A 55,000-nucleotide genomic window follows, 5' to 3' on the forward strand; every position below is an offset into this window, starting at 1 on the left:
TCCAAAATGATGTTGTTCACCCTTCATAGCCCACATCGATGCCCTCAGACTAGAGATGCTATCCTTCCCTGAATACTCCATGTCCCCCTAAATTATGATATTATTGTGATCCCTGATTCAAATATGGCCCATTACCATAAAACTCTCCTTGATAGTAGAGAGATTGTGACCCTGTTCAAGAGAGAACCCACATAGATGCAGAACTCTTCATGGGAAAATCTAGAGAGAAAGAAAACAGACTTGGGGAAGCAATAGACATCTAAGGGAAAGTTACTCTTCAAATGTCCCTGATTTCCAGCTTGCCTCCCTAGGTAATTTCTCTTGGGATGAGGGCCTTTCTATCTCATTTAAGTTGAGATATCTCACTCCTAATAAGGGACCTCATTCACTATGTCCACTCTCTAAAATATTTTAATCTATACAACTTCTCTGATTTCTGTTTGCCACCTGATTAGGGGGGAAATGCATTTAGTTGCTTTTTCTCACTATTTGTGATGATCTTTTGTGTAATTAGCATGTAATGAGAGATAATCGAGTCTTTGGCCACTAGCTTCATCTTTGAGGGATAGTAACTAGTAAAGCATATTTAACTTGCATGAGGGGGAAGCATTTTCTCTATACTAGCAATATGGGATAGGAAAAATTGGCTATAAATATAATTCAGTACCCTCTCCATGAGGAAAGCAAAGCAGCCAGCCTCGTGAATGATTTCTTCTGTTCCCTTCCAAGCAGAAATCAAAGTCTTCCTTGGAGAAAAATGGCCATGATTCCCAAGTCATTTATGAAAAACACCCTGAAAGCCACATTTAGACAGTCATGTGGCCATATATATAATCTACACAGGCAATATACATGCTATGCCTATCATACTATGAATATAACTGATACATATGAGTTATTAAAATATTCATTTGAATTGTTCCCATCCTACATTTCGGAAACCTATTTTTATTAGCCAACTTATTCATAAGATCTAGGCAATTGACTTTTCAGTAACTGTATGATGTACTAAGGTAGAGTAAAATAAATAATTGTACATGTAATTACTGCAAAACAAAATTGTAAAGAATCTTCTTCACCCCTCATAGTCAAAAGCTGAGGAAAAGAATAAGAGGAGGAATAAGACTTTTGGAACTTTTGAAAAGCATCTGGGAAAATAATCAGAAAACACAAGAGAGAAGTGGAGAAAAGAAGGAGTAAAGGCAGGGACCTGCGAACTCTTCTCCCAAGCCTCTCCAAATACCACTAAATAATGACTAAACAGATTCTAGAGAGAGAGAACCTACAAAAAGACAGTGAAACAATTTTCTAGCCCAAGACAATTTAGAAGGTCAGTAGGAAAGCTCTGTTGCACCAGGGTGAGAGGGAATACAATACAGCATAGGGCGTACCAGCCCAGAGAAAGCCTTTGATCAACTGAATCAGTGGCAGGAGTGGTCATTTCCAGACCTCTAACCCACAGATGGTAAAGAAATAAAACACTGGGTCAAAAAGAGATTTACAGTGGTGATGAGGTTGGAAAAGGGGACCCCAAAAAACAGGTCACAGACAGGTGTTGAGAAGTGTCTCAAAAGAATTTTCAGGCTTGAACCCATTTCCTGGTCAAGATTTATTGTAATTGTAACACCATAACAAGTGGACTAAATTCCAAGAGAATTTAGAAAAGAAACAGAAGCAAAGAGAAACATTTTTCTAGTTCTTTATGTTGTAAATATGCTAATTTTATGGCCCAGAGGTAGGACCAAGATGTAGTCTCAGGAGTTGATTCTCATTGACCAACAGATTATCTATCTAATGGTCAATAAGGAACTGAGAAGCCGCCTATTCAGAATCAGACCTATCCTTAGTTTTAGACTGGGTGTAAGAGCTCCCTGGGGCAGGCTCCACAGCCAGAAGATTTAAAATTACTGACTTATTGTTAGACCAGAAGCCCCGCCAAGGTCAGGGGACTCAAAATCATTGCTGTCTCCCCTAGAAGCTATATTACATCAATGGTCCCTCTGCTGGCACCAGGGACAGGACTCTATTCTTTTACCCATACTCAGATCTAGGTCACAGTCCAGACTTAACCCCGGAGGAGGACCACTAGCACAGCAGAAGTTGCAACTGGTCACAGCTAATCCAGAATTGAAAAGACTGTCTGCAGTCACTCACAAGCCAGTGCAGTAGAGTAGAATAGTAACTATGACTCTCCCTAGATCATACTACTTTGGAAAAGCCAAAAACTTATGGTTCCCCAGAATCACCTCTGAAAAAAGCTGCATAAAAGACTTAAACCTTGGGAGAGTGCCTTCTACCCAGGAAACAGATCCCTTCTTCAGCATAGAGTTAAAAGTCAAGAAATAGGCTAGAAAATATGCTAACAATAGGGGAAAATTCTGACCATAAGAAGTTAGTATGGTGATAAGGATGATCAAAACATGGACTCAAAGCTCCCATATCTAAAGCCACCAAGAAAAAATTAGTTGGTTTTTGACTATAGAAAGCGCAAAAGGATTTTGAAAATCAAATAAAAGAACTAAAAGAAAAATTGAGAAGAGAAATTAAAGTGATGCAAGAAAATTATTAAAAACAAGTCAACAGCTTGGTAAAAGAAATTTTAAAAAATACCTAAGAAAACAATACCTTAAAAACAGCATAGGCCAAATGGTAAAGGAGATACAAAAAGCCAATGAGGAAAAGAATTCATTGAAAAGCAGAATTGGCCAAATAGGAAAAGATATGCAAAAATTCACTGAAGAGAACACCTTAAAAAGTAGGCTTGACCAAATCAAAAAGGAGAGATGAAACAAATTGAAGAAAACAATTGCTTAAAAGTTAGAATCAGGCAAGTGGAAGCTAATGACTTTATGAGATATCAAAAAACAATCAAAATCAAAATTAAGAAAAAATAGAAGAAAATGTGAACTATCTCATTGGAAAAACAAACTGACCTGGAAAATAGATCCAGAAGAGATAATTTAACAATTTTTAGACTACCTGAAAGCTATAATTTTAAAAAGAGCTTAGATACCATCTTTGAAGAAATTATCAAGGAAAACTGCTGTGATATTCCAGAATCAAGAGGATAAAATAGAAATGGAAAGAATTCACTGATCACCTCCTGAAAAAATTCCCAAAATGAAAAGTCCCAGGAATATTATAGCCAAATTTCAGAACTCCCTTATCACAGAAAATATACTTCAAGCAAAGAGAAACAATTCAAATATCATGGAGCCACTGTCAGGATAACATAAGCTTTAGCAGCTCCTACAGAGGAACAGATCGGGGAATTTGGAATATAATATTCTGGAGAACCAAAGAGCTAGAACGAAGAATCAGCTACCCAGAAAAACTGAGTATAATCCTTCAGCGAGAAAAAAATGGGCATTCAACAAGATGGAGAACTTTCAAGCATCACTGATTTAAAAAAAAAAAAAAAACAGAGCTAAATAGAAAATTTTATCTTTCTTTTGCTGACACAAACAAGGTTAAGTGACTTGCTCAGGGTCACACAGATAGGAAGTATTAAGTAGCTGAGGTCAGATTTGAACTCCAGGGCTGGTGCTCTATCTACTGCACCACTTAGCTGCCCTGAAATTTTATTATTCAACTACAAGTTGTGAAAGAATCATAAAAAGAGAAACAGGAGGAGCAACTAGATAATGTGGTGGATAGAGCACTAGTTCTGGAATCAGGAAGACCTGAGTTCAAATCTGACCTGAGACACTTAACATTTCCCAGCTGTGTGACCCTGGGCAAGTCACTTAACTGCAGTTGTCTTGAGAGAGAGAAAAAGTAAACAGGAAAGAAAAATCATAAGGCATTAGATAAGATTAAACTATTTCTATTTTTATATGGAAATATGATATTTATAATTCCTAAAAACTTGCTCATAATTAGGGTAGTTAGAAGGGGTATATATGTGCAAAAAGCAGAGATATTAAGATATTTATCTTTAAAAATTAAATTAAAACATGAGAAAGAAGACTGCATTGGTGCAAGGGGAAAAGAAGTAGAGTGACTGATTGCCATAAAAGAGACTTGAAAGAGATTTTACAGTTGAGTGGGAAATGGGGGAAGCAGAGAAAGAATCACATGAATCTTGCTCTCATCAAAATTGGCTTAAAGAGGGAATAATATACATGATCAGTCGGATGTAGATATTTATCTTAATGTAAAGGAAAATAGGAAGGGAAGGAGATAAGAAAAAGGAACTGGTAGAAAGAAGGGTATCTGGGAAAGATAATAGAAGCTTTTCTTTTAAGCTTTTTTTTAAACTTTTAAGTTTAAAACTTTTAAGACTAGAGTAAAAGCAGAGAGAAAGTAAAATAAACAGGAGGGGAAGTAGGATAGAGAGAAATACATAGTTGGTAACTGTGGGAGGAAAAATTTACAGTCAATTTCTCTGATAAAGACTTCATTTCTCAAACATATAGAAAACCAAGTCAAATTTATGGAAATAAGAACCATTCCTCAATTGATAAATGATCAAAGGATATGAACAGGCTGTTTTCAGACAAAGTAATCCAAGCTATCTATAGTCATATAAAAAATGCTCTAAATCACTATAGATGAGAAAAATGCAAATTAAAATAACTCTGAGCTACTATCTCATACCTGTGTAAGACTAATATGACAGAAAAAGAAAATGACAAATGTTGGAGGGAATGTGGGAAAATTAAAACACTAATGTACTATTGGTGAAATTGTACACTGATTCAACCATTCTGGAAAACTGTTCAGAACTATGCCCAAAGGGCTATAAAATCATACATAATCTTTGGCCAAAGAATACCACCATAAGTGTATATCCCAAAGAAATAAAAAAGAAAAGGACCTATGTATACAAAAATATTTATAGAAGCTCATTTAGTGGCGGCAAAGTATTAGAAATTGAGGGGATGTCCATCAAGTGGGGAATGGCTGAACAAATTGTAATATATAATTGTGATGGAATGCTGTTTTACTTTAAGAAATAATGAGAGGGGCATCTAGGTGGTACAATGACTAGAGCACCAGCCCTGAAGTCAGGAGGACCTGAGTTCAAATGTGACTTCAGATACTTAATACCTCCTAGCTGTGTGACCCTGGGCAAGTCACTTAACCCCAATTGCCTCAGGGGGAAAAAACACAAATAATAAGAAGAAATAATGAGCAAGATACTCTCAGGAAAACACAGAAAGACTCACAGGAACTGATGCAAAGTAAAATAGGTGGAAACAGGGGAACATTATATACAGTAACAACAATATAGCATGATGATATGCTGTGGATAACAGCTATTCTCAGGAATACAATGATCCAAGACAATTTTATAGAACTTATTTTGAAAAGCGCTATCCATCTCCAGAGAAAGAAGTAGTAGAGCCCAAATGCAAATCAAAAATACTTTTTCTTTACTTTATTTTTCTGGGTTTTTTTTAAATCTGTGCTTTCTTTCACAGGATGACTTACATGGAAATGTTTTTTGCCTGATTACACATGTATAACCAATGTCAAATTCTTGCCTTTTCAATGCGGGATGAGCAAAGAAAGGAATAGATAATTTAGAACTCAAAATCTGAAAAAAAAATGTTAATATTGTTTTTACATGTAATTAGAAAAAAATAAAATATTAAATAATAAAAAAGAAAAAGTCAACAATACCTGAATGCTAGAAGTTGGTATCCGCCCACTCCCCCCAACCCAGATTCACTAAAACTAGAGTTGACCAGTCCCCAACCCTCTCCTCTTCCATAGATTTCCACCATAACCATTGCAGCTCTCTACTTTGTCTGTCATGGTGCCCAACAAGGCTGCCATTGCAGAAGCCCCACAGCCATGACAGAAATCACAAACAACAAGATGCTATGAACTATATGTCCCTCCAAGAACTCCTGGTCTCAGAAAATTCTCCTCTCCTGATTGCATAGAAGTCTAGCAATAAGAACTGTTACTGGGTTCCAGGACTTGGAGTATCCTCCTTCTTCTCTACTAAAGAGGGATCTCTATCACTGAATCCCTTGAACAAGACTAGATTCAGTCTTAGAGAAAGCCCAGACTTAGATGAAAGGGGTTAGAATCTCTTTCTTACATGCCTAAGTTCCACACCCCCCCCCCAAAAAAAGCTTAGATACTATATATCAAGAAATCAAAAATTAAAATTGCCCAGAACTTTGAGATCCAGAGTATAAAGTGAAAATAGAAAAAAATCAACTTGCCACTTCCTGAAAAAAAATCCCAAAATAAAACCCTAAGTGTATCATTGCCCAAATCCAGAATTTCCGGGGGAGAGAAAAAAATACTCAGGCAGCCAAAAACATAGAGTTTAAGAACCATGGTCAATATCATTTAAAATTTGGAAGCTGCCACTAATAGTGGAGAGGAAAACTTGGAACAATAATCTCAAAGGCAAAAAATAAAAGTTTACTACCAAGAATAACCTATTCAGGAAAACTAAATAGAGTAGTAGAGTGGGGAAAGATAAGGTGGACCTTTAAACAAAATAAAGAATTTCCAAGAATTCCTGATGAACAGTCCAGAAATGAATAGGCACTTTGAAATGAAAACCCAGGAGCCAAGGTGAATAAACAAAGGTTCACAATTTGTTCATTTGGAAAGGACAGAGTAGTTAGGAATTTTTTTACATGCTAATGGGAGATAAAAAAATAAAACAAGTATATTTTCAGAATTGTATTAATTTTAAGGGTCTTAAGGAAAGATAAATATGACAGAGATAGAGCCTGGATTCAGTTTTTTTTTTTTTTGTTTTTATGGTATCAAGAAAAGAAAAAAATGATAGGGATAGGAGATTATATTGAAGAATAAAGGAAAAGGAAATCAATGACATATAATGAAAATATATATCATGAAAAGTATTTAAACATGGAGGAAAGTGTGGGAAAATGTATTTGAACTAGATAAAGAAAGATTGAACACAATTACACAAGTAGACAAATAAAGATTAAAGCATAGAAATCCACTATGTTCAAAAGGAAAATAGGAGAGGACAGGGCCAGAGGAAGAGAGAGAGTCTTAAGAAGGAAAGTAGGAGTCTCAGAGAAGGGCCAAGACAAGATAGTAGAGTAAGGCAGGAACTCACTTGACCTATCCTAAATTCACCTCCAAATAACTACAAAATTATGCTTTAAAATATCTTCTGGAGCAGCAGAAGCAGAAAAGGGCAGAGTAAAACAGTTTTCTAGCCCAAGACAAATTAAAAGATCAGCAAGAAAGATATATCTCACTTTGGTAAAAGGGGAATACAGCATACTGAAAAATGAGCAAACAACAACAAAAGAACATGAAAGTTGTTATGGTGATAGGAGAGATCAAATTGGTTGAGATATTCTGGAAAATAATTTGGAACTATGTCCCCAAAGTGACCAAACTATCCATACTTCTGACCCAGTAATACCACTACTAGATCTATAAAATTTATATGCACAAAAATATTTATAATCTCAAAATGAATACGAAGAGAGTGACCACCTATTGGGAACAGCTAAACAAATTATGGAATGATTTTGTAATAGAATATTATTTAATCATAAGAAATGACAGAACATATAATTTCAGAGTAAATAGGAAAATTTTTATAAACTGATTGAAAGTAAAGTTTAAACTAGAAAAATAATTAATACAATAATAACATTATAAGAAAAAATAGACTTTTACCCTAATTAGTGTAATGATAGGCCATTATGCCAAAGAATGGAAGATAATGCATGCTGTCTACCTCCAGGGATGGTGTATTTAAAAGGCAGAAGAAGATATGTATCTTTGGACATGGCCAATATGGAGATTTGTTTTACTGGACTATGCATTTTTGTTATGAGGTTTTTTCATTGTTCATTTGCAAAGAGGGGAAATTGGAAGAATAGATAACAAATGTGTTTAAAATAAATAAAATACAAAAAAAAATCATTGGTTTTAATTATTTAAATGGAGTTGGGTCCCTTAGTGGCTAACATTGGGGAGGGAAAATATCTGAAATAGAGACCCAATCTTATGAGAGATTAAATTATATAATTATTTGTATAATAATATATATTATAGAGAATAAATATATAATTATATGTAAATTTATATATGAATATATTACATTTACATATATGCAAACTATAAATTAATTTCAGAGAAGGTGTAAGAGACAAGGAATTTATGGAAGACTCTATATGGAAAGACAGAATGAAGGAATATAAAATTCTTTCTCAGTTCCATCTAAAGGAGTAACAATTGTCTGATCCAGGATGGTCGAATTAAACAGCACACCTTCACAGCCAGGTAGTGCTGGCTACCTGCCCAGGTCATCTCCTTTATCTATAACTGCCTAGAGACCAAGTTATTTCTCTAGGTTGTATAACCAGGGAGCAGCCTGAATAAAAGGGATTGCCTTAATTGAAGCTTCCATCTGAATCAGGGATCATTTTAAAAGTTTTTTTTAACCAAGTTTTCTCCCTGCTGCTAGATCCTCCTGGAGCTGATCCCTATTCAATAAAACTTAGGTTCACTACCACATATTGGTTCTTGATGATCTGTGGTTTCCATCACTCGAACCTATGTCCTTCACAGGCTAGAAAGTAGATCTAATGTTGGCAGGAGCATGAGGCTTCCTGGCCAAAAGTCATATTATTACTCAGAGCAACAAAGAAGCAGCAAAGGGGATTCCCTACAATCTAAAAGAGATGTAGGTAATAGAAAGGGTGAGTATCGAAAGTGCAAATGCAGGTGACCGATTATTTCCCCTGTAGTGGAGACTGTCCCCAAACTAGAGAAAGCTGTCAGAAACTATGCTGAGTGCTGGAGATAAGAAAGAGAAGCAAAAATAGGATCATCTTCTAGTGAGGGAGAAAACATGCAAATACCTAGGGCTGTGTAAAAGATAGATACAGGATAAATGGGTATCGTGTCAGAGGGAAAGTACCAGCTGCAAGGTGAGATGGGGAAAGGCTGCCCACAAGAGGTGCAATTACAGCTAAGTCTTTGGTTGGTTGGTTTTGTTTTGTTTTGAGGGTTAAGCACTTGCCCACTGGGGCCACATTTGAACTCGGGTCCTCTTGATTCTGGGCCCAGTCCTCTATCCATTGCAGAGTTGAGTCTCGAAAGAGACCAGGAGATAGAGATGAGGAGGGGGAGCAGTCCAGACTTGAGGAAGAAAGGGAAGATGAGGAATAAACATTTATATAGTGCCTACTATGTGCTGATTACCTGCATGCTGAGCTTTTTACAAACATCATCCCATTTGAGCTTCACAACAACCCATCCCAACAATAAATTCTATTTTCTTCCTCATTTTACAAATAAGGAAACTGAGACAGATAGTGGTTAAATCACTTGCCTAGGATAACAGCTAGTAATAGTCTGAGGCAGAATTTAAAATCAGATCTTCCTGACCCTATGTCCAGAATTTTACATCTTGGGCCACCTAATCTCCAGCTTAGGAGAGACTATCTGAACCTGATAGTGGAATTATACCCACCTGCTCAGCCAGGTCATGTGAAGCTGGCCAGATGAACTCCCTTATCTGTAACTTCCTAGAGACCTGTAACTCTAGGGGCAGTCTGAATTTAAAAGGACTATCCTAATTAAATTCCTTGAAGTCTTCATTTCCTGGAGTCAAGGATGCCTGAAGTGCTCCAGACTGCAGTTTTACAGGGATGTTCTTGGGGTTCCCTCAGCTGCCAGAAATCATAGTTCATCCTTATTCAATAAAAGTTACTTTTGCTACCACATTGTGGTCTGTTCTGAGTATGGGCCCTCTGAAGGCTCCAGAGGAAACCCCTGATAACTGGGGGAACCAGGAAAGGTTCCTTGCATGAGGTGGCTTTGAAGGGAGTCAGAGAGAGAAATGAGGAAGGAGCCCAATTTGAAGCACAGGAGACCACTTGTGCAAAGGTTTGATAGTCTATGTTGAAATGAAATCTATGACCAATCCAGTTGGAAGCGGGGGTCATAGCTCATGATTTTAAAGTAGAGGGGGACCTTAGAGGTCCTGGGTCCAACCTCCCTCTCATCCCACAGTTGAAGAACCAGAGGTCTAGGCTAGTGACTGCTCAGGAGCCACATGGCTAGTAAATGTCAAGGATGATGATTCCAATTCAGGTCCAATTCAGGTATTCCAAAACGAGTGACTCCATCTGATGGTTCTGCTTCTCAAAACCACTTTACCTAAGTATTGTTGTACTTAGGTTTTTTTGGATGCCAAATGTGAAGAAAAAAAGTAACTTTAGCAACTCATTATCTCCCAGAATAATTAGTTTTCAAATGAAATTACCAGATGGCTTAGTAAGGTTAGGGATGGGGATTGGGGTAGCTATTGGTAGCATTCCCAGAAGCAGCAGCCTCTGGGCATCCAGAGTCTCCTCCATCTTGCCATGGAAAATAGCATTTCTTCTTTTTATGCAAATTTTGCATTGTTTGTCCTAGGTACAACAATTCCTTTTCCTAGTCTTAAGTCAATACCTTTGTCATCTCCAGAAGGTCCCAGATTCTGAGTTTCACTTTGAAGCCATGTAACTATTTTTTACTTGTCACTGCCCCCACTCCATATCCCCAGTCTACTGATGAGCTAATCCCATTATACTTTCCCATTTCCTGAATCTGTGCCTTCCTCCCCATCTCTAAAACCATGGGTCAATCTCTCTGGGTATCTCACCCAAGTTACTATGACCTCTTCTTCCTCTTTTCCTCTCTTTTTCCATTGATAACATAGTTTTCTTCTTAACCCCATTGCCTTGCTCCCCAATGTCAGTGGTTTGCCATACTTCTAGGCACTAAGTATTTCATAAATATTTGAATTGAATTATGAATTAGGGGCAGCTCAGTTTTCTCTGCTGAGCTTTCAGTCTTTGCTGATCCGGAATCTCTGCAGCCCAGTTTGTTTTTTTCAGAGTATTTGATCCTATGCAGTTGAACTTGATGCTGCTGGATAAAGCATTTCAATAAATCATTTCTCTAATTCCCTAGAATGCAATCACTCCTAATTTTGAATGTTATTGCATAATTTGCTTATCTGTTCCCAATAAAATGCAAAGCCTTTGAGAGCAGAATCTCTCTCACTTTTATAGATGCATACTCAATGCCAGTCAGACCCATAGCAGGCAATTATTATTGTCATTATTATCATTATTTATTACTAATGAGTAACATTAACAGCTAGGGGTCAAATGGCCTGGATTCCCGAATTGCAGGCCTGGATTTAGGAAGGCCTGAATTAAAATTCAGTCTCAGACACTATGTGACCCTGAACAAATCACTTAACTACTATTTGCCTTAGTTTCTTCACGTATAAAATAATAGCATCTCTGTCTCAAGAGTTGTTGTGAAGATCAAATAACATAATCATTCTAAAGATCTTAGTATAGTGCCTGACATATGCAAGCTCTATATAAATTTAGCTATTGTTATATTGCTTTAAGATTTACAAAGCACTTTAAATATATTCCCTCACCACTTCCAATGATCTTGTGATGAAGAGAGCCATCTGCACCCAGAGAGAAGACTGTGGGAACTGAGTGTGGATCACAATATAACATTCTCACTCTTTTTGTTGTTGTTTGCATTTTGGTTTTTTTCTCATTTTTTTTCCTTTTTGATGTGATTTTTCTTGTGCAGCAAGATAACTGTATAAATATGTATACATATATTGGATTTAACATATATAGTTTAATATGTTCAATATATATTGGATTATTTGCCATCTAGGGAGGGGGGTGGTAGGAAGGGGGAGAATTGGAATACAAGATTTTGCAAGGATCAGTGTTGAAAAATTATCCATACATATGTTTTGAAAATAAAAAACTTTAATAAAACATAAGTATATTCACTCATTTGTAAATGTCCAGTGATTGATTTAAAAATATTAGCAACCCATCCCAACTACTCAAGTTCAACTGAATCATCCCAGTCAGCAACAAATTAATATAAATGCCATCCACAAAGGTTGCGTCCTGTATAACAGTGTATAACAGTCAGTGCTGGGGAAGAATTAAGTATAGGTAAGACCCAAGTTTTCTTACTTCAAGAAACTTGCAATCTAATAAAGGTCTTTAAGGGTTGGTCAGAGAATCAGCTGGTTACAGTAACCAAGTCAGATTAGTCAAATTCATGAGCCACCCTGGTTACCATTACAACATGAGATTCCCTCCCTTTAGAGGAGCCACAGCTGAGGAAGAAGCAGGATGCTCTAGGAGCTGGATACCTAAGTGATAGTCTGTTTATCTGTCACTGACCTGATGTACAGATTTTTCCAAACATCATTCATGTTCTCCTCATTATATGAAATAGCCTGTGCTCCCTTGTATCATCATTTATCTATGTATACATTATTATATTATTATTTATCCATATATATATTATTATGTTATAAATAAATGATAAACCTAAGTATACATTATTATATTATGTTATCATTTATGTATACATTATTATAATTTATATACACATTATATTATACATTATGTTATTATTTATCTATGTGGGTATGATTATATTATCATTTATCTATATATATATACATTATTATATTCTTATTTAACTATGTATACAATTTATCTCCCCGACTAGGCTTTAAACCTTTTTGAGAGAAGGTTGTATATTTATTATTTTTGTCTATTTTCCCCATAGCACCTAGCATAGGAGTTAGCACACAGTAAATACACATAAAGCTGGTCTGCAGACTCTGTGAAGGAAAGGATTGTGCTTTCTCCTTGATGGGATAGTAGTCCTGGAGCTGGAGGGGACCTTAAAGACCTCCTCATCTGACCTTATATTCTAGATTTGAGGAAATTTAAAGTCTAGAGAAATTTCATCTCACCTAAGGTCATCAGTGGCTCCTGAGGTGGCATCTGAACTGAGATTCTATAGTCGTGGATAAAGTTCCAGATCTAAAATTCAAATCCTACCTCAGAAGCTTACTAGCTGGACAAATTATTTGACCTTAGCTCAGTTTCAGTTTTCTCATCTGTAAAATGAGGATAACTATCTTTGCATGTATTTTGAAAAATAAAAAGCCATTATTATTATTTTTAAATAAGCATCTACCTTCCCTGAGTGGTTGTGAGGATAAAATAGGATAATTAATAATTAATAATTAAAGTGCTTTGTCCCTAGGTGCTAAAATTTAGAAGGCACTGATGATACATGTGATTCTTTAGTGAATCAAAACAACTGAGATTTGTGATCAGATTTCAAAAAAAATTTAAATAGAAATAGTTAAAATAGAAAACCACCATATTACATACACACACACACACACACACATACATGCCCACAACAGGACAACTGTTCACAAGGTAAGCTCCTTTCTGACCAGGTGCCATTTCTTTTGATAGATCTCTCCAGGTACAGAAACACCAATCCCAAGTCTATCTCTGAGACTCCCTAAACCTCAGTTGAATTTAACTTTAAAAAGTTTACTTGAGATGCCTTTTGGTTTTTTTGTTGGTTTTTTTTTTAACTTTTTATTGATAGAACTCATGCCAGGGTAATTTTTTACAACATTATCCCTTGCATTCACTTCTGTTCCGATTTTTCCCCTCCCTCCCTCCACTCCCTCCCCTAGATGGCAAGCAGTCCTTTACATGTTGAATAGGTTACAGTATATCCTGGATACAATATACGTGTGCAGAACCGAACAGTTCTTTTATTGCACAGGGAGAGTTGGATTCAGAAGGTAGAAATAATCCGGGAAGAAAAACAAAAATGCAAGCAATTTATATTCATCTCCCAGTGTTCTTTCTTTGGGTGTAGCTGCTTCTGCCCATCTTTGATCAATTGAAACTGAATTAGCTCTCTTTATCGAAGAGATCCACTTCCATCAGAATACATCCTCAAACAGTATCATTGTTGAGGTATATAATGATCTCCTGGTTCTGCTCATGTCACTTAGCATCAGTTCATGTAAGTCTCGCCAGTCCTTTGAGATGCCTTTTGTAATGCTTCATCTCCAAGGGCACATTTTGAGTTATCCGCTCATCCTGGGAGCCAGAACTACTCTCAGTGGTTCCTTTTTGCAGCTTGTAACCTTTGGCAAATAACTTCCTTAAATTTCATCTGTAAAATGAAGGGGATGTCCTAGATCACCTCTAAAGTCTCTTTCATCTCTCACGTTTTACATTCTAAGCAGAGAGACTGCAGAGGTATGAGCACCAGTCTTAGAATTGGAGGTCCTGGATTCAAGTCCCAGATCTGGTGCTTATTCCCTAGGTGACCTTGGGCAAACATTTTAATGGACCCAATTTTCTCACCAATCACCAGATTGGACCAAATAACTTCTAAGGTCCCTTTTATCTCTAAATTCTATGATTCTGTAGCAATGATAGGAACAAAGTCAATCAATAAGCTCTTTTTAGTTCTAAACACTATATTCTTAAATATTTGTCAGTAACTGATTCCTGGTCTTTGAGGCAAGAATCTAGATACCCCTCATAGAGCCTTGCTATATCTCTTTTAGAGATAAAATCCTCAGCTGAATGAATCAAAGGGATTTCTTCCTCCTGTAAGAATAGGTCTGTCCCATTCACATAGTCACCTAGCATAAATTACCTTATATTGCAAGTATGTCTCTGCTGGATCTGTATCCCAAAGAGAGTATGGAAAAGGGTAGGGGTCCCACATGTGGAGAAGTATTTGTGGCAGCTCTTTTTGTGGTGACAAGGAACAGGAGGCTGAGTGGATGTCCATCAGTTGGGGAATGGCTGAATAAGTGATAGTATGTGAATGTTATGAAATATTATTGTTCTATATGAAATAATGAGCAGGCTGGTTTCAGAAAAAGTCTGAAAAGACTCACATGAACTGATGCTGAGTGAAGTGAACAGAACCAAAGAACATTGCACAGAGCAACAGCAAGATTGATAATCAACTGTGATGCCCTTGACTCTGTTCAACAATAAGGTAATTCAAGGCAATTCCAATAGGCTCATGATGGAAAGTGCCATCTGCATCCAAAGAGAGAATTATGGAAACTGAAAGTGGATCAAAGTATAGCATTTTCATCTTTTTTGATGTTGTTATTGTTTGTTTGCTTATGGTTTTTGTCTCTTTTTTTCCCCTTTTGATCTGCTTTTTCTTACATAGCATGATAAATGTAGAAATATGTTTAGAAGACTTATACATGTTCAACCTATATTGGATTACTTGCTGTCTAGGGAATGGGATATGGACGGAGGGAGAGAGAAAATTTTGGAACACAAGGTTTTGCAAGAATGAATGTTGAAAACTATCTTTGCATGTATTTTGAAAAATAAAAAGCCATTATTATTATTTTAAAATCATATTGCTAGTTTTCTTATATCTTTATATTAACCTTCTTTAAATTCCCCCAATTACCACCCACAAAGTTTCATCTTTAGTAGATCCTGATGTAAGTAGGGCTGGGCCCCCTTTAGACTCCAGCAAATTTGAAGGTTGGAAGAAACAAAGACAGAAATATTGGAGGGGGAGAGAGGAGGAATCTTTCAAGAAGTAAAGGATGAATTTCACACTTTGGAACCTGTTCCAGAACATAGATTTACTCTATACCTTTGTCTCCAACCAATCCATTGCATAGGATTCTTCAAAAGTCTAGGAAATCTAACTGGCTGGCAACTGGTATTCCTGAACCAGGAAGAATTGCTCAATTGGAAGGATTAGACTTCTATGATCTTCTGCCTGGAGGTGACCAATCTCAAAGCTAAATCCTTGAGGAAGGGAAATTCTGGGGAAATGGCAAAGGAGGTCAAAAATTTCTAGGCTTTTTTTCCAATAGGCAAACAGAAAGTCACCACAAAATGAACATAGAGCAGCAAAAATAAAGGGGGTAAACCACTTGTCCTTCCAAGACAATTTGAGAGGACCTCTGGAAGCACAAAACCTCCAAGGACTAAGGTTTTCCCTGAGTGATACGTAGACATCTTCAGGCTAACTCCATTGCATCAACAAACATCAGGCCCTGGAGCTCCTTTCTTAGGAATCAGACTAGGTCTCAAGTAATTTCTCCTCAACTTTCACTTCACCTTCTTTACCTTATTGAACATTCATCTCACAAACTTTTACCTAATGTACTGAAGAAGGCTGCATGGGAGAGGATCTGTTCCTTCCCCTTCTTCCCCACTCCCATCCCCAATTTCTTGAATCCAGACCTAAAGGTACTGACCAAACTGGATCTCCAGTTGTGACTGTAGGTAAGGAGTGAGCACACACCTGGTGAGCAAGAATATTTTCTGGACCCCATGGCTAGTGATCTTAACTGTGGCTTAAGGGAGGAGGAGAGAAGTCCCTGAGGTTGAGCCCTTGGATAGAATTCAGAAAATAACAGTAAAGAGGACCTGAAACCTAGGGGCATTACTCATAACTTAGGATTCAAACTTGATTATATTAATAAACTGCTAAAAATAAGACAAAATAAAAATGAAGGAGCAAAGGAAAAAATCAGCCACAGATAGATACATTGATATTTTTTAAAATAATATTAATCTGAATTCATGTTCAGAGAAGATGAGGTTTAAAAAAAAGTCACTCACCCCAAACAGTAACAGCAAACAGTCACAAGCCCAAAAAGAGTTCTGGAAAAAACTAAAAAAGGAATTAAAAAAACAAATAAGAGAGATTAGAGGAAAAAATAAGAAAAAATAAAAGCAATCCAAGAAAATTATGAAAAGCAAGTTAACTAATTGGAAAAAAAGAGTTCTGAAATCTTAAAAAAAAAAAAACTCCTTTAAAATGAGAATTGAGAAAGAGGAACTGAATGACATTATAAGACACCAAGAAATAATGAAAATAGGAAAAAATGGAAGAGAATCTGAAACATCTCATTAGAAAAACAACTGATCTGGAGAACGGTCAGGCTACCTGAAAGTTATGATCAAAAAAGAATCTGGATACATTATTACAAGAAATTATGAAGGAAAATCGTCCTGAAGTTCTAGAACAAGAAGGTAAAGTAGAAAGAGAAAAAAAAAATCACCACTTGAAAGAGATTCCATGTACTTGGCTCTTTTCAACAATTCATGATTCCAGGCAATTCCAATAGATTTGGAATGAAAAATGCCATCCACATCCAGAGAGAGAACAATGCAGACTGAATATGGATCAAAGCATAGTGTTTTCACCTTTTTTAATTGTTTTTTGTCTGTTTGTTTTCTTTCTTTCTTTCTTGTGTTTTTTCCCCTTTTGATCTGATTTTTCTTGTGCAACATGATGAATATAGGAATGTTTATAAGAATTGCACGTTTAATTTATATCGGATTGTTTGCTGTCTAGGGAAGGGGAGAGAGGAGAGAGAAGGAGAAAAATTTGGAACTCAAAGTTTTGCAAAGGTGATGTTGAAAAGAATCTTTGCATGTATTTGGCAAAATAAAATACTATTTTAAAAGAGAAAGAGAGATCCCAGAAAGAAAACTGACAGGAATGTCATCATCAAATTTCAAAACTCAGATTATAGAGAAAATATTGCAAGCAACAAGAAAAAATCAATTTAAATACGGTGAAAATACAGTCCAAATTTCACTTCTACCATAAAAGTATCTTGGAATATTGCAAATATTGCAAAGCGCAAAAGAAGGGGAAAAACAAGTGCAGCACAGGGGAGAGACTTTTAGAGGGTGTATGAATTAGGATTTGGCAGGGACTTTTAGAGAGGTGTATGGATTGGAATTTGGAAGTATAGGGAGAAAAAATAGGGGGACTTTTGAAGGGGCATGTGAGTTGTGATTAAAGGGGGGATGAGCTGTGGAAACTCTTAGAGGGGTGAAGAGGGGATGAGAGGGTGGGGGGAAAGATAAGGTAACAGAATTAAAAGAGAAGCTGAGAAAGAAAATAGTAAAAATAAGATGGAGGGAAATCCACAAATAATAATTATAACTTTGAGTGGGATTTTTACAGTGGCTCTCTTTGTATTGACAAAGACCTGGAAATTGTAGGAATCCCTTCAATTAGAGAATGACTGATTAAGTTGTGGTGTAGTTGTTACTTGCTATAAGAAATGATGAACTCAGTGATGTTAGAAAGGTTTGGAAAGACTCATGAAATGATAAAAAGTAAAGTGAACATTGCATCCAATAACAACAATATTGTTTTAAGAACTAAGTCATTTTGAGAATTATAAATACACAAAAATAAAGGACATAAGAAAGATGTCATCTTCATCCAGAGAAAGAACTGATAAATAAAAGTATGATATAGAATAATTTAATGTAACAATAGCCTTCTCTAAGGTGGAATGGAGGAAGAGAGAGAGAAAAAAGAATTTACATGATAACTTTTTTTATATCTGGAGAGAAGAGCAAGTTGTATATAGTAGATTTGCAGGTTCATGTATGATCATCTTTTTTATTGTACCGTATTACGAAAATGCTCATTTTGTTCTGAGCTGAAAATAAAATATATTTTTTTAAATAGATAAATAAAGCCCTGAGGAAGTAGTTAGGGAAGAGCCTTCTCCCAATCTTCTGCTAAGGGTCTCTGTTCCTTTTGAAAGAGCGTAGTAATATTCTCCGAAAAGATGGAATAACCAGCTGAGCCTGAAGCTGGAGATGGTAGAGACTGCCCTTTCCCATCAAAGAGGAAGCCAAGGAAATCCAACAAATTGATCTTTACAGCAGAGTAGCCCTGGTCTGCAGGGAGCCAGCTCAGTGGTCAAGCAATCTGTCCAGACCAATATGTCCAACAGAGACTCTGTTTCCTCAGACAGGCTGAGCAGCCAATCAACCTGTCTGTTACCAACACCCAGTCCCACTTGAAGTGACCTTCGAGAATTCTTCAGAGAAAGAAAAGATATCAAGACTGCAGTTCCAGAATTCTGAGCTGCCATGGTTACGTCTTTCCTACGTATGTAGTTCACTAACTACTATTACACTGTAAACTTGTGCCCACAATCTATTACCATTCATAGTATTCATGCCATTCAAGAGTCATAGACTCTTAGGTGTACTTAGAGAAAATCTACCCTAAGCGAAGGGAGAAATACACTATACTACTGGTCTTGCTAAGACATTTAAATAAATGCCTTCACTAAGAACCACATCTACTGTCATATTGTCTACAGAGAGCACACTGATAGGGACTCAAGTTACTCTTAGACATAATCACCCATCTAGGGCTACTCCTAGAATCTGAAATATCTGCTCCCTCCCTAGGGAGTCTGAGTTGGGGGATGAGCCCAGAGAAGAGCCCAGAAACTCAAATGTTTGCTGATGATCATCCAAAAGAAATTGCTGATGGTATCCTACATATTATATTATATATTAGAGTCCTCAGAGGAATGGAATAATGGAAATAAGTTTCTGTGAAACTAGTTTTTATAATTTTCTTTCATTGAATTTGAGACTTCATTGACGTAGGGAGCCGTGGAGGAGAAAACTTCTTTGGCAACTGCTTTTCGGTTTATAATCCGAGAGAATCACCTACAGAAGCAGAGACAAACACAACTGGACATACATTCCTAAGTACAGCCCAAACCAAATTAAAATATAATTGGGAAATAGTGAAATAAATTTTAAACATACAATAAAATACAGATAAAATTGAATTTTAAAACTAAATCTATATTCAGCCTGTAGAGATCCTTATATATGATATATATAATACCCCCAAGATCAAATACAAATGCTCTGTTTGGCATTCAAAGCCCTGTTCAATCCGTAGTCCATAAACAAGACATTCTTCCTCCGCATTTATGACATTTTCTCTGGTTGTCCCTCACTCCTGGAATGCTCTCCCTCTCCTCTCCAAATACTGATCTTCCTGGTTTCTGTAAAGTCCTAACTAAAATCCCACCTTCTAGAGGAAGCTTTTCCCCACCTCTCTTAATTCACACAAGAACGGTTTACTTTAGAAGGAAACCACTGAGCTCAGGCTTAAAGGGAGGTAGGGATGCCTGTGGGCCTTTCTTGATCTAACAATAACTATCTTTGGTTGGTATATATGTATACTGTACTTGATCTCTAAGCTTATATCTATTATTCTATTTTAGCCACATAATGGAACTACACTAAATTACAGTAAAATGTAAACTCCTTGACCTCAAAGACTCTTGGATTTTATCTTCCTAATTTCATTAAGTAGCACAATGCTTGGTATAGGCTTAACAAATGCTTATGAATGAATGAATGAGTGAATAAGTGAATGAATAAATGTTCTTTCCAGGAATTTCCCCCCAAAAAAATGTATATTTCCTCTTCTTCCCCTGATTCTGGTGAAGATTTGGAAGAATAAATACTCTTTCCAGGGAATTACCAAAAAAAAGAAAAAAAAAAGGCACATTTCATTTCTTCCCCCTGGTTTTGGTGATGGTTTGAAAGAATGAACATCCTTTCTATCAATTGCAAAAATGTACATTTCATTTCTTCCCCCTGAAGAAAGTCTGAAAGAATGGATGAATGTCTTTTCCAGGGATCACAAAATATGCACATTTCATTTATTCCCTCTGATTCTGGCGAAGGCCTTAAAAAATGAATGTCTTTTCCAAGGATTCACCAAAAAAAAAAAAAAAAAGGTGGGCATGTTATTTGTTCTCTCTGACTCTGGTGGAGGTCTGAAAGGATGAATGAATGTCCTTTCCAGGGATTCCCAAAAAATGCACATTTCATTTCTTCCCCCTGATTCTGGAGAAAGTCCGAAAGGATGAATGAATGTCCTTTCCAGGGATTCCCAAAAAATGCACATTTCATTTCTTCCCCCTGATTCTGGTGAAGGTTTGAAGGAATGAATGCTCTTTTCAGGGATACAAAAAAAAAAAAAAATGCTCACTTTATTTCCTCTACTCTGTTTCTGGGTGAGGATTTGTTTTTCCGATGAGAGGGTGCAATAAACCGTCTCTAAGATTTCTCAACTATGTCCTTGACTCTTTTTTTTTTTAATTTTTATTTAATAATTACTTTATATTGACAGAATCCATGCCAGGGTAATTTTTTTTACAACATTATCCCTTGCACTTGTTTCTGTTCCGATTTTTTTCCCCTCCCTCCCTCCACCCCCTCCCCTAGATGGCAAGCAGTCCTATATATGTTATATATGTTGCAGTATATCCTGGATACAATATATGTTTGCAGAACCGAACAGTTCTCTTGTTGCACAGGGAGAATTGGATTCAGAAGGTAAAAATAACCCAGGAAGAAAAACAAAAATGCAGATAGTTCACATTCGTTTCCCAGTGTTCTTTCTTTGGGTGTAGCTGCTTCTGTCCGTCATTTACCAATTGAAACTCAGTTAGGTCTCTTTGTCATAGAAATCCACTTCCATCAGAATACATCCTCATACAGTATCGTTGTCGAAGTGTATAATGATCTCCTGGTTCTGCTCATTTCACTTAGCATCAGTTCGTGTAAGTCTCCCCAAGCCTCTCTGTATTCATCCTGCTGGTCATTTCTTACAGAACAATAATATTCCATAACATTCATATACCACAATTTACCCAGCCATTCTCCAATTGATGGGCATCCATTCATTTTCCAGTTTCTAGCCACTACAAACAGGGCTGCTACAAACATTTTGGCACATACAGGTCCCTTTCCCTTCTTTAGTATCTCTTTGGGATATAAGCCCAATAGAAACACTGCTGGATCAAAGGGTATGCACAGTTTGATAACTTTTTGGATATAATTCCAGATTGCTCTCCAGAATGGCTGGATTCGTTCACAACTCCACCAACAGTGCATTAGTGTCCCAGTTTTCCCGCATCCCCTCCAACATGCATCATTATTTTTTCCTGTCATCTTAGCCAATCTGACAGGTGTGTAGTGGTATCTCAGAGTTGTCTTAATTTGCATTTCTCTGATCAATAATGATTTGGAACACTCTTTCATATGAGGGGTAATAGTTTCAATCTCATCCTCTGAAAATTGTCTGTTCATATCCTTTGACCATTTATCAATTGGAGAATGGCTTGATTTCTTATAAATTTGAGTCAGTTCTCTATATATTTTGGAAATGAGGCCTTTATCAGAACCTTTAACTGTGAAGATGTTTTCCCAGTTTGTTGCTTCCCTTCTAATCTTGTTTGCATTAGTTTTGTTTGTACAAAGGCTTTTTAATTTGATGTAATCGAAATTTTCTATTTTGTGATCAGTAATGGTCTCTAGTTCATCTTTGGTCACAAATTTATTTCTCCTCCACGAGTTTGAGAGATAAACTATCCTATGTTCCTCTAATTTATTTATAATCTCGTTCTTTATGCCTAGGTCATGGACCCTGTCCTTGACTCTTAAAGCAAGCTCCAACCTTCTCTCCTGCAGCCTCTCATGCCAGCCACACCCCCTAGGGCATGGGCGATGAGAATCACTCCTGCCTACAAGTCCCATGTTGCAGCGCGCCCGCGCATGCTCTCTGTTGCCAGCAGTGCGCTGTCCCAGCCTCCCCGCTCCGGAGGAGGGCGGGACGAGCTCGCGCAGGCCCCACGGCATCCCGGGAGTTGTAGTGTGGCTGCCTAGGGCCGGCCAGCCCGGTGCGTGGCAGGAAGCGGAAAGGCACCCGACAGCCGCCACCTCCGCCTCAGTTCTCCCGCCCGCCCCCGCGGCCCCGCCGGCTGCCTTCACTTCCCTTCCCGCCCCGCCCAGCTCGGAGGGAGCGGCGTTACTACTGACGTGTCTTTCTCTTCCTCGCTCTCTCTGCCTCTCTGTCCCCCGGCTGAGCCGCACCGCTCGCGGGCTCGGCCGCGGCACCCGTCGCCTCCCCGGAGCTTGAGCACCCGGCGCCGCCACCATGGGCAGTGAGTACCGAGTCGGGAACCCCGAGCCAGCCTCCCACAGGCCTAGTGCGGCGGGCCGGGCGCCCCGAGGCCCACGTCCCCATCGGCCCCACCCCCACCCCTGGACCCCCCGGGGGCCGCGGCTCTAACTCGCTGTCTCTCTTCCCTCTCGCAGTTAAGTTTCTGGAAGTCATCAAGCCCTTCTGCGTCATCCTCCCGGAGATCCAGAAGCCGGAGAGGAAGGTAAGATGGCCCGGGCAGCCCCGGGAGGAGAGGAGGGGTCCCGGCCCTGGGCCTCGGCGCGCGACGCCCCCTCAGTCCCGGGCCGAACTTCCCGGGAACTTGGAGCCGACTCCGGCATCCCGGGTAGGCGCTGGAAAGGGCTCCGGGGGGCTTGGCCTTCCCTGAAAAGCGAGGACCCCAGCCGGGACCTGGAAGTCTGCTCCAGGGGTCCCGGACTTTACCTGCCAAAACTCGCCACGGCCTCCTGCAGGGCTGCTTGCTATCCCTCGTGTAGTAGAGGGAGGAGGAGAGTGGGGAAAGCGAAGCAAGAGCCATGGGAGAGGGGCAGGAGGCTTTGTACAGGAGAACATTAAAGAAGTTACGATAGTGGTTCCAGAGGGGCTTTGTGGTGGAGAACAGCAAAGAACTTATGGTAGTGGTCAGCCCAGGGGCTTAGAGAACAAACAGCAAGGAAAGAACCCACAGAGGACCACTCCTCTTTATATTGGAGAACAGTATGGAATCACGGTAATTGTAAGCAAGAGGTCTTGGAGAACAGTACAGAGCCCTAGCAATTACTGTAGCAGAGATGAGCTATTAACATTTCAGAAGTCCAATTTCAATGCCTCTGAGCTGCTAAGATGATACCTTATCCTTTTTCTAGTTTTCTAGAAACTTTTTTTTAGTGGAAAGAATTAAGGCATTAAAGGTAAAATTGTACTGATTATATCAGAAGGTGTTCTTTATAATAATAGAATAAGGTTATTTATTCTATGCCTCAAAGCTTTGATTCTAAGCCACAAGGCCCTAAGTTTCTTCATTTTAAATGACATAACAGAAAAAGGTTTCATAAATGTTAAGTTCAAAATCATGTGGTTTGATAGATTCTGTGCTCATCTTTGTAGCTGTCTCTTTACTTAGTTGTGATTGTGATCAGTGTACGTGTAGTACACTTACTCTTATTTTGCAAACATGTTTTCATGAGTTGACAAAGTTCACACAGCCTATCATTTTTGTATTCTGTCATGTTTGTAATAGACCCATAAGCTATTTGACCCAGTTTCCGTATTGGTGCTCATTTGGGAGATAATTTGATTATAAAAAGAGAAATTGTTGACAGTGGGTTTCTAAGGCCCATAAGTGCAGAAAAATTAACAGAATCACAAATTTTTGATACTCTAAAGCAGCATTACATAGTACAAATTATAATAATAGGCTTTTTCCCCCCAGACATCTTGAACTGGATGTCTTTAATAAATTCATCATGTTTAAAACATTCATTTTTGCCCTTAAACCCTTCCCCCTCCTGCTTTCCATATGTAGAGGGCCACACCATCCTCCCAGCCCCTCAGGCTCACAGTGTAGGCGGCATCTTGCTCTGCTCACTGTGTCTCACCTCCCATATCTGAGCCCTTGCCAAGGCCAGTGAATTTTACTTTGGCATTTTCTCTCAGATATGTCCCCTTGTCTCCTCTGACATCACCATCCCCACTCCCTCCTAGGCCCTCATCCCTTCATCCCTGGACTGCTGCAACAGTCTGGTTGGGTCTGGTAGGTCTGCCTGCCTCAGTTTCCCCCACTCTAGTCCATCTCCATTCAGACCTGAAGTAATTTTCCTACAGTCCAAGTCTGATCATGTCATTCCCCTTCTCAGTAAACTCCAAGAGTTCTTTGAAGGATCCGATAGAAAATGCTTTCTCTGGCATTCAAAGCCTTTCATAAACTAGCCTCCTACCTTTCCTTACACCTTACTCCTTCCCAGCACATACTCTTTGATCCAGTGATCTTGGCCTCCTGGCTGTTCTAAGAGCAAACCACTCTGACTCTTGTCTCTGGGCACTTTTTCTGGCTAGCCCAGAGAGTGCTCCCCTTCCTCGGCTCTTGATTAGTCTTCCCCCACCTCCTCTTTACTTTCTTAAATCCTAGCTAAAATCCCACTTTCTACAGGGAGCCTTCCCCTATTAATTCCAATAATTTCCCTTAATTATTACCTATTCTATATATAGCTTGTTTTATATATATTTGCATGCTGTTTCATTCATTGAAGTTTCTTGAGGACAGGAACTGGTTTTTGCCTCCTTTTGTATCCCCAATGCTTACTACAGTGCTTGCCACATAATAATTGTTTAGTAAATGTTTACTGATTGATTATGTTAGAACTTTAAAGTTGGTCAAGTACTTGACTGATCTTGCCTTGTATGAGCCAAGTGTAAGGAGTCCAGAGGAACTTGAATTCCAAAGAGATTAAGTGACTGATTAGTATAGTTAATATCAGAGATGGAATTTGAACCCAGATTTTTTGACTTAATAAACAAAAGCTCTGGACTAAAAAGTCAAGACCCTTGAATAAGTTTTGATTCTCCCTTTTGACACATATCTGTAGCCAAGTCATGCCTCTTAGCTTTCTTAACTAAAGTTGTTTACCATATCTTAATGCTGTCTAAGTGTGAGCCGTAATTATCATTCTGTATTGTTTGACTAACAAATGAATTATTTAATTTACTTAATTTACCTACAGAACTTAAGCCTAATTTTCTTTTGATTTCTAACCATAGCCATTTCTCATTGGGATGAAAACTGTACAAATAAATAAAATCTATGGGTTATTTAGGAATCATTTTACCTAATAGTTAAATCTCTTTTCTCTTGAAACCTTTTTCCAGAGTTTCTAATATGTAGTAAAAATGGCTATTGGATTTCATTTCTTTTTATGATCACCTTATCGTGAAGATTCTAAAAGGCTTGAATTGGACAAAATAAAAGGATAACACAAGGCATGAATTTTCCTTAATTTGCCTCTCAGTCAAACATTGACCTAGTATAATTTAGTTCTAGCTCTAAGGATATTTATCACTTTCAAGTTGAGATCCTTAGAATCTCCCCATATGGAACTATTTTAATAAAAGCCTGATACCATATCAGTCTGAAATCATGTTGCCTATTTCAAATTTACATTTAAGACATTCTAGTGAGATTGTTGCATACAGAAGGAAGGGAGAGAGGCAGATTCACCAACAGGAATGTACTGCTATACGAGTAAATTTAAGATATGTCTGTTCTCCATTATAAATTAAGTCAAAGTTTGATTATTTAATAGAGCTAAGTGTGGGTAAATATGGATTGCATATCAGATGGCTATATTAAGGGGCATACCACAGTACAGACTAAGAAAATCATTATATCTTATCAAATGAGTAGAAGCAAGGTGACTATAGTTAATACCATGGTAAATCAAAGACTAGATGACTCAAGCCTTTTAAGTAGTTTTCCTTGACCCTAATAATATAAGATTATTTAAACAAAGAGAGAAAAGTCATCAGCATAGACATACGAGGAAAGTCAGTCTGAATCAGAATATTTTTAGAAAAATACAATTTTATTTTATTTGAGTATATGTAGTCACTTACTGGATTGTTAACTGTTTCTAAGCAGTGGTTCTAATGAAAACATAAAACTAATTTGTATTCAGTATGTACAATAATGACTTATCTGAGATCCTCAAAACATTGATTTTGCAAGTAGGTTAAAATATTAAATTCTCCTTACCTCTTCCCCCTGGCAAAAAGGTGTTTCATTTTTAACTAGCTCATTGAAACCACTTTTTCTCCACAGATAGTACAGTGGTTTAACCATGAGCCCAATCCAGACTGAATTATCACAGATTTAAAATTAGCAGAATTCAGAGTAACACTTTTTTTTTTTTTTTTACTGTAATTGGTGATAACCTTATTAAGTGTTGCCATATTTGTTTAAAAACCAAAGTTTGGCCATTTCATTATTTTTTATTCAAATACATTAGGTTTATGGATCTAATTAAAAACTTTTAATCCTGAAAATATTTACAATTGGCCTAGGATATTTAAGGTGTACGTATCCTCCTATAAAAGGAGAAAATAAAGGATTTCATTATTTTTATTGGACTGATTGCTGTGAAAAGTATTTCTGCTTCTTAAAACTTTTCACTGTTTTTCTCTAGATCCAGTTTAAGGAAAAGGTGTTATGGACTGCAATCACACTCTTTATCTTCTTAGTATGTTGCCAGGTGAGTTCAGTTTTAATATTTTCTGTGTTAAAGGTGTATTTTAAAAGTTATTGGGGTAAGAGATGTCGAGGTGAAGCTAAGTGTTGGCCCTTTGTTCTCTTTGCCTTTTTCCAGATTCCTCTGTTTGGTATCATGTCATCGGATTCAGCTGATCCTTTCTATTGGATGCGAGTGATCTTGGCCTCTAACAGAGGTAACGGACTATTTCTGTGAGCTTTGTGCAGTGGGTGATGAATTTAGCTGTAAATTTGAACTTTTTTCTGTGGTATAGAGAGTCTTTATGGAAAATATGGTTTTGGAGAATAGAGTAAATAAAGGAACAATGGGCAGCATTGAATATATTTATAAAATGTCCAAGTCAATACTAAGGCACTAAATTGTTTGGGATTGCATTTGTATGCAGTTTGTAATAACAAGATAAGACCTTGTATGAGAAACGGGATGGATTTTTAAAATGTGCCTGCACAAGAGAAACGATGAAATTCCTACCTGTCACCCCCGGTTTTGATAAGGTGGCCCACAACAGAGAATGTGTGATTTGTTTCTCAGCTGCATCTTTTTCATATCTATAGGTTATGCATATGAGTCTAAAATCTAAGGCAATTTTTTGTGTATAATCTCTACAGTTACATATGGTGGAGTTGGGTGGGTAGCTGTGTATTCCTGCTGATGTATTTGATTAACTAGTTTGTAAAAAATAGTTCAGTATCAGTTGGTGGTACAGCTCACTTTAGTATAATGAGAGGTAAAGATTTATTCACAGTTCTGTATACAATTGTATAGACACCCGTCCCTGTCTCTAGGAACTATTTGAATGTTATCCTTTTAAATAACAGATGAAGAGGTAAACCTTTCTTATCTCAACAAAACCAGAATGAATCTGTTGTGGTGAATTTAAATGCATGGGTCTGCCTAGAGACCATGTGATTCTCTAACAGAATGAGACATTGCCTGGCAGGATTTCCAGAATGAATTGGATTTCACTTTATAGTTAGTATTTCAGCATTATTTTTGCTTGGATTCAAATGTTGTATTTTCAGCCCAGACATGTTGTATTTATATAACTGGTGAACAGAAATGAATCAAGCTTTACCAGTTCACTTTGTCCAAATTTGACATCTTTCCTTGGACATTAGAAAATGTTTTATCTCCCCCATTGTCTTACAGGCACCCTGATGGAACTAGGAATATCTCCCATCGTTACCTCTGGTCTCATCATGCAGCTTCTGGCTGGAGCGAAGATAATTGAAGTGGGTGACACCCCAAAAGACCGTGCTCTTTTCAATGGCGCCCAGAAGTGTAGGTGACATTGTGAATAATGTTCTTAGATTTCTTAATGTTTCTAAGGTTCTTTAGGTTTCTGAGAAGATAAAGTCAATAAAAAATAAAAGTTTGAGCAGTCAGAGCAATGTTTCCCTTTTAAGTCTTTTAGCTTTCTGATGCTTGAGTCCCATCAAAACACTCCCTAGCAGCTGAATGGAATATAAAGGAATAAATCTGTTGTTCAGATTCAGAGCACTAAAAAGCATTATGCTTCCAGAAAGGTTTTTGTTTATTTGTTTATAAAGTAATGAGCAGGGAGTCAGGAAGCTTTGTTGTTTAGTCATGTCTAACTCTCCATGATCCCATTTGAAGTCTTCTTGGCAAACATGATAGAAGGGTTGGCCATTTCCCTCTTCAGCTCATTTTATAGATGAGTAAACTGAGGCACATGGGGTAAGTGGCTTGTCCAAAATTACACAGCTGCTAAGTCTGAGGCCAGATTTGAATTCTGAGAGATGAGTCTGCCTGATTCCCCATCTCACACTCTTTAGGGCACTACCTAGTAGCCCGAGGAACACCTGAGTTCAAATCCAGCAGAATAACAGTAGAACCTAGAGTTGACGTGAGGAACAAATGAAATATTAAGCTCTTAGCACAATGCCTCATACATAGTAGACTATTAATAAAATGCTTATTTCCTTCTTTGCCTTTTCAGCTGTGAAAAAAAAGTTCATTTGAGCCAGAAAAGACTGTACGTGTCCTAATGAGTAGCTTATTTACAATCTGCTTCATTCCCAGCTGTTATCAGTAACAGTGATCAAAAGCATTAGAGTTGACCTTGTGCTACTCACAGGATTGTTATTGGCGGTTAGAAATTATATCTAATATTGTTTGGCCAGCATATATTCTTTTACCGGTGGATTGCACAAGCTGTTTCAATTTTATAACATCATTTTAAACAATAGAAAGATGAGTATTTACGATTTGGTATCTTTTCTTGTGCCTTAAGATCTTATACTTAATGGGTGGAAATATTATTTTAATCTGTAGCCCCTTTTACATATATGTATATGTGTGTGTGAGCACAGATTTTTTTAATTTAAATAATAAATTTTAAAAATTATGTTTGGAAGCATAAAATATTCATTAAGCCTGGATCATCGCATTGAAACATTGAATGATTTGTTGAGTACATCATAGGAGACACTGACCACTGAACTTGGAGTTAGAAGATAATTGGTGTAAGTTTTGACTGTGGAACTTCCTGGGTAGATGACCATGAGAAAATTACAACATTTCAGCCTCAGTTTCCCAATCAGTGCTTTGTAGCCTATAAAGTACTATATGACTAAGCTGCTGTTGTTGATCATTGTTGAAAAGACTGCCATTCCTCTTTATGTCATTTTCCTCAGGAATTTGGTGCCAGGCAAACAATTCTGCAAATAAAATCAAACTTAGAATTATACTTGACTAGAGTGTTGGGGTTAAAAAAGAAATCACAGAACAGAATAAGCCAGAATTGAAGCTGTAGGCCTAGTGATGTATCTAGTACTGTGAAAGCATTCCTGAAGGGGTGGGAGGGGACACAGCGCTGCTTGTGACAATGAAAGTTTGATGATGTCAAATGGGCTTCAAAATGGGAAGCTTCTACGAGGTTAAAATAACTTGTAGGAAACAGAGATGTCTCTTTAAAGAGTAAGTTTTTCCCCTTCATATATATTCTGTTGATCCTTAAGAGAGAAAGATCATTGTTCAGTAATCTTTGGGTGAATTGGATTCTACTTGGTGCTTAGTGTGCTCTTCATATGCACCTTTGGGCCTGTGATTAAGCTTGGGCTAAAACCTCAGGCCAGCCTTTTGGGCAAATGTTAATGGACTCCCAAATAGCTTCCCTTCAAGAAGACTCATTTACTTGTGAACTCAGACACCTACTGTCTGAGAGACCTTAGGCAAGTCACTTTGCCTTTGACTGCCCAGGGCATAAGATCCAATAAGAGGATAATTATAAAGCACTTAGCTCAGTGCCTAGTGCAAATTAAGCACTGTATAAATGCTTATTCCCTTCTCTTCTCCTTGCATTCATTTATGTAACACTTTACAGTTATAAAGTACATACACAAATGTTCTTGTTTTAGTCCATAGCTCCACAGGGTAGGTAATAGTGTTCCAATTTTCAGATAGGAAAACAGGCTAAATGATTGCCCAGGGTCACAAAACTAATAAATGGCAGAACCAAATCTACACTTCAGTTCTTCTAGTTTCCATTTCAGTGTTCTTTGCTCTAGCCAGTGTGATATCAGAACTTATATAGGGCCTGAAATTTCCAAGCACTTCTGTGTTTTAATTTTTTTCTTTGCTAATTATTTAAATTAATTTGCCTTTTGAATAGCAAAAATAAAATTAGGAACTAGGTTTCCTTTTCTTGGAAGGCATTCTGCTACTTTTAAAGCACGTTAATGGCATGCTTTAAAGCTGATATCATAGGGATACTTGGTGATCTTAATTTTAAAATGTTAGCTGCTACTACCTTCTGTGGCCGCCATTGTGAATTGTGATCTGATATTTCTTTGGTTTACAGTATTCGGCATGATTATTACTATTGGCCAATCAATTGTGTATGTAATGACTGGCATGTATGGAGACCCCTCTGAGATGGGTGCTGGCATCTGCCTCCTGATCACCATTCAGGTAATTAATTTGCCAGAATAGCTCCTTTCTTTCTTCCTTTCCAAATCTTTCACTAATCATTTTTGCGTAACCCATCTGGCTGGTACAGAAATGGGATCCTCTGGCTGAGGGTGACCTCTGAGGGCCCCATTTTTGTCCTCAGACCCAGCTGAGGAGGAAGTGCTTAGAGCCATTCTCCATTAGACCAGGACGGCCTCAGCTTGTCTCTTAGTGGCGGTGCCCCAGAAGCCTAAGGGCAGTGCAGGCCTCAAAGTGCCAGTGATGAACAGCATGGGGTATCTGCTGCTGACCTTGTTTTCCATTAACCATTGTAGCTCTTTGTGGCTGGATTAATTGTCCTGCTGTTGGATGAGCTCCTGCAGAAAGGTTACGGTCTGGGTTCTGGTATCTCTCTCTTCATTGCGACCAACATCTGTGAGACCATTGTGTGGAAAGCGTTCAGCCCGACCACCGTCAACACTGGCCGAGGTAAGCCCGACCTGCACCCGTCTCCTGGCCCTTCGTCTCGTAAATAGATGTTCATGTGCATCCAGCCTCTCCCCTTCGCTGTTGAAAGTGCTTTGAGTGCCCAAACAAGTGCTGAAAAAATCTACCTGGAAACAGAAGACTTTTTAAATACAACTTCTCTGTGCCGAGGGGAAACCCTTTAAACAACTTAGATGTTAATTGTCATGTAACCATAGTTATTTGATCAATGATGTGGAATCCTGTTGGAAGCAAACAGCTAACATTGAAGTGTTTTGTGTCTGCTGAATTCTGGGGCCGTCATTCTTGCCTTACAGTTTCTAGTCTAGTTAGTGAGACAGAAAACAAAGGAACGAGTTTTTTTTTTTTTTTTTAACCAAGCAGATTATGTCCTGAAGAAAGCTTTGAGTGGAGGAATGAGGGTCAGGTACAGCTGATAAAGAGGTGCTCCCTAGATTTTAAAAATAGGTGTTCAAGAGCTCTGAAGCAGATGGGTAGATACTGGTGGAAGAATAGGGAAGGGAGCACGTGTTAGAGGGCAAGGATCCTTCACCTGAGCTACAGGGAACGTGTTCATAGCAGTGAACTGCTGCAGGGAGGTGTAATGACAGGAGTACTCTGGGAGAGGGCGGGGGAAAGTCTAGAAGAACAGGTTGAGGGGGGGACCAAGCAGGAGAGGGGCAGGCAGCGTGGATGACTAAAGTGGGCAAGAAAAGGGAGTCAGGGCTATGCTCTTAAGAGTTGTGGGAAGAACTGGAAGAGGCATAAGACAGGCTGACAGCAGAGGAGGTTGGGAAGGTCTGTGGTGAAGAGGGTGGAGGAGTTTGAAGGGTCTTGTGGTCACACTTGGACTTAGAGGCATCAGCAAGAAGATGTTTTAGCTGAAGGTTTGGATTGAAAAGGAGGGGAGGGAGATGTGGGAGCGATCTGTCTGCAAGTAACCACTGACACCATAATGGGGGAGTGGGATGAATGGGGTTGAGAGTGTGTAAAGAGTTAGAACTGAACTCTGCATGAGGAGAGAGTCCCCTAGACAGACACAGAGCGTCAGGCGGAAGTGAGCTCTGCCATCTCGGGCCCTGCCACCTCTGAGTAGTCTTTGGTCCTATTTCTCTTACAAGTGGCCAGCATTACCAACCACAAGTAAGGGAGAAAAGAATTGATATGGGACAGTTGGTTTTGGTCTGGAGGAAACTGTTTTATGTTGAAGGTGTCAATTCGGGGCATAGTAAGCGTGGGGGCTGAATTGTCAAGAGTAGAGCAAGGGTTAGAGAGCAAGGACAGAGGCAGCTAAGTAGAGATAGCAGGGAAGGGTCCTTGCAGAAGGTGGGAGGGAGGGCATTGGAGAGCTGGGACCAGCAGAGTTGCCGCTGTCATTGGGTTCTAGAGGACGTAGAAGGGGCAGGTTATAAGAAGACTGGAAATGTAAGAAGGCACAAGGGTATGAAAGGCTTTAAAAACCAAGCGGCAATTTCTCTTAATCCTAGAGGCCTAAGGAATCCTGGGAAGTGAAGTGGTCAGACCTGTAGAGACCAGTCTCACAGCTTGGATGATGTGCTAGAACAGAGAAAGTCCTGGGACTTGGGCCCCCAACCTCTTATTACATTAGTCCAGGTTTGGGGACAGCAGCATCAGAGCAGAGAGGGCACGAAGGAGAGTTGTTGTGGAGGTAAGATTGTCAGGACTTGATATGGGGACTGGGTAGTGAGAGGGCAAACATTCAGTTGGGAAAGAACAGGGGGAAGTGCTATATTAGTCAGAAGGGCCTGTGAGATTAGATGCTAAATAGTGGTGGAAGTTTGAATAAAGCTAATTCTGTACCTTCCCCTGTGACTTGATAGAACAGATCCCTGCACTTCGTGTTGTTCTCCCCCAGGGATAGAGTATGCCTCTATTGGGCATCATTTACTTGTTGATTGACTCAGAAAAATACATGTTTGTTAGTTATAAGAACAAGATAGATGGACCTAGAGAAATTCATTATTAAAATGAATGACAAAATAGTTCTAAAAATTCTTCAGTACTTTAGGGTGGCAAATGGGAAGGCCCCATTTTTCAGTTCCTGCATTAGGTAGTTTGAGTTAAGAAAACATAATTGCTGTGTAGAAGAGTCAACCAGTAAAGCTTGTTGGATCCTATAGGTAGCATAGATGGATAAAGACATTTAAATGCTAACCACATTGTAGAATTGTGCTCAATGTTAGAGATACCTATAAAAGCAAAGAGAACAGCCCTGATCTTTGAGGCATGCTAATGAGGAGTGCAGGAAATCTGGGAAACAGAGAAAACAAAGACACTTAGAGGAGATGGCTTCATATAATTCAGTGCTTTAATATGAGAGTAGTTTGATTTCCTGGACTTTATTATTCCCAGCCAAATCAAATTAACATATTTATTACTCAGCTATAGGGTGCAACTATCATTAAGAAAGGAGGTACTAGTTGCATAAGACTTTTTCTGAGGGATAAAGGGCTTGCTTTTAAGAATCAGGTTACTTAAGTAGATGTTTTCCATTTCATACTTGGATGCCATATACTGAGTTCACATTTCTGGGAATGATGCAAGTGCAAGGAAATTTAGGTTTCTGCCAGTAAGCCAGCACCAGTTCATTGGGGCTGATTGCCAAATATTCATAGTGGTATAATTGCTTTATTGTGGAATTATAAAAATGCAGATAATGTACAAGAACATTTATATAGGGGGACAATCAGTTAAAAGCACCATCAAGTAGCTAGATGATTTTGTCAAATTTTAATTAAACCATTAACTTCAAGGTTAGAGAAAAGGAGCCTACTCTTTTTTTTGACTCTTGATCATTAACAAAAAAACTTGCAGGCCATATGGGAGTTATCTTAGAATATCATTTTTTTTTCCTCCGACTACAGCAACTTCAAATCATGCAACTTAAAACACTGGCAGAAAGAATGAAAATTAGTAGAGGAATACCATAGTCAATATTTTGGGGGGAGGGGAATATTAATTACTCTTTTTCTGGTTCTTTTTGTTTTAGGTATGGAATTTGAAGGTGCCATCATTGCATTGTTCCATCTGCTGGCTACACGAACAGATAAAGTTCGGGCCCTTCGAGAAGCTTTCTACCGCCAAAACCTTCCCAACCTCATGAATCTGATTGCCACCATATTTGTATTTGCAGTTGTTATCTATTTTCAGGTTAGTCCATATCTTTTCTTGAGATTCCAATTGTTTGGGTACTTAGATTGGATTACAAGTTCTCACAGGCATTCATGAAATCTAAAGGTCTAAAATAATTTCAGTATTGGACTTATCCTGTTGATCTTTAAGGTCTGGGCTTGGGGGGCAGGAAGAGAGGTGGGTTACATGGTTTCTTTGGTTTAGGGGATTCCTGATGAGAAATCTCCCTCTATAAATCTGCACTTACTCTTCACTTTATAGTCTTAATAAGTTTGCTGGGAGCACTTAGAAATTGTGACTTGCCCAGAGTCACAGAGCCAGGCCAGTCCTTTTCAAATGGGTCTTAAAACCCATTGCTTTCAAGGTGGGCTTCTTATCATCAGTGCCATTGCTGCTTCTCAGCTAAATATTGAGTGATATGAAGCAGTTTTCAGGCCTTTATTTAGTGCCAAATAAGTACAAAGTAATCTCCATTGGAGTCTAAGTGAAAAAAGCAATTTAACAGTAGACAGAGTACCAGCCCTAGAATCAAAAGGACCTGAGTTCAGATTCGGCCTTTAAGTCACTTACTGACTGTGTGAACTCAACCAAGTCACTTAACACTGGTTACCTCAGTTTCTTATCTATAAAATAAGTTGAAGAAGGAAATAACAAACCGTTCCCCTATCTCTGCTAAGAAAACCCCAAATGGGGTCACAGACATGATTGAAAAACACTGAACCAGCAAGAGTGTTAAGAGTTACAATGAAAGGATGTGGTAGAGCCAGATGAGAGCATAGGAAAAAGTGAGCCTGGGAATGGGGGTAAGGAGCAAGGATTGGGGGGAGAAGGGGAGAATCGGCTCTGGTCTGGACATTGTAACTGAAAATCATAAGGATTCTGAGTGGAGCCATTGATCCAGGAAGGAGATTATGCCTTCCACAGCAGATGTGTTGGTTTGATCACCAGTTGTGACATCCATTTACAAAAAATAATAGTTGTCAGGAGTTATGTAGCTAAGCTCAGAGTTGGATCCAAAAGAATCTCTTTGATTCATTTGAATCAGAGGTTTAAAAACTCCCAAGTCTGCCAACTGCTTTTGCTAAAAATAGAATAGAAAGAATATAGTGTCCTGGAGTGAGAAACCTGGTCACTCACTGTCACCAGTTAGTTTTGTGACCTCAAGCAAGTCACTTAGCCTCTACTCAGTTGTCTTTGTTCTAAAATGAGAGGTTGGGACCAGATATGTGTGAGGCCATTTTAACTCCAGATCAGGATAAAACAGGTTTCCTTTGTTCAGTTATAGAACAATTCCATTTTAAGGTGGGTCAAATCTCTGACACAAATAGCAAAAAATAAGACACAAGAAAGCAGGGCATTCAGTGGAAGAAATAGTACAAACCTTTGTTATAATGTTTTTCCACACTTGTCACAGTAATTGACTTTTTAAAATGGAATGTTCTAAATGTCAATAATTTCAGTGGCTGAGACACTGAAACCTGTACACAAACATCACATGTGTTCTTAAGAAAAATTTGAACTTGATGTTTATAGCCCAAATAGAGAGGTAAATAAAGTGCTGCTCCCTTGATGGTATAAAACTGGAGGGGAGGGGAGGGAGAGGTTAGTTCAGCCGTTGTAAAAAAAAAAAAAAATTTTGTTATAATTTTCAGCTCCTCGGTATAACAAGTGATGAAGGACATAACATCCATTAAGGCCCTAACTTTTGCTTTATATATCTGTTTGTATATTACCTGTTTGTTTTGGGGGTTTTTGCAGAAATTGGTAACAACATTATTGATGGTTTATTAAGAAGCCTGTTTTTCAGAGCACTGGAGACATGGAGAGAGGGTTAAAAACTTTAAAAGATAAAATCTCTATTATGAAAAGGCTTCATTGGGGGGGTGGGGCAGTACAGCTGAAAAATTCAGTATCTATTAAACTACAAGAAGAATAAAATGCAAAGGAACATTGGTGGACACTTTGAAAAGATTGGAAGAAATTAGGGTGATGAAGGAAGTCCTCTTGTAGCAGCTGGGAGGCCTTAAAGCAAGATTTTAATTACCAAAAAATATTTTTGAAGAAGCTATTGTGTGTGAAATTACTCTGTTGGCCCCCAGTACTATCTCTGCTTCTGATTTCCTTTTTCTTCCTTCAGCAACCCAAGGAACTCTTGGCCAGAAGGCTCAGCATGTGCCATATGGTTATGTATAATAAAATAAATGTTTGGCTTTGACTCCTTAGGGCTTCAGAGTTGACCTGCCTATCAAATCAGCACGTTACCGTGGTCAGTACAACACCTATCCCATCAAGCTTTTCTACACTTCCAACATTCCCATCATCCTTCAGTCTGCTCTCGTATCTAATCTGTACGTCATTTCCCAGATGTTGTCCGCTCGCTTCAGTGGCAACTTATTGGTTAGCCTGTTGGGCACCTGGTCTGTAAGTATATGTCTCTTTTAACATATTTGTTTTTTGGTTGTGTGTGTATGTGTGTACACACAATTCTGGTCTAAGTTAATGTGTGATTACATGGGGTCAAGTATTTTTGCCCATATAATTCTTAAGTATATTGCTATTAAAAATAAAAAACAGTGCTTTTGAGCAGGGGAGGAGGAGAAAATTCTGGGAGGCATTTTTTTTCCCCCATGACAAATGAAATTGGAAATGTTTCCATTCAGTTTCAGAGTTCATTTAATCTGAATACTATTTTTGACTACAAATTTGAGAACTGAGATTTAACAGAATGGCATTAACTTGCTTTGTTTTTACTGTCTCTAGGATACTTCTTCTGGGGGTCCAGCTCGTGCTTACCCAGTTGGTGGCCTTTGCTATTACCTATCACCCCCAGAATCCTTTGGCTCTGTGTTAGAAGATCCTGTGCATGCAGTTGTATACATAGTATTCATGTTGGGTTCGTGTGCCTTCTTTTCCAAAACTTGGATTGAAGTTTCAGGCTCCTCAGCCAAAGATGTAAGTAGAAATGGAATTGGCACACAATGGGGAGAGGTCTTATTAACTACTTTGCCATCTAAGTATCTGAGATGTTCTCCAGATCCCACAAATATTATATTATACAAATAGTACAGTGAGATTAAAATAAATATAAAGATATATAACTTGAGTTACAGTTTAGCTCTTTGCCCAAAGCAAAACACTGAATTTGTAGAGATCTGAGAAGAGAAGTAAGATTCAGGAAAGGGTTGCTTGTCATCTGACTTCTCTGCAGCAGTTTAAGTCTTTGAATCTGTGTTGGGGTTTTTGTTTTATTGTCAGTATTCTGAATAACAGATTTATTATTAAATTAAAACTTATATGTTGATTTTATATTTATGGATGAAGGTAATCTGTTTTCTCCTCTAACGGGTGGCATGTAGGTTGCAAAACAGCTAAAGGAACAGCAGATGGTAATGAGAGGTCACAGAGAAACTTCCATGGTCCATGAACTAAATAGGTGAGTAACCAGTTTTTTACCTTTCACAGACATTGACTCTGCTAATGTGATATCAGTATTCCCATTCAGAGCATGTGTGTGTGTGAAAAAGATCTTTGTAGTTGAGCTTTGATCACCCATTCCCCAATAAGATTTCACATTTTTATTTCATCTTGTGGGAGAGTGATCTTATGTTCTTGAATGCTTTTCTCTGGGATGACAAGCTTTGGCTAATCCTAACAAGCTGGAAGAGCTTTTGTATGTAGGCCTAATAACAGGATTGTATATCTGTCACCCAAGAACTCACCTAATTAAACTCAGGATCATCACCAAGTTTTTTGGCTACTAGTATGAATTTTTTTCCAACCAAAGTAATTTAAAAATTTTTACTGAGTCAGAGAGAGGTTTCAGTCTTTATGTGTGGAGGGATTATCTAGTGATGATATCAGTGATTTTTGATAGGCCATTGATCAATGAAATTTAATTGATTCTAGTTGTATTCTGCATTTGAAGGGTATAGCTCATTTGGGGGAGTAGGGGTGGATATAGATTTCATATCATGAAACTGGGGGCAATTATTTTAGTATAATTAATTTAGTATAATAGGCTTTTGGCCTATTTTATTCTTAAACCTTATTGTTCTTGCACAATCTGAGCTTGTTCAGTGGTATAAAGAATTAAGATGAATTCTGCTGAGTTTAACCACATAAAACTGATGCAGAAGAGCTGGGTGATGGGTTTTTTGATGAGATTAAGGAACGCAGCATGCAGATGGAAATAAATACCAAGAAACTCAGGGTTTGGTTTTTCCCATTCCAATTGCTGCTAATTCTTCTCCTAGGTACATTCCCACAGCTGCTGCATTTGGTGGTCTGTGCATCGGGGCCCTCTCAGTCCTAGCAGATTTCCTCGGAGCTATTGGATCTGGAACGGGAATCCTGCTTGCCGTCACCATCATTTACCAATACTTTGAAATTTTTGTCAAGGAACAGAGTGAAGTTGGCAGCATGGGAGCTCTCTTGTTTTAAACTATGCCTCTTCATGGACCTCGAAGAGGGAGAGTATTCTTGAATTGTACAAGAAGAGAAAAGAAATAACCAAAATCTTGTTACAAGAGCTCTTATTGAAGGAGTCACATATGTCATGGTAGAACTTTTGTTTAATATTCTTTCATTCCAACTTTTTTGTATCATATGTGCACTTTTTTAAAGTGCTAAAGGATGTCAAAAATCTTGTTTTTAATCCTGGCATTAGCAAAAATAATTGTAGAAATGGAATTTTCTTTATTTGACATGTGTCCCCTCAGCTTAATTGATGTAAATGATTAATAGTTTTCCAAAGTAGCATCACTTTTTTAAAGAATTATTATGCTGTGAGTTTGTCTTCTCAGCACTGACTGTTGCTGTAGTAGTCATAATTTCTACCATTCAGAGGGACCTATGAATCTGGTTATAAGCACAAACATCATTAAAACTGATCCAGTTCATACTAGGAGTAGATGGGAGAAATCCGACTTTAGACTCAGGTAGCAAGAAGGAAGCATTAATCACATTGAAATTTTACCAGAGGGTGTTTCTTTTAAATGACCTGATGAAAGGCATCACATTAGCATAAGACTGTTTCCAGATACATATTTTTTACTTTTAAAAGGAATCAATCTGGGTAGTCTAGCTTTTCCCAGGGAAGAGAATTATAGCATACCTAAGATTGACAAATATAAACAACAGCAACATTGGGAAGACTGGCAAGTGGCTGAAGCTCTCTTTCTGGTTGTCATCACCTTTGGCTATGCTAATTGAACCAAGGAGGACTAAAATACCAGAAACTGGTGGTCTTGCTTCCTACGTGCTCAATGAATTTTGCTTTTGAGAAGTCAGGAGTTCCTTTGCTTTAAGAAGTTGAGCCTAGCTGGACTAAGCAATCAGTTTCTCTGGAGATATATTGAAAACTGATTTTTCTAGACTAGCCTTCCTAGCTCAGAGCTGTGCCTGAGAACCCTCTAAGTGGCATTTACATATCTTATCCTGATGCTTCCAGTTTATAGTTCCAGACATCTCATAATCATTTTCCCCTGAGTCTTCCTGCCTGTTTGCTCTTTTCACTCCCACCCCTTCAAAATATATTTCCAAAAAGGAAATATTTCAGCAAGTAATTAGGTATAGAAAGGCAGTCCTGTTCTTATAGCCAGTTCCATCATACACATTAATTATTTTATAGGAAGATTTAAAACATTACCCTACTTGTATTTTTAGATCTTTTTTTAAAAAATTGTACATAGGACCAAATACAAGCAGTGTAAAGAAAAGGAAACCAGGGAATCGGGTTCTATAATAAACCAGTATTGTCCAAAATGGAGAAAGGGATAAACGTAGAACAAGTAGTAAGATCAGAATTTTAAAGCCTACTTTTTTCATATGTTGGTCCAATATTATTTTTTTTTAAGTCTTAAAGAATGATGTCCAAAAACTGTTTCCATCCTCAGCTATCAAATGGACTGCAGGAATTAAGATCTTTTTGAATTTGGGGATATTTAAGGAAAGGCTGAGAGATTAATGTAGTGGGCATAAGAAAAGATAGGTTGGCAAAATTCGCTCGGGTCTGTCTAGTTTGTTGACCTAGAAATAAGGAAGATTTTGGAATTTGGTGGTACCAGAGAGGAAAGAATCCTTGAAAGGAGAATGTGGACACAAGGTGAGAATTGAGAACCCAGGGCTGGTCTGTGGTGCAGTCTGGGGTCATGGAAGGGGGCTGTACTGGAGATGAAGGGAGCACAATGGAAGTTAACCCATAAGCTACAACTGCCACCTCAGGTGGAGTGTTTTATATGAAGTACCGGGTGTCCCAAAGTCTTTAAGCTACTAATATGTAGCACTTTTAATATATTAAACTTTTATTATATTAAAAGTGTTACATGTTAGTAGCTTGAAACTGCACAGAGATTTTGGAACATCCTATATTTCAACTAGCCCCAAGTCAGGTCTGATTTCTGCTAGAAAGAGCAATGTAAATGTTAAGTCACATCTAAGATCTTGGACACTTGAGACTATCTTTGCCAAATCGTTTGGATTTGGTTCATGGTGGTGGTTGGGTGTTGAATTGTTGAGAATCCTCTGTGATATTAACAAGAAGCAGCCAAATAGTGACTTTGATGGCCTGGAAGTGAGTGGGTATCATGGAATTCTAGAGCCAGAACAGACTTGCAATTATCTTAATTCATTTTAGAGAAGAAATTGGGGTATGAGTCCAAGTCTCCCAGCTTTTCTAGTCCCCAGCACCATGTGTAACCACAGCTGGGCCCATCTAGGACCAGAGGATTATTTCTGAGACACTGATCCTTGCCTTCCCCCACAGACATTGAGCTTTGCTGGCTGCCTTCCATTGCTAGAGAAATCTTCTCGCCTTCTGTAAGATATCCTCCCCTTCTGACTCTTCCTGCTTAACCCCATTGTAGCATGCTACAAGCAGAAACCCATCATTGGGGTGCAAGTGTGGAAGAACAAACCAAATAGTTGTTTGTGCTTTTTATTTGGTTTTTAAACTACTCCATATACACTTGACCTTCACTGGTACCATTAACCATGTGTCCCTGACATTTGCAAGTGACAAAGCATCCTTGCTCTGTGTAATTGCCAAGTCTCCAAATCTGTGGGGTTAGGGCCTTGTGCGACAATGCAAACTGGGGCCAATGCTCAGCCACCTTTGGAGGTTTGTTGATAAGGTAAATCCTGACATAACAGAGGAATGGAAACAAGCCATGAATAAAGAAATGTTTTACAATTCCACATTTTTATGTTCTCTTTGCTTTTGTCCAATTTCTTTCTAAGAAGGACTAGTGAAGGGGGGAAAAACCTTGAGTGAAAATTTAGAAGCAAAATTTGGATAGAGTACTACATCAGAAAGCTAGGGAACTGCCATCTTCAAAATAAATATTTGTTCATAGAAGTTGCCTTCTGGCTAGGGTAGCACCATTCGGTATTGATGTTATATAAAGACAAGTCTTGGTAATTTATGAAGTCTCAGTTCTTGGGTTTCTGTATTTTTAAAATGAATTCTCCTTTATACTTTTGCACTACACTAAATATAAGACGTTTTTCCTTTTAGAAAATCTGAACCAGAATTGAACTCTACCATTAATACGTGGCAATAGACAGTGTGGAGTAGCAAGAGGAGCCTTGGACTCAAGTCAAGTTGATGCTGAAAGTGAACTCAGATCTTGACTGACACATTAGCTGTATATGGCTTTAACCTATTTCTATAACCATGAAAAGGAGCTAATACAGATAGTTTCTCACCAAGTAATGGTGAAGACAAAGATAATGTATATAGCTGGTTTTCAAGCCTGAAAGCTCTTTGGTCCTCCTGGTTTTGCTTTCCTAAGCAATCTACCCCTTGTGATTTTACTCTTAGAAGAGCAGTATTTCAGAGTTGAAAAGAACCTTAATCCAATCTGTACACAAAAGAAATCCCCACTATAAGGTTGAGCAGAGAGCTGAATCTGATAAGATAATGTCAAGACCAGAGCTAAAAAGAAAATTTGACATTCAAACACAAGACTAAAGAGAAGCCTGAAAAGGTAAAAAAAAAAAAATCATAGGGGACTAAACAGGGTTACACTCCTATATGGGAAAATGATAACGTGTAATCCTGAAGAACTCATCACTAGGGCAATTAAAAGGTGTCTAATTAGAAGGCATGGATGTGAGTTATGTTGAGATGGTCTCAAAAGAAGATGGAAGCATGAAAAAGGGAAACTAGAGAAGGGGAACTAGTGAGGAATCCGTGGAAGAGTTCAATACAATAGAAGGGAAAATGGAGCAGGCAATGCCTGAAATCCACTCTCGGCTGAACTGGTTCAAGGAGAGAATACATGTATGCATACTTGGGTACCAAAATTTATCTTACCTAACAGTGAACTTAAAAGAAAAAGAGGCAGGAGTGAATAAGAAAATGGACAGATTAAGGATAGTGGTCAGAATCAAAACACTCTTTAAGGAAGCAGCAGGATTTTTAAAAAGAAAAAATATAAAAGAATAGGATGGAGGGAAATACACAATCAGTAATCATAACTGAATGTGAATAGAATGAACTCACTCATAAAACAGAAAATAGCAGAATGGATTAGAAACCAGAATCCACTATGTTGTTTATAAGAAACACTTAAAAACAGAAAGATACACATAGAGTTAAAATTAAAACCTGGAATAGGATTTATTATGCTTAGTTTTAAAAAAGATAGAGGTAGCAATCATCTGAGACAAAAATAAAAACAGACATAAAGATAATCAGAAACTAGCAAAAAAAAATCAGTGAATTAATATCAATAATACTGAAACATGCACCAGAAGGCACAGAATTGAAGAATTAAGTGAGTTACGGGAGAAAATAGTAAAACTACTATCTGTGTAGACAGACACAGACATATGTAAAAGTATATAATCAATACCGTCTATAAACAATACTATTGAGCACCTCAAAGTACCCATCTCAGACATTAATGAATCTAACTATAAATTAAACAAGAAAAAACATTAGATGAAGAGAAATTTAGAAAAATTAGATATGATTGACATCTGGAGAATAAAAAATGTACCAATTTTTTTTAAATTTTATTTTATTTAATAATAACTTTGTATTGACAGAACCCATGCCAGGGTAATTTTTTACAACATTATCCCTTGCACTCGCTTATGTTTCGTTTTTTTCCCCTCCCTAACCCTCCACCCCCCCCCCCCCAAGATGGCAAGCAGTCCTATATATGTTAAATATGTTGCAGTATATCCTAGATACAATACATATTTGCAGAATCGAACAGTTCTCCTGTTGCACAGGGAGAATTGGATTCAGAAGGTAAAAATAACTTGGGAAGAAAATCAAAAATGCAAATAGTTCACATTCGTTTCCCAGTGTTCCTTCTTTGGGTGTAGCTGTTTCTGTCCATCATTTATCCATTGAAACTCAGTTAGGTCTCTTTGTCATAGAAATCCATTTCCATCAGAATACTTCCTCATACAATATCGTTGTCGAAGTGTATAATGATCTCCTGGTTCTGCTCATCTCACTTAGCATCAGTCCATGTAGGTCTCTCCAAGCCTCTCTGTATTCATCCTGCTGGTCATTCCTTACAGAGCAATAATATTCCATAACATTCATATACCACAATTTACCCAGCCATTCTCCAATTGATGGGCATCCATTCATTTTCCAGTTTCTAGCCACTACAAACAGGGCTGCCACAAACATTTTGGCAAAATGTACCAATTTCTTAGTTGCTTATGGCACTTTCACAAAAAGTAGTTTATAAAAACTTCCCCAACAAGTGTAGTAAAGCAGAAATATCAAATACAACTTTTTCAGGTGTATTTAATACAATAAAAATTCAGTGATTAAAAATTCATTGGAAACAATGATCTAATACTGAAGAATGAGTGAGATCTTATTCTCAGGTCCTTTTCCAACTCTCAAGGACAAATTATGGAAGCAATAATTTTATTAAAGATGATGATAAAAATGAGACAACATACCAAAATTTGTGGGATACAGTCAAAGCAACTATTTAAAAGAATATATCTCTAAATACATTAGTAGAAGAGAAAAAAATCAGATCAATGATTGATCAAGTCAGGCAACTAAAAAAAAAAATAGAAAAACAACAAATTAAAATTTTTCAATAAAATAGAAATCCCAAAAATCAAAGGAGAGATTAACAAAATTGAAAGTTAAGCCAAAAAAAAAAAAAAAATAGAACTAATAAACTAGGAACTGTGTCGGGGCTGGAGGGTAGGGGAGGGGGAGATAAACCATTGACTAATTTGATTTTCTTTTTTAAAAAGGACAACCAAATTACTAATATCACAAATTAAAAAGGTGAATTACAATAAATGAAAATGACATTAAAGTAATTATTAAAAGCAATTTTGCCCAACTATATGCCAGTAAACCTGACAATCTAAATGAAATGGAAGAATATGCACATTGCTTAATGTAAAATGTAAATTGCTCAAATTAACAAGAAGAAATAGAACACTTAGATAATCTAATATTAGAGAAAGAAATTTCACAAGCTTCCAAAGGAGAGGCCCAGGGAACAAGACCAGATAGATTTACGAGCAAATTTTGCCAAACTTTTAAAGAACAAATAATTCCAATGCTATATAAACTATTAGAAAAAAAAAAAAAAACTAGGTAAAGAAGTTCTATCAAATTCCTTCTATATGACACAACATTTTGATATCCAAACTAGAGGGAGAAGAAAGATAGAGGGAAAGAAATGAAGAAGGAAAAAAACTATAGACCAATTTTCCTTATTATTAAGAAATTTTAAATAAAATACTAGAAAGCAAATTACAAAAAATATGACAAAGATCATGCTATGATTGGATAGGATTTCTATCGGTAAAGTAGGACTGTTTCAATATTAGAAAAATTATAAACAACTGACCATATCAATAACAAAAACAACAAATTATATATTTCAATAGATTCAGGAAAAGCTTTTAACAAAATACAACACCCATGCTATTTAAAACATTAGAAAGCATGGAAATAAATGGAGCTTTTCTTAAAATAATAAATCGTATCTATCAAAATATAAGAGCAAGCAGCTGCAGTGAGGACAAATTAGAAGCCTTTTCAATGATATCAATGGTGAAACAAAGATATTCGTTATCACCCTTATTGAATATGTACAGAAATATTGTACTAAAAATGCTAGCTATAGCAGTAAGATGGGAGGAAAATTGAGGGGGGAAAATATGTAATGAAGAAACAAAACTATCACTTTTTGCAGATGAAATGATACTATACTTAGAAAACTCTAGAGAGTCAACTAAAAAATTATTTGAAGCAATTAACTTCAGCAAAGTTGTAAGATATAAAATAAACTCACAACAAATCCTCATCCTTTCTATTTATTACCAACAAACCCCAGTGGGAAAAGATAGAAAAATTCCATTAAAATAATTGTAGACAGTATAAAATAACTGGAGAAATATAAATTTCTTATGGATAGGCAGAGCCAATATAATACTACCTAAATAAATTTATTTATTCAATGGTGTACTAATCAAACTATCAATTACTTTATAGAGCTAGAAAAAGTTATAAAATTAACCTGGAGGAACAAAAGATCAAGAATATCAAAGGAATCAATGAAAAAGTACAAAAAAAAAAAAGATTAAGATTATTACATCTAAATTAAAATGCTCATTACAATTATCCAAACAATTTGGTACTGAATAAGAAATAAAAAGGTTTATAGAATGGAATAGATTAGGTATAATATACAGAAGCAAATGAGCACAGTGATCTTGTGTTTTGATAAACCCAGTGATTCTAGCTATTAGGTCAAGAACTAACTATTTGACATAAACTGCTGGTAAAATTGAAAAGTAGTTTGACAGAAACTTGGCATAGACCAACAATTCACACTATACACCAAAATAAACTCAAAATGGGTACATGATTTAAACATAAAAGGTGATATAATAAGTAAATTAGAAGAAAATGGAAGAAATCTATCAGACCTATGGTTAGGGGAAGAGTTCATGATTAAGGAAGAAATAGAGAAATAAATGAGAAGTAAAATGGATAACTTTATTTACATAAAATTATAAAGTTTTTGCACAAACACAACATAGCTAAAATTAGAAGAAAAATAGGAAACTTGGTGGGGAGAGTTTCAGCAAGCTTATCTAATAAAGTTCTCACTTCTCAAATACGTAGAGAATGAATTCATTTTATAAGAATGAGAACCATTTCACAATTGGTAAATAATCAAGAGATATGAACTGCCAGTTTTCAGAAGTAGAAATCAAAGTTATCAATATCATATGAAAACATGTTCTAAATCACTAATACTTGGAGAAATATAAATACAAGTTAAAACAACTCTGAGATATCATCACATACTCATTAGAGTGGAAAAAACAAATATTGGAGGAGATGTCGGACCCATCTGTACAAAAATATAGTAGATTTTTGTGATGGCAAAGAATTGGAAACTAAGGGAATGCACAAACCTGGGAAATGGCTAAATAAATTATAGTTTATGAATGTGATGCGATACTATTATGCTGTAAGAAATTATGAAGACATGGAAATTCATGGTTTTATTTTGAATTTTCTATGTTTAGTGTTTAATGTATTGTGTGCATGGAAATGTTCTTTTTTTTGGTCTTATATTTACATTCAAAATGAATTTCAATAAATTTTTAAATTCTCTTTGGAAAAAGGAGAACACACCTGTCAGATTGGCTAAAATGACAGGAAAGATAATGACAAATGCTGGAAGGGATGTGGGAAAACTGGGACACTGATACATTGTTGGTGGAATTGTGAATGGATCCAGTCATTTTGGAGAGCAATTTCAAACTCTGCCCAAAGGATTATCAAACTGTTCATATCCCTTGACCCAGCAGTGTTTCTACTGGGTTTATATCCCCAAGAGATCTTAAAGGAGGGAAAGGGACCCACATGTACAAAAATGTTTCTGGCAGCTCTTTTTGTGGTGAAAAGAAATTGGAAACTGAGTGGATGCCCATCAATTGGAGAATGGCTGAATAAATTGTGATATATGAATGTTACGGAATATTATTATTCTACAAGAAATGACCAACAGAGTGATTTTAGCGAGACCTGGAGAGACTTACAGGAACTGATGCTGAGTGAAGTGAGTATTAGCAAGAAAACACTGTCCACAACAACAAGACTATACAATGATCAATTTTTATGGACGTGGCTCTCGTCAACAATGAGTTGATCCAATGGTCTTGTGATGGAAAGAGCCATCTCAGCCAGAGAGAGAACTGTGGGAACTGAACATGGATCACAACATGGTATTTTCACTCTTTTTATTGTTGTTTGCTTGCATATTGTTTTCTTTCTCATTTTTTTCTGTTTTTGATCTGATTTTTTTTGGAGCAGCATGATATTTGTGGAAATATGTATAGAGAAACTGCACATATTCTATATATATTGGATCACTTGTCAACTGTGGGAATAGGTGGGAGAAGAGAGGGAAAAATTAGAACACAGGGTTTTGTAAGAATGAATGTTGAAAATTATCCATCTGTATATTTTGAAAATAAACAGCTTTAATTTAAAAAAAGAGAGATAAGCAATTGGGGGGGGGGAGTGCGGGGAAAGGGAAGGAGAAGAGAAGAAGAAATTTAGGAAAACCTGGGTAACCCCGTATGAATTGTTGCAAAATGAATTAAGAAAAATAAAGAAAATAATTTATACAATAACAGCAATATAATATGCAGTTGTGAAAGACTTAGCAACTCTGATCAGTGTAATGATCCCCCACAATTCCAAAAAATTTAATGATATAAAATGTTATCTATCTGCAGATAGAGAACTAATAGATTCAGGAGGCAGACTATATTTTTCTTCTTTCTTTTTCTTATTCTGTCCTCCACCTCCTCCCCAGAAAATGACAAGTGCAGAAATATGTTTTGCATGATTTCATGTGTATTAGTGGCATTGCAAATCTTGCCTTCTCAATGGGTAAGATAGGATTTAGAGGAAGGGAGAAAAATTGGAAATGAAAATATAAATTAATCCTAATTTTAATAAAAGCAAGGGTAAAATTATCAGCCACCTTGGAAATCTTCATACAGAAGCTGAATGGCAATTTAATCACATGCTATGCACACTCTATACCAAGATGAGGTCAAAATGGGTTCATAGTTTAGACAAAGGATGTACTGGACACAAATTAGGAGAGCAAGGAATAGTTTACCTGTCAGATCTTTAGAGAAAGGAAGAATTTATGTTCAAACAAAATCTAGAGAACATTGCAAAATAGATAATTTTGATTACATTAAATTGAAAAGGATTTGCACAAACAAAATCAATGCTGCCAAGATTAGAAGGGAAGCAGAAAAGTGGAAAACAATTTTTACAGTCAGTGTTTCTGATAATGGCCTCATTTCTAAAAATAGAGAACTCAGGCAAATTTATAAGAGTACAAGTCATTCTCCAATTCACAAATGGTCAAAAGATATAAATCTGTAATTTTAAGATGAAAAAATTAATACTATCTATAATCATATGAAAAAATATTCTAAATCACTATTGATAAGAGAAATATAAATTAAAACTCCCTCACACCTATCAGATTGGCTAAGATGACAGGAAAAGAAAATGATAAATGTTGGAAGGGATATGGGAAAACCAGGACACTGATGCACTATTGGAGTGGACTGATCCAACCATTCTGGAGAGCAATTTGGAATATACCCAATGGGCTATAAAACTGTGCATACTCTTTGATCAATGTCCCAAAGGGATCATAAAAAAGGGGAAAGGACCCACACGTGCAAAAATGTTTGTGGCAGCCCTATTTGTGGTGGCAAAGCACTGAGAATTGAGGGGATGCCCATCAATTGGGGAATGGCTGAATCAGTTATGGTATATGAATGTAATGGAATATTATTGTTCTTTAAGAAATGATGAACAGAAAAGCCTGGAAGGATTTACAGGAACTGATGTTGATGAAGTGAACAGAACTAGAACATTGTACACAGTAAGAATAAGTTAGCATGATGATTGACTATGACAAATTAGCTCTTCTCAGCAATACAGTGATCCAAGACAGTTCCAATAAATTTGTGATGGAAAATGCCATCCACATCCAGAGAAAGAACTATAGAGGCTGAAAGCAGATCAGAGCTTTTCACTTTTTTTTCTGTCTTGTAGTTTTCCCCTTTTTTTCTTTCACAACATGACAAATATGGAACCCTCCTCTTATTACTACTACTACTCTACTCCTCCTTCTATTTCTCCCTCTCTTGCTTTTCCTGCTATTCCTCCTACTCCATCCAGAAATTAGACAACATGAATCTCCTCCCCTCATTTCATAGCCAGTCCCTGCCCCAAAGGAGCTTCCATTTTAGAAGGGGGAAGCTAACTGAGCAGGACTGACGACAAAGAACAAGGATTCTTTTCAAATCCTAGGCCAGGACCCTGATTACAAAAGTCAGTCCCTGCCCACAATGAGTTTATATTCTTTAGGAGGAAAATAACCTCTTGATTATCCTTTGATGTCCTTGTGAGTTTCAATTTTCTAACTTAAGTTTCATTTCTCCCGTTTAATTTTCATAAGTATGGAAACCAAATAAATGCCCATCCATTTCTCACAATTTCTCCCTTTTTTTCTTTTTTAATAATTTGGTTTCCACATTCTTTTCTAGCCCCTGAAATTTAGCTAATGCTTTTTTTTATACCCCACTTCATAAAAGTCTATTAACCCCTGCACAGATCTCCTTACATAGGATGGATAATTAATCCCTGAATTCTCTGCTAATTTTTCTGAAAAAATTACTAGAAGTGAAACTACCTCCAATTGTAACACATTTCCTCCTTTTGCAAAAAAAAAAATAAGAGTTATCAGGTTCAATGACTTGCCTAGGATTTAGCAACAATTAAGTGGCAGTGTGTGATTTTTCCCATTCTACAGCTGGTTTCCTATCCATGATGCTCAGCTGCCTCTAAGGAATTCATTTACCAGTAAATAACATCAATAGTACAGTGGACTGTTCTTTCTTGGACTGACAGCAGCACGCTCTTCCCCAAATAATTTAGATTGGATTTATGATACAAAAGTGGGTTGGGTTTCCTACTGTTGAAAACCTGCTTTATTGTTAGAGGTAACAGAGCCAAATAAATGAGTCCAGTGGCCCAGAGGTGACTTTGTGTCATAGAATCTTGGCAAACCAAAGGTCATGCTTTTTGATGCTGCAACATTGACAGGAAAACTAAAGATTCCAAACCTTTTTAGGAGACGGCTTTCCCACACAATAGCATTTATTCAAGGAGCCCCTGACACTTTGCCCCTTGATATTTTCAGTCACTAAGCATTTTATGTTCCATGGGACATAAACTGGATTTGAATCCAGTGGAATCTTAGAGATAGGTCCAGATAAGGCACTTTATTGTACCTTATAGGAGGCAGCTTTTGCCAAGTGGATGTAACAGAGAAGCACTAAGAGTTCTGGATCTAGAATCAGAAGGCTTGAATTTGAATTCTTGTTCTAATTATTAATTATTAATGTTCTAATTATTAGCCACATCTCCCTTTCAAGAAGCAGTGTGATTGAAGAGTATTTGTCTTTGACTTAGAAGGAGCCTAGCAAATACTGCTTTGGTTGTAAGTATACCACAGACAGCCAGATAAAATAAGTGGATATCTTGGGACTCAATTATGCAAGTTCCTACTTTCATTCAGACCCCTTTCAGAGGGCTGCACTACCCCATTTCTCCCAGAAATTTGCTGGTAGAACCTGGTGACACTGTTTCCTGGGTACCCCTCGTGGCATCAGAACACCCTGCCTTCCCACAATTACTTTCACTCCTTCAGATGGTCTGATGATGAATGGAGGTGTGTGGATTAGCAGGCTCCTGGACCTGTTTGCAAGCTATATGATAATAATGCTGGCTCCCAAAGAAATGCCAGTCTTGCTGTCACCATTGCCTTCTGAAAAAGAAAACAGCATTGGATCAAAATCAAGGTCATTCAGTTCACTCCTACAAACTTCCAAAATGAAAATGTCATGAGTCACATTGATTTAGAATTTTAAGGTTTGCAAAATATTTTACTTATTGTCATTTTATTCTCAAAATAATCCTATAAGGTGTTTATCATCATTCCCATTTTACAGATGGTAAAACTAAGGCACAGAACTGTTAGAAGACTTACCCAGGCTAACATTTCTTGTATATGGTCCCTTTTTATTATTTCATACCCCAGATTATTACAGTTCTCTGCTGGCTGGTCTCTCTCCTCCAAATTTCCCTCACTCCAATCCATACTCCATTTAGCTATAATCTTCCTAAAGCACAGGTCTGATAAATGTTATTTCCCTGCCCCCCACTCAATAAACTCCCATGATATCATCTCCAGAATCAGATATAAAACTCTTGGTTTATTCAAAGCCCTTTGTAACCTGGTCTTCCTTTTTCCAGTCTTTTTATATTTCTCTACTCTGTGATCCAGTGACACGAGTCCTTGCTATGTTTTGCTAATAATACACAATTCTCTGGATTCCAGGCTATCCCCCATGATGGAGATGATTTCCCTCCTCATCTCCATTTCTTCACTTCTTTGACTTCCTTTTAGTCCCAGCTAAAATCATCCCTTCTGTAAGAAACCTTTCCTGATTTCCCCTTAATGTCAGCACCTTCCCTCTTATATCATCCTTTATTTATCCTGTCTATAACTTGTACAGTTGTTTCCATGTAATTTCCTCCACTGGATTGTAAACTCCTTGATGGCAGGGATTTGGTTTTGATTTGCCTTTGCCTTTTCTTGTATCCTCAACCTTTATCCCAATACCTGGTGCTTCAACAATGCTTGCTGACTCTTGTTCACAATGGTCACACAACTTAGATAAGTATCTACCAGGATTCCCGATTCTAGGTCCAGCACTGTCTTGCCTTAGTGGTTCATTAGAGGCAGAACATCAGCCTGCCATTTACCTTGCTGTTTCAGTGTTCTGTGAAGAGCAGGTGTTTAATTCCTGGAAGGAAGCTGTCTTTAAGACTAGATATGACCCTGAGGTCCCTTCCATTTGTGATACTGTGAGCCTAACATTTCCAAAGATCCATTTTTGGGGCATTTGTAGATTACTCAATTGTTTTAGTCTGACTGTGTTTTCTTGGCAAAGATACTAAAGGGGCTGGCTATTTCCTTTTCTGGATCACCCACTTAAAGTTGAGAAAACTGAGGCAAATGGGGTTAAATGATTTACTTGCTTAGGATCACACAGCTAGTAATTGTCTGAGGCTGAATTTAAATTCAGGTCTTTCTGACTCCAGGCCAGTCGTTCTATATACTGCATCCCCCAATTGCCCTGACCTTAATGGTACCTCTTCTATTTTCACCTACAAACATCTCGTTTCACAACTGCCTAAAAGTCATGTCAACTAAGACATTGAATGAGAGGGAATTTTATTTAGAAAATTTCACAATACCCCTAGAAATAATGGGAGGTAGTTTGGCCAGTTGCAAAACCAAGAATGGGAATAGCTGCTTGCTGTTAAGACCTGAGTGCCCTGAATAAAGTCCCATTCCTAGGGTGAATTCTTCTAGATGATGGCAGTAAGTCACATGAGCACTGGAACCTGATTCACAATAGCAGAAGTTCCTTACCCAGGGTCAATGAACTTATGTTTTTTCTATTTTAACAACTTCACTTCCTTTGTAATACTATTTTATTTTATGCATTTAAAAACATGATTCATGAAAGGATCCATAGATTTCAGCAGTTTGAGATTATAGGGGATCCCCAAAAATCAAGAGATTTGGTAGCACAATGGGAAAAGATCAACTGGGAATAAAGAGCTTGGTCTCAGCTCTATCACTAATCAGTTATTGTCTTCTGGGGCTCTAGTTTTCTCATTTGTAAAAGGAGGGGGTTCACAAAGGGCTATCCAACTCTGCATACCCTTGGATCTCTACTGAGCCTGTATCCCAGAGAGATCTTAAAGGAGGGAAAGGGACCCATGTGCAAAAATGTCTGTAGCTCTTTGTAGTGGTCAGAAACTGGAAACTGAGTGGATGCCTGTCAGTTGGAGAATGGCTGAACAAGTGATAGTATATGAAGGTTGTGGAATATTATTGTTCTGTAAGAAAGGACCAGGGGGAGGATTTCAGAAAGATCTGGAGAGACTTAGATGAACTGATGCTAAATGAAATGAGCAGAACCAGGAAATCACTGTAGTCGGCAACAAGACTGTACAATGATCAGTTCTGATGAACACAGCTCTCTTCAACAATGAGGTGATTCAGAACAGTTCCAATGGTGTTGGGATGGAGAGAGCCATCTATATCCGGAGAGAGGATGGTAGGAACCGAGTGGGGATCACAACATAGAATTTTTATTTTTTGTTTTTGTTTGGTTGCATTTTGTTTTCTTTCCCTTTTTTTCCTTTTGGATCTGATTTTTCTTGTGCAGCATGATAAATGTGGAAATATGTGTAGAAGAATTAACTGCACGTTTAACATATATTGGATCATTTGCTGTCTAGAGGAGGGGTTGCGGGGAAGGGGGAATGATTTGGAAAACAAGGTTTTGCAAGGGTGGATGTGAAACTGTCTTTGCATATGTTTTGAAAATAAAAAGCTTCATTTTTTCTAAAGAGAGAGAGATTATACTTGTAAAGTGAACAAAACAGTGAAAGACACAATAAAAGTGTTTCGTAAATATTTTTTTAAAGGAGGAGGTTGAACGAGAGGATCCTAGTCAGTCTCTTTGAACTCTAACATGCTGGGGATTGTCACGCTGGGTTTACACACACACACACACACACACACACACACACACACACACACACGCTTCATCCCTTCCCAGGTAAAACAGATTCCCTAGTCTTGGGTGGTACGAGTAGATGCCGGGTCCATTACTCCTGCTCTAACGGTCAATCAATTAGCATTTATTTAGCCCCGACCCTCTGTGCCAGAGCTGGAGATACAAAGAAAGACAAAATTGCACCCACCCCCCCACCCCCAATCTAGGCCGGAGCTTTGGAGGCGCAACAACAATACCGGGTCAGAGGAGATTGTGACAGAGCTGTCCGCTCGGGGAGGCCTGGGCCAGGGAGAAAGGCAGAAGGAGGGCTTGGGCCTGCGGCCCGGGGACGGAGAAAGACCGGCACAATGCGGGCGTAGGGGCTAGGGAAGGGAGAGCGCGGGAGAAGAGCCAAGGAAAGGAAGGGTGGGGGGGCGTGGCCCCGGCCTGCGGGACCCCCTAAGCGGCGCGCACCCCCAGCACTCGGCTTGTCAGTGCTCCCGCTTCGGCGGGCATGGGGTGGACAGGCTCCACAAAGCCCCTGCCTGAGCGGGTCTGGGGAGGGCGCTGTGGGGAGAGCGGCCTAAAAGCCACGTGCGCGGGGACACTGTCCGTCAAACCAAAGGGAAGGTGGGTAGAGACTTGGAGTCCCAGAGAAGGGAAGTCAGAGACTTAGGGGGCCCGGCGGGACTCAAGGGGGAGTCTCCGCGCGCAGGAAGCCGGGAAATTAGGGGCTTGGAGGAGGTTCCGGGGCCTAGGAATCCCCAGGGAATCGGAAGCACCCCGGGGGTTTAGGAGCCAGGGAGATCCAGGACACACACTGGGAAGTGGGAGGGGGC

At 37.9% G+C, this 55,000-nt stretch overlaps 1 protein-coding gene across 1 annotated transcript; it reads left to right on the forward strand.

The window, feature by feature from the left end:
• The first annotated feature begins 22,400 nt into the window (after window positions 1-22,400).
• SEC61A1 (SEC61 translocon subunit alpha 1) lies at window positions 22,401-41,654 on the forward strand. Its single transcript, XM_051983294.1, has 12 exons — window positions 22,401-22,648; window positions 22,803-22,870; window positions 26,826-26,891; window positions 27,006-27,084; window positions 28,059-28,190; window positions 30,733-30,842; window positions 31,157-31,310; window positions 34,318-34,478; window positions 36,684-36,881; window positions 37,221-37,412; window positions 37,817-37,893; window positions 38,714-41,654. Exons 1-12 carry the CDS (start codon window positions 22,642-22,644, stop codon window positions 38,898-38,900), a joined length of 1,431 nt encoding a protein of 476 aa, XP_051839254.1. The 5' UTR covers window positions 22,401-22,641; the 3' UTR covers window positions 38,901-41,654.
• Window positions 41,655-55,000: the final 13,346 nt, after the last annotated feature.

The sequence above is a fragment of the Antechinus flavipes genome, chromosome 1 (assembly GCF_016432865.1).
Source record: "Antechinus flavipes isolate AdamAnt ecotype Samford, QLD, Australia chromosome 1, AdamAnt_v2, whole genome shotgun sequence".
Lineage (NCBI taxonomy): Eukaryota > Metazoa > Chordata > Mammalia > Dasyuromorphia > Dasyuridae > Antechinus > Antechinus flavipes.

What these genes read in the sequence shown, in the direction of transcription:
- SEC61A1 (XM_051983294.1), top strand. An exon ending in GCCTCCTGATCACCATTCAG is followed by an intron (nt 30,843 to 31,156) that starts GTAATTAATTTG and finishes TAACCATTGTAG; the next exon opens with CTCTTTGTGGCTGGATTAAT. An exon ending in CAGGCTCCTCAGCCAAAGAT is followed by an intron (nt 37,413 to 37,816) that starts GTAAGTAGAAAT and finishes GGTGGCATGTAG; the next exon opens with GTTGCAAAACAGCTAAAGGA.